The following is a 72,089-nucleotide window of genomic DNA, read 5'->3' on the forward strand; positions in this document are numbered from 1 at the left end:
AATAAGCTCAATAGTCTCCTCCGGTGTCTTCTTCTTGTGCAATGAACCTCTTGCAGAATTGTCTAAGCACATCTTGAACATTTCACCCAAGCCTTCATAAAAGATATCTAGTTGAGTCCATTTGGAGAACATGTCCAGAGGGCATTGCCTAGTCAGCAGCTTGTATCTCTCCCAAGCTTCATACAGAGTTTCACCATCCTTCTGTCTGAAGGTCAGAACTTCCACCCTAAGCTTAGTCAGCTTCTTTGATGGGAAAAATTTAGTGAAAAACTTAGTAACCACCTTGTTCCAAGTATCCAAACTCTCCTTGGGTTGAGAATCTAGTCACAGCTTTGCTCCATCCCTCAGAGCAAATGGGAAGAGCATGAGTTTGTACACCTCTGGATTTACTCAATTTGTCTTCACAGTATCAAAAATTTGTAGGAAACTAGAAATAAACTGATTTGGGTCTTCGTGGGAAAGACCATGATACTGGCAGTTTTATTGCACCAGGGTGACTAGTTGTGGCTTCAACTCAAAGTTGTTCGCAGCTATAGGAGGCACCATAATGCCTTTTCCATACAGATCTGCAGTAGGAGCAGAGTAAGAGCCAAGTACTCTTCTTTGTTGCTCATTCCCATTCGGATTTGCCACATTGGGATTATCAGCATCATTAGGATCCATAATGGATTCTGCAGCCTTGTAAAGTTTTGCTTGTTGTAAATGTCGCCTGAGGGTCCTTTCAGGTTCAGGATCAAAGTCTAAGAGATGTTATTTGTCTCTGTTCCTACGCATAAACAAACAAAAGACAAGAAAATATGGAACTCTCTACGTTAGAGTGCAGAGAATTCCCAGTGAGGTAACCTGAACTAGGAAACACCAAACTTAATTTCAGAAATTACTAAAATTATTAATGCTATTAAAATTTTTAATTTTTTCGAAAATATTTAAAACAAATTTTAAATAAAAATGAAAAATAAAAATAAAATGCCTAATCTAAGCAATCAAACAACTAATAGTTGTTAATCACTATCAATCCCCGGCAATGGCGCCAAAAACTTGGTGCGTGGTGATTTAACAACCACAGACTAACCGGTAAGTGCACGGGGTCGTACCAAGTAATACCTCAGGTGATTGAGCGTCGATCCCACAAGGATTGATGGACTAAGCAACAATGATTGAGTGATTGGCTCAGTTAGGCAGGCAGAAAAGGGTTTTGAGATATTCAAAAGGTTTAAATTGAAAATATCAGAAGGCATGCATGCAAGTAAATAAGTTGAAAATAAAATATTGGAAAAACAGTTAAGGCTTCAGAGTTATCTATTTTTCCGGATTAACTTTTCTTACTAACTATTTTAATCATGTAGGATTTAATTTATGGCAAACTATATGTGACTAGACCCTAATTCCTTAGACCTTTCTAGTCTCCTCTAAAATTCATCGACTACCAATGCCTTGGTCAATTAATTCCAATTAGAGGGTGAAGTTCAAATTCCAGTTTATATGCCACAAAAATTCTAATTACCCAAAAATAAGAGGATTATATGTCACGTATCCTGTTAAATCCAAATAATTAAAATTTAGGAGAATATGTTTTCAAGCTGTCGTTCAAGTAAAGAGCTTTTCCAAGTTTTACAAGAACTCAAATAGAAAGAGGGTCATACTTCCGTTCCACCCAAATTCATAAAATAAAGAGCGAAAACAATTTTTAAATTATAAATTCATACATGAATTAAAATAGAAAAAGCAATAAAATCAATCCATACAAATAGACAGAGCTCTTAACCTTAACAATGGAGGATTAGTTGCTCATGGATCAAAGAAAAATAGGATTCTCATAAAATGTACAGAGTTCCAATCTGATGGCCCCTAAAGTTAACTAATGGAATCCCTTTTAATAACTAATCCTAATAAATTTAAAATCTAATTATCTAAAATTAAAAATAATATCTTTTCCTAAAAATAATATTTGAATTTAAATCAGAATAATCAGCAGGTCTTCAGTTGATGGGTGGGGACCACATGTTTTGTCCATTCTGCAGCTTCTAATCTGTGTTTTTTGGGCTGAAAACTGGGTCAAAATAGCCCAGAAAATCACCCCTAGCATTTTTCTGCATTTTCTGTACGTGGCGCATGTCACGCGTATGTGTCAGTCACGCATACGCGTCGATGGTCTTTTTCGCAAGTCATGCGGACGCGTCGGTCACGCGCACGCGTCGCTGAGCAAATCTTCAAATCACGCGTACGCGTCAGTCACGCGCACGCGTCGCTGAGCAAATCTTCAAATCACGCGCACGCGTCAGTCACGCGTACGCGTCGCTCCTCGCTGCCATCTCCTTTTGTTCTTGTGCTGCAGAAACTCCATCAAATCCAGCCGAATGCTACCTAAAATAAACAAAATTGCAAAAGACTCAAAGTAACATCCATATTGGCTAAAAGATAATTAATTCTTTATTAAACTCAACAAATTAGATGCAATTTCACTAGGAAAAGATATGAAAGATGCTCACGCATCAACATGTTAGCTAATTTGATACAAAATCAAAGAAATAAACACTAATAGAAAATCACCAATACCGTCAGATTTACCAACAAATTTTTTAGTAAATTAGACCTGTTTACTGTCGGTTTTAGTGGCGAAATAAATTCGATAGTATAAACCTCGCCGGTAACTATTTACTGGCGGATTTTTCATCTGCCGCTAATTACCGATAGATTTAGCGGCAGATATACTTTTAATTGGCAAAATTCTAGAGCTTGTTATCATCGGATTTTGTCCCCGATAAATCCGACAGTAAACTTAAATGTTATTTTTGTAAAAAAATTTATTTATAAATTCAATATATAATTTTAAATATTTAAATTTGATAATTTCTTAACTAACAAAATTTAAAGTACAAGCCATCATTTTGACGATGGATGATAATCTACAGTAACAACCAAAATCTTAATTAACAAATCATATGGTTAAAAATCTTAATTCAAATTTACACATCACATGTTCGCTATATTCTACACATATCTAAACACCAAACATCCTTAATACAACCAAACATAGCCAAATACCAAATATATTAATGACAATCTAAAAACATAATCTCATGATTTTTTCCTATACAGCTTCCATTATAATACATAATCAAAGAAGAAAAAATCAACTAGTTTTCGATACAGAGCACTGGTAAGGACCACGATTCTCTGCGACAAATACAAAAGATGAAAATTAGAAGAAACTGAAAATTAGAACAAAACTAAAAATTAGAATAAATTTTTTTTTATCTTACTACTTTCATCTTGTTGGAAGTAAACAAATCTTAAACATAATTACATTCCTTTAGACCGATACCACTATGATACAACTCGCCGCAACAAAAAAAGAGATAATTGATTCTCAACAAGAAAAGCATCATAACATCTCCAATAAAGAAAACAAACTTGGGTAATTAACTATCTTCTATTTGAACAATTAGGAACAACAAGTAATACTATACATTTTCAATACTGTATAGAAAAAGAAATAATTTATAACTGACAAATGAGTTCAAGACATTCATAATATCTTGAACTTGAAAGTTGGAATAAAGTAATACGTATACACATCTGAAATAATTTGTAACGGCGAAGACTAATCTCCTTCTGGATGGAGATGAAGAGCGACGAAGGCAGCAACATTGACATGACGAAGACGGCGACCATGATGTGACAAAGGTAGCGACGCTGACGCGACGAAAATGGCGAGGGGAACGGAACGGCAAAGGGAGAGAAGGGTGGCGGATGGTGGATGGCGGGTGGCAATAAGAGAAGAGGTGGACTGCTGGAGAGAATTATTGCCTTAGGTTTCATCAGATGAAACTGAGAAGAACTGAAAAAGAGAAAGAGTGACGGCTAGAGTTAGGTGAATCACATGTATATATACGAAGGGCCAATTTTATCGACGAATTTACCGTCGAAAAATTCACCGGTAACGTACAGCCTGTGACCAAAACGGCGCGTTTCATTTAATTACTTTACCATTGAATTTATTTAACGCTAAATCCGATGATAATGATCGCGCCAATTTTTTCCTCCAATTATTACCGGCGAATTTACCGTCAGAAAATTAAATTCAACGGTAATTTTTTTACCCGATAAATTTATTGTCAAATTCGTCGGTAAATTCAATGGTAAATCTATCACTAATTTTTTATGCTAAATTCGACAGTATTCAACATTTTTTATAGTAAAAATAATAACTAACTGTCCAACTTATTCAAGCAATTCTTTCTGGAGTACATGATAGATTGGTCTTTATTTGTTTGTAGATTATGATTGTACTTAAACTCATTCAAAAATCTCTTATGAAATGTTTGTAAGTTGAAATTTTAGAAAAAAGAGTAGAGGTAATTTATAGAGTTTAATTTTGATGTATTGATAGTATAAAATATTTTATACAGTTGTATAATTACAATTGTCTTTTTAGATGACCATTTATTCAATTAATATAAGAAATAGTTTTTTTCGCTAATATAACGTTATGCGATTAGATATATATAAAATAATTTTACATTGACAATGCATCAAAATTAAATTCATAATTTATAATGCAAAAATTCAAAAACAAATTTTGTTTTTTCTTTCTTCCTACAAACGTTCAACTTAAAAATATTTGAATACTCATACAAAATCACTTACAAAAATTATTTTTATTACACAATTGAACTTATACTTTTGTGGAATATAGAAACTTTTTTTCACAATTGTTCCGACTTTTTTTAACCAAAAGTGTATAAAAGTTGCAATAAATTTAACACCACAAAAATTTATAGGATAATACCATGATGCATTGTACCTTTCAATAAAAAATAAAAAATGATTATTTAATATAGGAAAAACCCTTAAAAAATATCATGCTCACATATTCTCATAAATTTAGTAAAAATTTTCGGGGTTACTTTAAAAAAAATAAATAGACAAAAAATATAAATAAAAAAGTTTAGAGTAGACAAAGTACACATTTAAATTAATAAATATCAAAGTTTATTCTAAAAATTATTTTTGAAGGACAAAAATATACCATAAGTCCTACAAATTTACTAACGGTATGACAGTTTTGTATATAAAATTGTATTTGGTTCTAAGAACATAATAAGATGAGAATCTAAAAATAAGATATAAAAGATAAAAATATAAAAATTAATTTTTTTATATTTTATTTGATGATAAACTAAATATAAAAAATAATAAATTATAAAAGTCTAATATCTCTCTTTTTTTTCCATACAAAAAAATTTAAAAAATTTATATAATTATGAAAAATTGTTACAAATAATAAAAAAAATAAAAAAATAAATTATATCTCTTATTAGTATTTTGATGTCTTTTCTGTTAAGAAAAACATAAAATATACTAATTTAGTGTTTTATGACACAATGTCTATATTCATGTCTCATCTACTAAATATGATTTTGTATCTTTATATCTTTGTTTCATTGTCCAGTGTTTATAAACAAATATAGCCTCAAAAACAATCTTTCATGTGTACTATAATATTTACAATTTTTTTCTGTATTTTATATGTACTTTTGTCTATTTATTTTTAAAATAATTGTAAATTTATAAAAACTTATCATAATTTTAAAGACTCAGTTTAATCTCACAAATTTTCAGTTTGTATCATGTATTCTTGGTAACTATTTTTTCGAAAAATTTAAAATAAATTCAACAATAATCTCACAAAAATAACGTTTAATACAAATAAATTAAACACAATTCTATCACTGGCCTTTAGTTAACAAACATTATTGTTTGACTAGACTTAAACTTTTTAAAAATTTAGTTATTAATAAAAAAATTTTGATGATAAAATTAAAATAAAATAAAATTTAGATATATTTTTAAATTTTTTAACAAATTTAAAGTATATATTTTATCTCTCAACTGAAATTGCAATTATATATATCAAATATAAATACAAGAATAATGTCAAACATATAAAGAATTGAATTATCCTCAAACATTTCAACAGATGCATATCAAAGGACTGAAAGGAGTACTAACTTATACCCCGAAAGATAAATCATGTTATGAACCGGTTATTATTAGTCGATGTGTTAATCACATTACTTTTTCCGATAATTAACAATGCTTTCTTCATTCACAAAATTATACACTAATTTGGGTAAAGCATTTTATAACAATACTTTCTTCATTCGCAAAATTATACGCGTATAATATTCAGTGATAATTTTAATACAAATAAAAAATATTACGAATAAAATTGAATCAAATTAAACATTAGAAATATTTTTAAAAAAAATCATAAAGGTTAAAAACAATAAACATATTTTACTGATTTTTATGAATTTTAGAATATATAACACTAGCCTCTCTTATAAAGTAAACATAATAAATCAAAATATGTCCTATGATATCACCGAATTTCAAAAAAGATGAAAGTAATATACACTTACAATTAGTGAAATGATCCTCAAGAAAACTCATCTGCCCTCACATTGAGTTGTGAAAGAACATTGAGATATATCTTCAATGGTGGGGTGAACCCCACTATATCCATCAGCAGCGGAATTTATTTTATCAACTAAGCTTATTTCCAAACTCTCACCCTCCAAAACCTTCACAACTTGCCTCATACTTGGCCTAACTTGAGGATCATAATGTGTGCACAACAAACCAAGATGAAGAACTCTCTCAACTTCATCAATGCTATAATCTTCATCACCCCTCATTTTCAATCTTTCATCAAGAGCACAACACAACTGTCCTCTCTCCATTAGCCTCCACACCCAACCAACCAATGCTGGCTTATTCTCTTCTATAGGCCTTCTCCCACACACAACCTCTAGAACCAACACGCCGAAGCTGAACACATCAGTTTGCGTCGAGGCTCTCCCGGTTCTTAGCAGTTCCGGTGCCATGTAGCCAACCGTTCCGATCACTCGAGAGGTGTTAGGTATCTGCTCATGATGATGCATCCGGGCGAGTCCAAAATCCCCCAACCTTGCATTCATATCCTTGTCAAGTAACACATTGCTTGCTTTTATGTCCCTATGCAACACCTTAACTTCCCAACTCTCATGCAAATACAATATCCCCATAGCCACATCCTTCAGCACCTTGATTCTGTTTTTCCAATGGAAAATTGAGTTCTCATCAGAATCAAATATTATCTTGTCCAAACTTCCATTCTCCATATAATCATAAATTAGGATCAAGCTTCCTCTCTCTTTCTTGCACCAACCCCTCAATGGAACCACATTCCTATGCTTCAATCTTCCTAAGCTTGAAATCTCAGATAGAAACTCCCTCATACCATATTCACTGTCATAAGGGATTCTTTTCACTGCTACCTCTACTCCTTGTAGAATCCCTTTATAAACTTTTCCATTCCCTCCAAACCCAATTATATTCTGTTCTGAAAATCCTTTAGTTGCAGCATAAATGTCTTCATAACTAATACGGTGTGGCCAATACTCTAATTCCCAGTCTTCAATATCTCCCTCTTCCTCCATTCTTTTGCTTCTTTTTCTTTTGAGCAAAACAACAAACACCATAGCTGCACTACCAATAACAAAGATAAAAATCCCAAAACTGATACCTGAAACAAAACCTCTTGACTTCAAAACTGGTTCTTTTGGAAGCACAAATGAAGGCAAATTCGTAGTCACCAAAGCATCGCCGATTGAAAAATTTGAGTTGCTAAAGCTCCATGCCAAAATCTTGTGACTCTCAACAAGTTGCCCTGTTGCTCCACAAAATCCCACAAACATTTCATCCAAAAAGACATCAGAAAGATTCACAAGTTCACTAATCAAAGGCCTATTAGGCCTTCTTTTCCCTGCAATAGCCATTGCTACATTAACTCTAGAATCTGAATACTCAATCCACACTTGATAGTTCTCACCATTGTTAAGCTTCAATTCCTTAAACTTTTCATCATGTTTTCCACTGACCCAAAATCCAGCATCGTGTGAGGCCAAAGAAGTAAGAGAATTCACATCCAAACCCACATGGTTATCATTGATGTCATTGAATTCTTGGTTCTTGAACACATCAAACTCAATCCCAAAAACATGGTTTTTGGGGTTACCATTGTTGGTCAAGTTGAAGAGGCCAAGGTGCTGAGCTGAGCTAACCCCGTTTGCTCCTTCAAAAGGTGAGAACAAGAACACAAAACCATGGCCAGGGAGAAGGTGCTTGAATGGTGCAATAGAGAAGATGAAGGAGGTTGAGAACGGTAAAGGGTTGGAAGAAAAGGAAGATTTTGTTGGGATCTTGGAAGGGTAGAAAGCACGGCCAATAGAGAAAGAGGCATGGTTGGTAAGGGTGAGAATTGAAGAGTGAGAGTGATCATCAATAGTGGCGTTTGCATAGAGATTTATGTTGGTGGAGTTGAAGTTGGTGTTGTAGACAAATTCTGTTGACGAAGAAACTAAGGTTATTCTCAGAAGGAAGAGATATATGAGAAGGGAAGACATTATTGTTGTTATTGTTGCAAAAGAGATCATTGAAGAAGATGTTGATTATTGATATGGTGATCAAAAGGTGTGTGCTGCGTGAAAGATTCATAATTCAACCCAAGTTGAAAATCTTTATATTTTTTGTTTTGTTTATTTTTTTTTGTTTATCTACGAGAAGGATCAAGATTCAAGACAAGGATGATGAATGATGTATATGTCTGTCTGAGGTTGTAGAAATGTAGGGTGGGGTGGTGGGACATGGTGGTGAACAAGATGTTGATTATTGTTGTGGTGAACTGGTGATCAAAAGGTGTGTGCTACTGTGCTGTGTCAAAGCTTCATAATTCAATTCAAGTTGAACATGTGTATGATATTTTTTTGTTTTGTTTCGTTTACCTCCGAGAAGGATCAAGACAAGGACGATGAAAGAAAAATATCTGAATCACTGTACATATATATAGTCTATTGAATGGTACGCTGGAAAGTGCATACACGTGAAAAACCTAAAGTCGGGATATTAGTTTGATATGTTCAACAACTTTTGTAACGCGGGGATAGCTCAGTTGGGAGAGCGTCAGACTGAAGATCTGAAGGTCGCGTGTTCGATCCACGCTCACCGCATTCGGTAGATTCTTTTGTTTAACTCATTCAAAGCTTAGGGATGATGCAGGTTGCACGGTTTTCATGCGTTTGTATTCTTAATAGTAGCTCAGCACTCTGATTTGGAATACATGTAATTCATGTTATATGGATGTCCTGGAAAAACTTCTTTATACCGTTATGATTCAATTATTTCAAATATATAACATTGATGCACAATTAAGTCCCTTTGCACTCATGCTTTGCAGATACCATGAATTTATCAAACCTATTTACAAAATATATTTTTAATTCAGCCTTATGTTTCAGAACACCAATTGTTGATATATTTCAACTGAAAAAAATTTAACATTGGCATCGTTTATCAACAATTCACTTTCGTACACAACAATATCATTTCCCCTGAACAAAATTTTAACAATGGTATCATTTATCCGTGGATTCATGCATCGTCTGGTGATTCTCATATGTACCTTATATTAACTCAAATTTGTTAGTTTACACCTTATATTATCAGATCAAAGTCATGGTAACTATGCCCATGGGAGTGCACTAGGAAAAGGTGCTGGTCCACAATATCTGAACAAAGCTTCAATTTCAGGGCACCCATTGGGATAAGGAATGGACCGGTGAAAAGGATCGCGCTTTAGTTTCTTATGATAAAGTGAACCCTTACATCCATATGGATCTCTGAGGAATTGAGTCCTCACCAGCTCCTCTCCTTTTAGAGCAGCTGCCATTGAATTTGATGTAGCAGGGGTGCCGGCATAGAAGAACCTCGAGTCCGGAAAGCCGATTGCAGATCGATGTATATGTGCGAATCTCTCTTCCTTGAAATCATAACCTACAACCTGATTCCCAAATCACTAAATCAGATTGAAACTCTGTAATGCAGATCACAAAGGAAGGAAAAGCATGAAGTAATATCCAAAATGTCACATGTCAGTGGTGAATCTCTGTTCAGACTTTGTTTATTTGTTTATGTATTTATATGAAGCATGAAACTTAGAGAGATACTTATATTGAAGGCTGACATGCAGTGCTCTACACTCCTCTTTGATAACAATGCACACCTCATAGGCAACCAACAGCGTGATGAATACGGAACACAATTAAATGCAACAATGAAAGCTCATTACTAAGTTAAATGCAACTGCATAACATATGATGCAACACATGGATACCATGTGGGGAAAATTGTCAAGTAGCTAGAACAAAATTAACTTTACACCAAATTACGAAAAGCAAAAGATGTATGATACAGAACTCTTCTTTCTATATTGAAATTAATAACTCCAACTTGCTTTTCAGCAATTTTGAATCAGTAATATTTTGTACAAGCACCAATTTGGTTACAAGGCAGGACCATCGAAGGTGAATCCAATACTCAACTTAGAACTTATAAAGAATGCTAAGTTGATGGATTTCACATTGCAAGCAACATATACACATACAATTTACAATATTTCACTAATAAATTCTGACTCTTCTCAGCAGCCAACAAAATATCACAAAGTGTCATTCAAATGTCAACACAAATGGCTAGACTTTTAAGGACTCCTTTTCATTTACTTTCGTCATTCCACATACAATACTAACATTCCATTTATTTAAACAAACTGGGACAGAATGCTTCATAACACATGGGTAATGCTTACTTACAGTTATATTTTGGGGATAGGTGCCTGTAAGCTCTCGGAACCGACACACACTGAATAGAAGATTTTCAAAGCTGTCCCGTGCATGTTCCTCTGTAAGTGCTCTTGATTTCACACTTTCTTCTTTACCTTCACACGCAACCAAAAAGAATTAGATAAAATTTCTGATAAAAGGAGTTTCATATGTGAGTATCAGCAAATACACAAAAGGTAGAAACCTTCATGCCACCATCATTAACAGCAACAGCCTAATTCCCTGAGGGAACACATAAATGATGCAAAGGAAATCCATCAAACTAAGGTTACGAAGTTATAGGAAACAATTGAGCAGCAAACAGAGCAGAATTCATAGAACACACCAAGGTTAAATCATAATTCAGAAAACAAAACAATTATAAGCAATTTTATTAGAATCATAAAATATGAAAGCAGCTCAATGAAGATGACAAGATTACTATTGTTACAGGCCTCTGTAATGGTACTGTGAATCTAAACTATAAACTAGATCATTGTTAACTTACGAAACTAAGGTCCATCTATCTCTTCCTTACTTTCACTATGTTAAAGGAACATGCGCTGATTTAGATTAGTTGAAAATAACCAATATTGGACTCAAACAGAAACAACTGATTTAAGATAATGGATTAAAATCAAAGTTAGAAGTTGAGATTAATTTCTCTAAACTGAACAACTTTTAGAGTTTGCATGCTTCATATATGCACTAATCCTATATATGCATGGATTGGTGATTTGTAGTATACCAAAATTGTTTTATATTGTGAAATATGAAACTTGAAAATCTGCTAAAAGAATACAAATGATATCCCAATTACAAAATTAGAAATTTGCATAAGACAAGGAAAACGACAATTCAATATCTGATCCACAATTCTTAGATGAGTTGCAGTAGTGCAACTATATAACAGCTCAATTCGCTAGCTAATCTACCATGTTTTCAGTTTAGTAAACTCCACATTTGATAGATATTTAAAGCTTCTTTGTTAAGCATAAGACGGGAAAAAATAGCATAACCACTCAATCTCATGCCAAGTTCCTTTGGCCATGTGCACGGGTATGTAATATCTTTCCAAATCAGAAATGTCATTTGAACATTAAAGGCTATACATCTTATGTACATCTTAGAGTTCGATAATCACAAGACATCTCTTATTCTCTCTCCCCCTAACCTGTTTGGTAACTATCAAAACTTACAAACTACAAAGACACATTGACAATAGAATTATAGCAACGGAGAAAATATGTCCGCACTTAACACGGCTCAGGTTAGGCTCAATAGAATTGAGAACAAATGAGCCTAATCTTAAAGCTCACCTCACTAGTTAGGTGGATTTCATGAACTGGCTAACCTTGAATATAGATCAAGCTTCTTATTTATACGACAACAACCTATTCAAAATATAACACATAGTAGACTAATGTCACGCACATATATAGATTTGTATCCACAATGCCAATCTATTTCTATCATAAGACAACCTCCAAATGAAGCCTAAGATGTCTAACTATCCATATACAGATATAATATCTAAATTGAGCACACAACCAATTTCAACTCCTATGATGACAAAATCAGTTACCAGTAAAAACAAAAACTCACCAAACCATCCCTTGTAATCTGCTACGGCCCAGTAACTCTGCGCCTCGCTGCGAGGTCCCGCGTCTTTCCGAGTCTCTCCCCCACTGAACAAAAGCAGAGCATTCTCATCTCTGGCCGCAATCTCAATCCCTTCTTGAATATGCTTCACGAAAGTCGCAGCTTGACCAGGATTCTTCTGATACGACTCCAAGAACCAGGAATCTTCCTTCTCAATCTTCCCACAGCTACTACTGGTATAAACAGAGTGCCCAGCAACCATGACAAGGTTCTTCAGGTTCGGGAAAGGGTAATCTTCCGAAGCAGAGTCGAATTTAACATAAAAGCCCCCATTCTGCGCCTTGTGCTGGGTTCCGTAGAAGGAGAGGAAGACGAGGACCGTTACGCCAAAGGAGAAAGCAATAAAAATAAGCATGAGAGGGTGGAGCTTGAAGAAGTGGTTGAAACGGTTATAAAATGATTTGATCATTCTGAGAGGGCGAAACGACGTGGAGTTCCTGGGTTTACGAGGTCGTTTTGGTGAGGTGGCGGTTCCGGATTCTAAGTCGAAGTCGATCCTTGTGAAAGGGTGAAAGGACTTTGGGGCTTGGGATCCGAATTGGTAACTGTTCATTGTGGTGTGGAGTGAGGCAGCAACGGAATCATTGGATTGAAGTACTTGAGACAGAAGAGAGTTATAATTTGCATAAGTTGAATTACATGATCTTAATCACTCCGAGAGGACAGAGGAGCACTGGAGCAGTGCATCGCAGGAGGAGTGAGAATGAGATGCAGGAGATCCAGATTCGAAGGATCTGTTTGTTCTTTTTCTATATTTTTCTTTTGGGACAGGGGTCTAGGCCCACAAAGAGGACCCGACCCAACCCGTTTCCCCATCCTCCACGCGGGTCTACTATCTTCGATTCCACCTCCATTGCCGCTGCTAATCCGAAGTTCTTCTTGGCAACACCGTTTCGCGCGATGGCATCTTCTTCATGTCGCTGTGACTTGGAAACGGCTGTGTCCTGTCTTCTTTCTCTCTGGCAATTCCATTGAAGCACCCTCCGGTCTGCATGTGGGAGCCGAATTGATGGGTGATGAATCAGGTCCATTCAGACCTCCATAGCCAGCAACTCCAATGCCGTAATTGCTGCTGCTATGGTTAACTCCACCGGTGTTCGAAGCCACCGAACTCTTCTGCGTTCTTCGCACTGGTTGTAGTGATGTCAAAGCCGCTCCCCCTTTCTCACAGTGATGTATAGGATTCTGATTCTTCTGAATCCATTTTGGTCCTCAATTGTATAGCACTTTGTTCCTCTTTTATTAAAGCTTAATTCTTTGTTGAGGGATCTGTTTGTTCTTGACTTCTTGTAAGGACCAAAGGATCTGTTTTCTTCCAGCGATACACGTCCCATGAAGAAAGCTGGCCCATAACCCCATTTTTTAGCAGCCAGTGCAAACCCGACCCGAACCAAGCTCCAATCCATCTTGCCCGACCCGATCCACATCTTCTCTCTCTCTCTCTCTCTCTCTCTCTCAAGCCAAAAACTACGAGTTCACCTCTACCGACGAGTGTGTGGCTGACCACTGCCACTGCTCTGCCTCCTCCCTCCATCTCCGTCGCTGCTCCGCCTCTGCCAAGTTTCTCGGTCACTGCTCTGCGCCTCGTGGTGCTTAGCAACTTGTGAGAACCCCAACTCATGCCATATTTCCACTGAACACTCTCTTTGCACACAGTAATTCCCTTTCTTATACAGGCTTCATATTATTACATCACTGCCTTGCATTACAGGTGTTCGATGAATTGCCTGACCCACTTCATGTGTAAAATTATTAGCTCTAATTAATTTTCAATGGATATTGATTCAATACTAGTTACCAACTTGCCATTTAGTTACTTTTCAATTATAGAACCAAAATATTTGCCCTACAAAAAACTTTGTAGAATAAGGAGTGATCTTTAGTTAGAAGGTGCCAACATTGCTTTCCCAGCATAGCTAGATTGAAAGCTCTCAAGTTTTTGAGATCCTAGACTGCCCTTCTGACTTTGGCTTTCTAGTTGTGCTCCAACTGAAACATGTCATTCTTTTCTCCTCGCCTCTTTGTCCCCACTAAAGTTGGTTCATCGTCTCATATACATGACTTTGAATAATTTTTTAATATTTATTTACTGTGCAAAAGTAACTATGAAACGTAAATTTAAATAGCATTGACTGAGAGAACTGAAGGATTGAAATTGAATAGAAGGTTGGTTTTTCTTGTTTAGGTTGCATTGTTATGTGGTAATAAATTAATACTGTTTATATAAATTGTTTTCTTATGATTATTTTGGGATCATTAAGACTTTAGAGAACTTGAACTAGCTATTGTGATAATTGACTATCTGTATTCGTATTTAGTTAAAGTATAATTGTTCTTGCTCTCTCTAAGGTTTGATCTTTAAGGTTAATGGTGGATTGGAAAAAAAATATTATACTCACATATAACTTCTGTTCTTTTACTTGCTTTAAAATTTTAAATGTTATTTTGTTGTTTTATTTTGTGCTGAGTAATTCCAAATTCGTGTATTACTGCAACTCTGCAGGAATATTTGTCCCCTAAGAAGACCCACATTGTTGATTTATGCTTAAATTTGAATTTGTTGAATGTTATCTATTATTATTCCTATATTTAACTATATCCTAGTTCAGTTTGTGACTAAGCTTTAAACAGATTAAATTCAACTGAACCATGGTTGGGAGTGACCTAGACACCAACAAAGTGGATGGTTGTGTGACTACTGATGTCCAGCATAGCTACTTACGGCATATGATTGGTGAGCCATGCACAACCACCTCCTCACACATTCTGTAATTGATAGTGCCAACCTGAATTGAAATTTGAAATTTTACTCTGTAGCTTTCATTTTAGGCAGATTTATCTGTTGCGAATAAATTTAATTGGTGTTGCAGCCTCCTGAAAATGGTGACCGAATTGGTGTACTTTTTGTTACAGATTCCATTATGAGCGAAACATCATCATCTTTTGCAGCAACTTTCATACAAGGCTCACTCCAGGAAGGAGGAGAAAGGAGGAACACCGATCTGGAAATGAGCCTCGCTCATGAACCCATGGGTAATTGCGGATTTTGCATTTAAATTGAATGATGAATTCCCCCCTTTTTTATCAGTAGTTTTGATTATATAAGTACTCTTGAGAGGTTAAAAAGGTAAGAAAATAAGTTTAATATTATAAAGATGAGAATGTTTTGTTGAATGAGTGGGCACATTAGATAAGGTAGGAAGAATGAATGCATTAGATAAAATGTTGGGTTAGAGCCTCTTGTACAGAAATGTGATAGAATACCACCTTTAGATGTTTTGGACATATATGGAGAAGAAGCCCCATTAAAGAGATTAGCATAGTGCTGGGTACTAGCATGTGAAAGTGTTGGTTAGCTAAAAGTCATTGAGCTCACTTTTCTTTTGCTGGTAGTATCAGGCACAAGAGAATCTGCTGTTCAAAATAGCTGTGCTGCTTCGGCCATGGAATGGAGCATCCAACTTGAGAAGGGACTCCGTTCTAGTAAGCCAGGTGATGTGGCACTTTCTTTTTTGTTTTTATTTATTGTACATCTTTTTTTCTTCTTTTGTTCTTTTACTAAATTGAATCCTTCATCAGGCGCACCGGCTCAAGCCATATTGCAGCTAGGTCGTCACCTTGAGCAGTGGAGCAGAGAGCTTGAATCAGACAAATCTGGCATTGCTCCCAATGTTATATCTGGCGTAGTGCCAGGTGAAGCTAGGCTATTTGCCAATGCCATCCTCTTGCGCCTTGCTGGAGCCTTTAAGGGAGGTGACAAGGAAATCAAGGTTTCTGTTGTCAAGGCTTTTTCGAATGAACGAAGGCATCGAAATGGTCAGAAACACAGGGAGTGTAAGGGATTGCTGTCAAAGGAAAGAGTAGCTAATCACTTGGAGTTGTTGAATCAAGTGAGATATGTTTTTCAGAATGGAGACTCAGAGTCCAAGGAACTTGCTTTAATTCTTTTGGGTTGCTGGGCTGAATTTGCCCATGACAATGCTCAAATACGATACTTGATACTTTCCAGCCTTGTGTCTTCTGATCCTCATGTGGTAAAGGAAACTTTGGCATAGTTTATGTTTCATTTATCTGTTTATATCACTGTGCTACTTGAATACAGAATACCCGTTCATATTTTCTTCTAATATTTCAAAAACTGTTGTGCAGTTGTATGCAAAGTGAGAAATCATAATCTTCTGCGTCTTCTGCCCTGTTTAACAAGTTTCCTTAAAGACAATTTTCATGTTTTAATTGGTTTATTATCTGCATCAAAATATATATATATATGTGTGACATATCTGATATAATTTTAATTTATTATGTAACAGGCAAAAGCAGCATGTTTTGCTGCTGGATGCTTTTCTGAGATATCAGATGATTTTGCTTTAATTACACTGCACATGGTGTACAATATGATGAGTTTATCTACGGTGTCTCTGCCAGTGAAGTTGGCTGCAGCACAAGTTGTTCCAAAACTGAGGTCTACATTTGAAAATATATACAAAGCGTACCAGGTGTGTTAACTTTTTATACACTTCTATGTATTAAAAAAAATGTGCATTTTCTTTCATTACATGAGCTTTATTTTGTCACACTTCATTTTATTTTCTCTGTTTTCTTTTTTCTTCCTGGGATTGAATTATCGTATACTTAGGTTTCTTATGTTATGGTTGATTTAATGCAGGCAGGTGTACGGTTCCTATCAAGTATTTTAGATGAAGATGTTTTGGTAGCTGTGCTATCCTCACTTACCGAACTGTCTTCCCTTTATTCACCAATTGCTGAAATTCAGGTACGTATTATTGGAGAGTAAATATGAGAGTGGAGAAACTGAGGACTTAGATTGTTATTGAAAATGATGTATCTGAGGAATTTACATGATCTATGTGAACTTGTATACATATGCTGTCTTAAATGCATATTCAATTAACTGCTATTAACTAATTCAAAATTCTTAGCATTCGGTATTATTATAAGGTTACATATAAAAGAAAGTTTTATAGTTCTGTAAGAAATTTTATTGGGTTATAATGTGCTGAATTCTGCTCTACAATTTACGGCTCCTAGCTGGTTAGGCAACATAGAAGTTCCCAGATTTCGCATTGACTTGAGCATTCCTATCTTTCCCTTTAACGGGCAAAACTCTTTCTAAAATAAACAAATAAATGAACAAAATGATGGTTAAAAGTATCCATCAATTAACTTTGATTTATTTATTTGTTATTATTTTTTTAACTAGTTGTCTTGTTGCTCGAGTTTTACTTGAAAAATGCCAGTAAGCAGGTTCATGCTTGATGCTTTGGGTTAGATTACAATACCCCATATAATTAGATTGTGCCTGTGTATCATAAATTACTGTACCTAATTCAGTATCCTATATCTGATTCGGTGATTTCTTGGTCTAACGTTTTTTTTCATGTTTTAGGTGAACTTTCTTATTTCATTTCTGAAGCGGGAAAGGACTTCACGTGTGCAAGAAGCGATCTTAAGATGCCTCCAATTTCTATTCCAGAAAGGACTGTGCCAATATCCAGCTGAATATTTATCTTCAATTACACAGCAGTATAACCATAACTTCACCTTCAACTAGCCAATTTGTTCTATAGTCATCCTTGCTGATAACTACAACTAATTCATACTATAGTGCAGCTCTGCAGCAAAACTCTAGTATATTTCTGCCAGGTTTATGCTTTCTAATTGTACAAGTGTGTAGTAATTTTAGTTAATACTAATCATAAGAAAAATCTTAGCATGTTTATATTGTCATGAAACGAGTTATTCTAAAAGTTTAAGCAGATGGATAAAAGTACATAAATAGTTATATATCTAATATGTATTTTCATGCAAGTCTGTTTTATGTTTCTAAGAATGAATCTTGCATAGTTTCTTTTTTTTCTTTTTGTTTGTCTTATGTAGATTTTTTTTTTTTGAGAATCAACAAAGGTCGGTTCTATATCTTTTGGTAATTAAAGTTTTAATACTATGTCATAATATATTTTGTTCCAAAAGTTCAAACTTATAGATAAAAATATATAAATTGTTCATGTCTATTTTTTTTATGGAAATTTCATTGGTGAAGAGTAGAATTGGGCTTGTGTTTATAAGATTAGTCCGCTAATGTTAGTGGATCATCTAATATCTTTCCCAAATGTCAACTGATTTGATATTGAGTTTACAACATTCACAATTTCAATGTTATTGAGTAGAACAACAAGCATGTTAAATCTTGCAAGAAAAATAGCGTCATTATAAATCGAAATATAGAAAGAGGGTAAATTATTAATAAATGTATGGCTAAATGTGTAACTCAATCTTGTAATTAAAGGATGATAGATTTTGGAATTAGACTTTTTGAGTATTGTGAGGACGGTCAGAATGAACACAAATGCTTCAACTCCTTGGTTTGTGTTCGATCGTTTGTTGTAAAGTTTTCAGTTTTTCACTATGTTGAGGATATCATCTCAGATTATTCTCACATCGCACATAATTTTTCCTCTATTTACATTTGTTGTTTAGCTCCATCTCACTTAATTAGGAACAGTTTAACAATGAAGCAAAATGATTGTTGCCGTAATACAAATTGGCTAATTTATTTATTTTTTGGTGTCTGCTAATTTATTTTTATTTGTCGAGCCTAGTTTTAGCAATAAAAGTTAAATTTTATATCAAAATGTTATTATAATAAAATAATATATTTAAATTTTAGACATACATACTATTCATACCATGATCCAAATGCCTAAGACGTTATATGGATCGGCATAACCAACTTGTTCGAAACATAGATATTGTGACCCATGTCCAATTCGACTTGGACATTAATTAATAGCTTGATCTCCTACCATTTCAGGTGTTGTCTTCTAATCTAATTATCTCAAGGTGCGATATTTTCTCATGCAATAAGAAGAGCAAACTACAAAAAACATACTAATTAGGATTCGTTTTTCTCTCATCCGGAGGGACGATGCTCTCAACAGGAGAGAAACCATAGAACCCTGGGTTCTGTTTCGTTAAAATCTCAGCTTATAATTGGTTGAATCCTTCCTATCTCGCTCGCGAAATCATCATCCACACCTCCTCCCACCCCATTCATCTGGGTTACCAGCACTTCTTACACCACCTGAAACAAACACAATTAAACATAAGATCAACTCTACTTAGCACATCTAGCAAAATACAGATTAACTCATACAAGTCAGATAGTTACCAAAATACTAGACAGTTTGACCACAATTCCCTTTCTCTACCCCTCTAAACTCCTTTTTCGGACCTGTAGACTAAAGTTTAGCCTTTATTTGCTTCACCATCCTTTCTAAATCATCAACTCTAGCTCCATTTATCTACCTAATAGTCTCTCCACTCTTCTCCTTCCAACACTCAAACATGACTAGACCAATCATGGGTACAGAACCTATAGAAGGAACCACCATCACCCTCAATCCCCATCCAAGCTCAGGCTTCAAAGCAGACAGCTTCAACTTAATTGGGAAAATCATCACAGACAGAGAGCTAAAGTATAAGGCCATCAAGAACTCAATCCTAGGAATGTGGGGCAACCCAAAAGATGTTACCATCTCAGAAGTGGGAAGGAACAAGGTCCTCATAAGCTTCAAAGACAGTCGCATAGGGAATAGATTCCTGAGGAATGGTCCGTGGAATGTCAAGGGGCACCTGATGAACCTTCAAAGGTGGCTGTATGGGGAGGCTATCTTGGACGTCAGGCACGACTTTATGGAATTCTGGATACAGGTGCATGGGCTGCCTGTAGAAAAAGTAAATGCTGAAACTGCCAAAACCATTGGAGATATGATTGGAATAGTAGGAGAAGTGGAAGACCCTATAAAAGAAGGCACCCTACAAAGGAACTTCCTAAGATTCAGAGCAGCCATCAACATTAAACAACCACTTCAGACAGGGTTCTGGTTGAATAGAGGGAACAAGCCCAAATCTTGGATAAGCTTCCAGTATGAAAGACTACAGGACAACTACTGCTTCAAGTGTGGAATCATAGGCCATGAGAAGAGAAACTGTGACAAACCTCAAGTCATGGCATGCTGGGATCCTACTAAACCAAAGTATGATGTAGGGCTGGGAACAGAAAGGGCAAGGCTGCTGCACTCGCCAAGGGAGGAAGAAGCATGGGAGAAACAAATCAGGGAGAACGAAGGAGCGCGTGGAGATCAAACGCTGGAGGATGAAGGTGTCAATAGCAAAAGCTCTGAAAACGAACCTAAGAACCAATGGGTAAAAGGAGTAGAAGAAATAGAGGTCACTTCTGGAGAGATAAAAGCAAAAGAGACAGATGGAAAAGGCGGCGAAAAGATGGAGGAGCAGAGAGTAGCTATCCCACTGTCACAAGAAAACTGGCCAGAAGAAAGAGACATACGCCTCCTGAATCTACTCGGAATAGCAGTCCACAACTTACGAGGAATAAAAGGTAAAAGTCTGATAGGAGAAGAGGAAGGTTCAAGAAAGGAGAAATGGACAAGTCTAGAAGGTATCTCACAGGAGGAAATTAGAATCCAAGTTGGGCCATCAAACTGGATGAGGCCCAACTCACCACAAGACCAAGATAAGAGAAGCAAAGAAATGATGAAAGGAAAATCAAACAATAATGGCCCAAGTAAACCCCAATACTCAATAAACTTATTGCAACCGGGGCAGGATCCCATATGGGCCCAACAAGAAGGAGTCTGCCAATATGTGCATCCTCCCAACCTTCACTCAGGCCCGTGGAAACAAGAAAAGGGGAAAAAAGGTGGGCAGAATGAAGAGGCCAAGGAAGGGGACAAGAACAATGCCAACCTTAGATGGGCTGCAAGAGAAGAGGTAGAAAAGTGGAAAAAAGAAAGAAGCCAGGAGAAAAAGCAAGCATACAAAAACCAGGATGGAGTTACCTACTTTGTTGAACTGGCACCAAATGATGAGATGGCTGAATCTGAAGCAAGCAACCAGGTTAACAAGGACATGAAGATATGGGAAGAAATTCTCAGCATAGGTATGCAATACAACTTGAAGATCAAGAGGAAAAGAGAGAATTCAGATATCAAAGCACTGACCAACCTTAACTAGGAAGATGACCAAGAGTCTAGGAACAGCAAACGGATCAAAGAAGTGGTCCAGCAAGGAAACAACATGGAATTGGACGAACAAGAACCAACTGACAAGGCTGAGGAGGCGGGCCCACACATGCCCCCACCCCAACCATAATTATCTTAAGTTGGAACTGTCGCGGTATGGCGGCGACTGCGACAGTGTCCGAATTAAAAAATATGTGCAAGAAGCACAAGCCGGCCATTATCTACTTGATGGAAACTAGATGTAAGGAAAAGAATGTAAAGAAGTATGCTAGGAAACTTCAGTTTAGGAATAGTTTTTGTGTTGAACCCCGGGGCTTGTCCGGTGGTCTTTGCCTTCTATGGAATGAAAAAGTTAGTATTTCAGTTTATTCTTGGTGTCAAAATTACATCATTGCAGACATAAAGAGCAATAACAATCCAAACTGGAAGTGCTGCTTTACATACGGCAATCCAATTTTCAAACAGAGAAGGAGAACTTGGCAAGCTATTATTGAGTCCAAGGACATGATGGATGAACCAAGTTGCTTCATAGGTGATTTCAATGACATTCTTCATCAAGAAGAGAAGATCGGGAAGCACCCCAAACCGCATATACAAATAGAAGAATTCAGGAACCTAGTGCACAGGAAGAACCTCATGGACCTGGAACTCAAAGGCAGTAAATTTACATGGTTCAGTAACCCAAGAGACGACTTTGTGACAAGAGAAAGATTAGACAGAGCTCTAGTAAATTGGAAGTGGAGACAGATCTTCAACCACGCCAAATTGATAGCTCTACCTGTAATATCTTCAGACCATTGCCCATTATTACTCAACATAGAACCGAACCAGAAGGTACCAAGGCAGTTCAGATACGAGGCCTACTGGGACGATAAGGAGGAGTGCAAGGAAGTCATTAGAAAGGGGTGGACATCCAAGGCACAAGGTGAGAATGGAACAAATTTATGGAAAGAACCAGCAACTGCATCAAAAATCTCAAAGAGTGGAATAGGAGGAGCTTCAAAAGAGCCGATGAGGAGATTACTAGATGGCAAGTAAAAATTCAAAATCTCCAAAACTCCCATCACAACCCAAGGCAGCAGCAGGAAATAGAGAATGCTAAACAAAGAATTAGAGAACTATGGGGACAAGAAGAAAAATACTGGGCTCAAAGGGCTAGAGTGAAATGGCTCAAATGGGGAGACCGAAACACGGCCTTCTTCCATGCTTCAACCATCCAAAGGAGAGATAGGAACCGCATTGACAGGCTGAGGGATGCAAAAGGGAGATGGGTACAAGGTCAGGACAAAATCCTGCGGCTCATAGAAGACTACTACTCTAAGCTTTTCACTTCTAGCGGGCAACCTAACCTAGCGGAATGTATAAAAGAGGTCCCCAGTAGAGTCACTGAAGAAATGAATGCAGATCTAATGAAAGAAGTCATAGAGGATGAGATCAAACAGGCAGTGTTCAGCATGGATAGTACCAAAGCTCCAGGGCCAGATGGTTTAAACGGGCTTTTTTATCAAAATCATTGGAGCACCATAAGCAAAGATGTATGCGCTGTGGTTAAAAATTTCTTTGAAGGAGGCTCCATACCAAGACAAATCAATGAAACACAGGTTGTGCTCATCCCAAAGATTAAGCAAGCAGAAACCTTGAACCAGTTGAGGCCCATAAGCTGCTGCAACTACATCTACAAAATAATATCTAAGGTGATAGTGGCTAGAGTGCGGGGAATCATAGACAAGATCGTTTCACCAACCCAAAGCGCATTCATCAGGGGAAGACTCATTCAGGACAACATAGTCATAGTCCAAGAAGCAATTCACAGAATAACAAGTAAAGGGAAAGAAGCCACAAACGACTTAGCCATCAAGCTCGATATGAATAAAGCTTACGATAGGATGGAGTGGAAGTTCATAGAAGAAGCGCTAAAGGCGTTCGGGTTCCATCAAGAATGGGTGAAGCTCATAATGGAGTGCATCGGAAGCGTGACATATAAATTTAAGATCAATAGAGCTCTAACCAAGGAAATCATCCCACAAAGAGGATAAAGACAGGGAGACCCCCTTTCCCATTATCTTTTTATTATAGCTTCAGAGGTTTTTACTATTTTAATGGACAATGCCTTAAACAAAAGGATTATTACAGGAGTTAAGCTAGCACCTAAAGCACCAATTATCACTCACTTATTGTTCGCTGATGATTGTATCATATTTTCAGGGGCAGTAGAGGAGGAAATCTATCAACTAGTACAGATCCTGAACCAATACACCTCGGCCTTTGAACAAGTGATCAATTTAGAAAAATCAGGAATAATCTTTGGTAACCAGATTCCGATCCAAACCAGAGTCAACATAGAAGACATTCTCAACATCCCTGCTTGGGACAACCCAGGGAGATATCTGGGACTCCCGGCTCATTGGGGAAGGGCGAAAGGCAAGGCTCTAGAGTGGATCATGGAAAAAGTGGAAGGAAAAATAGAAGGATGGAAAGAAAGCCTGTTAAATCAAGCTGGGAAGGAGGTCCTCATAAAAGCAGTCATACAAGCAATTCCAACATACGCCATGAGTATCCTAAGGTTCCCCAAATCCTTTTGCAATAAATTAAATACCAAAATCGCAAAGTTTTGGTGGAGGAGTCAAGGAAAATAAAGAGGGATCCATTGGAAGGCGTGGCCGGAACTATGCAGGAGTAAGAAAGAAGGAGGACTGGGTTTTAAAGAGTTTTACCACCAGAATACGGCACAATTAGCCAAACAGGCTTGGAGAGTGATCAGGAACCCGGAAGCTAAATGGGTACAAGTACTCAAGGCCCTATATTTTCCAGATTGTGAATTTTTGGAAGCGTCAAAGCATCAAAAGGGCACATGGATATGGAACAGCTTAATGCATGGGAGGGAGCTTATAAAATGTAGAGGAAAATGGAGCATAGGCAAAGGAAGTGGAGTGAAGGTATGGGGAGATAACTGGATTCATGGATTCAACGAGCCACTCAATAGAGGAAGTATTGACAATCAAAGAGTAGAAGAATTACTAACATCCTCTAGAGATTGGGATAGAGCAAAAATCCAAAGGAGTTTTCCACCAGTTGTAGCAGAAAAAATAGTCCAGACTCCAGTAAGTAGGATCTCCAAGGAGGACAGGTTATTGTGGCCCTTCAGGAAGGATGGAGAATTCACAACCAAAACAGGGTACTATGTGGCAAAGAAAGGAGAAAACGAAAGAAATCACAACAACAGGCCCTCATCAAGCGCAGTGTTTGAGGAACTATGGGGAGGGATTTGGAACATGAAGGCACCCCAAAAAATCAAAATGTTCCTGTGGAAGGCCGCTCACAACATCATCCTGGTAAGAGCTAATTTAAAGAAAAAGAGATTATTGACCAATAGTGTTTGTCCGATCTGTTTGCAAGAGGAAGAGACTGAAGAGCATACTCTCTTGCTCTGCGAATGGACTAGAGCAGTGTGGTTCGGCTCACAGTCACAATGTACGCCAACAAGCAAAAATGTCAGATCGGTGGGTGAATGGCTACAACGAATGTACATGAAGTGTAAAGAAGCCAGCAGACCGGAAGCGGACCAGAATTGGAGTAGAATAGGCATCACTATATGGACAATTTGGAAGGCAAGGAACAACCAAGTGTACAATAACATAGAGCCTAACCTAGAGTCTACCATCAATCATGCAAGAATAATAGAAAAAGAGTACAACAGCCTAATAAAAGAAAACAACTCCAAAGTCAGAGAGAACAACAAAGGGAGACCAAAACCTGTCATTTGGAGACCCCCTCCTTATAGCTGGCTCAAGATAAACTCTGATGCTTTGTTTTCCTCTGGAACCAAGTCAGGGGCAACAGCTTCAGTGATCAAAGACCATACAGAAAAAATTCTGGGGGGATCAGCATCAGTGATTCAAGCAAACTCAAGCCTATCAGCAGAAGCACAAGCAGTAAGGGAAGCTGTAATTCTAGCAGAAAATCTAAATATTCAAAATGTCATCATTGAAACAGATAGTTTGCAGCTTGTTCAGACCCTCAAAACAAGAATTACAATTTGGGATATAGACCCAATTATTCAAGACATAATTGATATTCAAAAAAGACTCCCAAATTGTGGATTTACCTGGACCCCTAGGGAAGGAAACAGGTTGGCCCATTCAATAGCAGCTCTAAAACTCAAAAATTAACTTCCTGCTATTTGGCCAACAACTCCTCCGCCCCAAATTGCAGACATAATCAGAAAGAAAAAATTGGACTGCCTGTCCAAAATTCTCACCAGCAAAGCTAAAGGCAGAGTTGGAGTAGTCAATAAAGCTCATCTCGCAAGCTTGGCTTGATCTGTGTTATATATAAATAAATTATTAGATACTCTCATATATATATATATATATACAAAATGCTCGAAGAAATTTTACAAACTACAATAATTTAGAGTTGAGATTAAGAGGTTTTTAGAGTTGAGATTCATTACACTAAAGAAAAAACTACACTTTGCAGAGTTCAATCTTATTCCAGAAGATTGGGGAGGATTTGCTTGCCCTTGGAATAGAGCCATAATGGGTGCATACCCTTGGGCCTTGGCTTGAAAAGATCAAGCTCAAGAGGATGGTTGTTACGACAAATGCCTCGAAATTATTCCCAAATTGTTTAAGAACTTCAAGCAACTACTTTGCGTCGTATTATGCAGCAATTAGAGGTGGTAACAATGATGGTGGTAATGGTGATAACGGTGATAATGATAGTAGTTGAGAATAAAAGTGATAATAATAGGGTTTAAGATTAGAAAAGTGATGATTAAGGTAATTATAGTATTTTAAAAAATATTACTAAAATTAAAATAACACATTTTAATTTAGCAATGCTTTGTAAAAAGAATTGCTAAAATTTGTTTATCAAAATATAAAAAAATATAACTTTAATTTTAACAAGCCTTACCTAGTCATTATTATAGCCATAAGTATAGATATACTAGAATTCTATATATATATATATATATATATTATATATATATATATTCCATACCTTAATCATGAGCATGTTGAAGCCACTGAACAAGCAGAGTAATTGAAAATTGTATTAATCATAATGCTTGTCCTAATGTATTTATTAAAGGTATCGGTGTAATAATAATTCATTTTAGAACTACCTCACTTCATTATTGACTTGCAATGCAATTAGTGTACATAGACATAACAAATATAGTAATAAAGTAACAATTTTGTTATGTTACCAATAAAATTTTATTAATTTCTGTCAATTTTTGTTTATAATTATATTTAATAAAAATATTTTTATAGATATATTCAATAAAAATATTTTTTTATGATTGTATTTAATAAAAATATCTTTATAAATGTATCTTCTAAATATATCTCGTTATATATATATATTTAAAATATAATAATTAATTATTATTGAGAATAAATTGGCATACTTTTCTATAAACTAATACTATATAATAATTAACACTGATTAAATACGCTTTAATAATCCAATGTCCAAGCCTAAGCCACACTGACACTACACGATATTTTAACAGCAATTTTTAATATAATATGTTTATCAAGATTGAGAAAATATCTTAAACACAACCTAATCAAAATTGTTCTTGGTATGTTTCCACTGTGGTACAGTGCTGTATGTTAGTTTGATTTGTTGGGTAAATGGTGATCCGTAGTAGGTAAATATCAACTTAATTATATAGCCAATATAACAAGTTCAATCCCACTACCTTAGTGTTAAAATTAAATATAAGTTAAATAGGATTCATTGACGTGTGATTTAATTTTTTTCAGACGTGTGCTTTAATTTTGGACATATAGATAAGAAAATAAAACAAACGAAGATTGGAAAATTAAAAATTCAAAACAGTTTAATAAGATATTTTACTAGCTAGCTAATAATAACAAATGTTCTATAATATTCTAATTTCTAAACATGTTTTTTGAGAGATTAATTACCGTGCACTGTTAAATAAAAATAATTTATATAGTCAAGTAATCAACCTCTGAGAATATATAAAATAAAGAGTAGTTTAGTAGAAAAAAAGGAGGAAAAAAATTACTAGAGAAATGTTCGGTAGAACTCTAAATAAAAATATTAGTAAAATAAAAAAATAAAAGAGTCTAAAATCATTATTAAATCACTATAATAAAACTCACATATAATATAAATTATCATAAACTCGATGATAATTAAATCTTTATTCTTTCATTTTATTATTTTTTTTCACTTAAAAGAATTTTTTGGGTAAACAATCAACTCAGATTTCTATCTATTTTTGTTAGGACCGTTAAACGGGTTAGTTCGGCTCATTTAGATCTGACTCGTTAAATTCGTGGGTTAAATATGCTGGCCCGTTTAAGTCCGTTTTATTTACGGGCCAAAATTTTTTAACCTGGACCGTTTATAGTCAACTCGATAGGTTAAATAGGTCAGTCCGTTTATCATTTTATTTTATTTTTTAAAAAATATTTTGACAAAAAATACTACTTTAAGATTAAAAACCTTTAAAAAATAATATTTTTTTGTTGATGGGTCAGATTTTCGGATCGGATCGAAAAAAATATCGACTAAAAGTGTTATTTTTTTAAAAAAATATAAAAAAAATAAACGGGTCACCTATTTAGCCTGCGGGTTATTCCGTTTAGCCTAAAATTTAAATGGGCTTAATTTTTTAGAGGCAAAGTCCACCCATTTAAATGGATAACGGACTAGCCCGATAAATTTAGCCCATTTTGACGGCTCTAATTTTTTTGAAGGATAAGACGATTTCTATAAAAAAAAAAAAAGACATTTTAGCTCTTAACAAAATTATTTTGAGATAATATGATTTTTTGTTAAAAAATCATTAAGTAGTAATGAAAATTAATATTGTAAAGTTTTTATTTGTAATTTATGAAAATTTTAAATTCTCATAATGTTTTTTTTTTTATAATACGATCAACTACTATTATCATTATCACTGCCTTTTTTATCATCATTATAATTTCTACTTTTACTATTTCAATTATACAATCATATCTTATCATCATAATTATCTCCTCTACCACTATCAACACTGACAACAACACCATCAATATCATCTTTCTCTTTTCTCATTTTTTTGTGTAACATTATTTTCCCTTTTTAAAATATTTTCGTATTGTAATTACTTTTTTCTTGTGACATCATTTTTGACAACAGTTTTTCTCCACTTAATCGCTACTAGCGAAGAATTTTTTTTAAAAAATTATTAATAATTTGTGGGATTTAAAACTCCCAACAAGTTATAAATAAGGCCCACAAAATTAATTTTTATTACTATTAACGAATTTTTTAATAAAAAAATTGTATTATTCTAAAATAATTTTACTAGAGGTCACAGTATTCTTTTTTTTAGACAAAGATCACCTTATTTTTCAAAAAAATAAACAGAAACAATGGAATTAGGTGTTCACTCGAATCTTTTTTAAAAAGGTTAGATATAAAAATGTTTCAACTAATTCTTTAATTAAATTATTTATTTTCTCTTAGCTTCTACTTCCTTCTCAACAAAAAAAAATAAACAATACAAACTTCATTCTTCTAAGATAACACAAAAAATATTTTTAGAACAGCATATAAATTTTGACAAAAAAATTTGCACAAAACAACACAAAAATTCTACATTTCCTTCTTTCTTTTAATTCTTTTTCAAACAAAATTCATCCCCCTTTTTTTCAAATCTTCCAAAATTCTTCATCTCAGCCTCTTTCTTTTTGATCCATATACCATTACTCAATTCAAATTCAATAAAAGTGTCAAAAACTTTAAATGTCAAATTTGTTGTTTTTCATGCCAAATTCAAATTCAAAAGAATAATGGCAAGAAAACAATCACAGAAAAAAAAATATAATAAATAAACAATGCTGCTGAAAGTATACAATAATTGAACTCATATTTATATACAATAGTTGAACTCTTTATTAATAAACAACCACAGAAAATATATATATTAAATAATGAGTATCATGTTTGCTTGAAATAGTTGACTAGTAAAAAAATTAAATTAGTATCGTCTTCTCATTGTTTTAGGAATTTCCCTCACCTAAATTAAAGTGATGAGGTTGATAATAAAAAAATTAGGATTTTAATCATCCTTAAAACAAACTAGTATATATGACTTAGAATAGACACGGTAAAAGCTATTATTAAGCTAATATTTTCTAATCTTCTCCCACTTTAGAGAATTTTTTCTATTTCTTTTAAGGGTCTTCTATACAAATATCCTAATACATTCTTGAGTGATGATGCAAACTTACAGCAGAATATTTAAAACTATTTTATGTTTTTAGTCTTTTTAAAAAACTAAATTATTATTTTTAATGAAAATGTTTCACTTTTTTATCTTTAATTAAAGAATGCACTACTTAATACATTCCACGGTAAAATATTTTTTTTATTGTATTTCTGTTGATCGAAAAATATTTTCAATAAAAATAAGCTGGTTCGAAGTAATAAAGAAGTCGAAGACATAGGCAGTTTTTGAAAAGATACATGTGCAAGCATGGGCTGGAGATAATCGACGCAGATTTTATTACATTTACCTTATTAAATCGAATAGGTCTAATCGAACAAGATATTCGAGACAGGTAATCGAATAAGTTATTCGAATAGTAGAGCGAGCAATTACGTAAATGGAAAAATTGAAGGCCTTTGTCACATGAAGAATTTATGTGTAAACGTTTATTAGCCAAGAGGCGGGAACAATTATTAAGGAGTATGCATTTAAGGCTGTGATTTTGTAATTAATTGTCAGTTACCAAAAGTAGATTATAAATACTAGAAAGTTTTAGAGAATAATGTTTGGAACTTTAATTTAGAAAACACTCAAGCACACTCACATCCCCAGAGAATTCCTGAGTCTGCGATCGAGTTACCTTTATGTAGAGTTCCTTCCATGTTTTTACTCTTTCAATTTATTTTGATGGTTTCAGTGGCTAAGAGAAGGGGGGTTGAATCTTAGCCCCCTTTTTCTTGATTACACTTTCTGGTCTTTGAGGAGACTTTTTTATTTTTGTCTCGTCCCTAGCCATGAGACTTTTATTTTTGTCGTCACTTGGCACGAGATATTTTTTGTTTTGGCTCCTGTGTAGTAGAAACAGAAATGGAGTAGAAGAGAGAGAGAATTACACCCAGATATATCCTGGTTCAGTTGCTAAGTGCAGTACAGCCTACATCCAGTCTCCATCACAACAATGATGGAATTTTACTATAATCATTTTGATTACAAATTGTAAAGTGCTAACCCAACTTACAAGGGGATTCCCACAGAATCATGAAACACAACATAGATGAACAAAGGAACTCTAAGGATATCTATGGCTTTTTCTTTTAATTTTGCGCTCTCTGCCTTTTTCCGCTCTATGGCTTTTTCATACAAACCTCACTGTTTGCCTTTTTCCATGAGACTCAAGACATGACAAAATTAAACAGAAAAATACAAAACAGAATACATTGAAGGAGAAGAAAATCTGTAAGCTTAGGTAGTTGTGAGACTTCTGTGCCTTGCACTCTCACACTTTCTCCTTGAATCAAACCGTGACTGTTCACCCTTTTTATAGAAGAGAAGAAGCCTTCACAGTTGAAACAAAAACCGAGCTTAACTTCTTTTCCTTCACACAAAGCCGGTTCGGCCAAAGAGAGAGAGAGGAGGTAACCCATGCAAAACCCAACATGCAAATACCTCTAGTTCTTCCTTGGTCATCACTCTTCATCAATCCGAGCTCTCCATCCTTGGCTTGCTCTCCAAGATGGATTTCTGGCCCTTGATGCTTCATGATGATGATGACTTCATCTGCTCCAATCTCTGCCTCTTCCATCACTTCGCCACTCTAGCTACTTCCTGTGGTGGTTGAGCAGAATTAGAGACAAGCCATGCCTCCAAGGATCTCTTCCTTGCTGGCCGAATCTCCTTCTACCTTTTTTTAGTATGAAGAAGCCAAGATCTCATCACCATATCTTACCATTCATGGTTGAAGATCTCAGCCACAACATACTTTATGTTTTTTATGTTTTCTTGCCATCATCATGATGGTCTTGATACTTGCTCCATCTTCTTTTCGGTGAGTAGGTGTAGCTTCCATGGTTGCTGGATAATGACTGAAACAAGATGAAGAAAGAGATGAGAGAGAAGAAACAATTTAGAAGAAAAGCAATTAAATGAGTTAAGCAATTCAATTGAAAAAGTTGCTTTTACTTCCCTGAGTAGCGTGTAGCTTTCAATGCCATCAATCATATCAATGACATTCTCTCTCATGTTTCTAATACTAGTATTAAATTCACTTTAGTGAAATTTGAATTCCATTAGAAATGGATTCCGTTGGAAGCTTGTAACATGTTTAAAGGAATGGGTTTTATTTAGTTAAAGAAATGCATTGTACCCATTTCTTTTTGATTTCGGACAAAGCAGGTTTTGGGTCTTGTACCAAGACTTTTAATTTGGGCTTGTATCACAATTGCTGGCCCAATTAACAACACATTGTTTTAGCCACTATGATCACAATAGTTTAATATCAAGACTGAAAGTTTATAAGCATATTGGGCTTGCACTAGAATTTCATTTTCGGTCCAATTATAAAACCTGCAATACAAAATTATTAATTAATATATGTTAAATGAAAATATAATTAATAATTTTGTAATTAATTATTTTAATAATGTTTAGTCATCACAAATATTAATTTAGAGTTTTCCAAACTCATCAATCTCCCCCTTGATGACAAACATTATTAAAATTGAAATGGAAAAAAATTTAAAGATTTGAGTATAAAGTACTCCCTTTGAGTTTGAATTTCTCCCCCTTTCTAATTGTCACATAGCTCCCCCATTAATATATGCTGTTTTTACCAAGGGAAGCATTAACCTGTAACAATTTAATCAAGCCTCAAATAACAATGTTATTTAGCATATTCATTACATGATGCTAAATGCTTGATTTATGAGCAGAATTGGATGATAATCAAAACTCATTTGTTATCAATAATTTGATTTTCTGCTCAAACAATGATCAATCAAAAAATCTTTTGAAAGTAAATTGCTGTTTAAAATATTTTCCAATCAAATCAGAGCAACATACTTATGGTAAGAAAATATTTTTAACCACATCATGATCACAGCAATTTTCACATTTATTTCCATACTCAATGCTTAAAGGAACTGCTAAAAATAAAGTATTCTGCAAACATGTTTATCAAGATGAATCAGAGTATTCCTATTCCACTAGTAGCAAGCTTATTCATCAAGATAAATTCATTACTTTAAATCACAAGAATACATGTTAACCAGGCAGCCATGATATAAAAAACAAATACATCACAATTATAATCAACCATGCGTTATCAAGCATCAAGTGTATCATTCTTACAGGGGTGATCATGAATTCTCAAAGAGAATTTCATCCCCTGTTTTCCAGTTTCAATTTTCAACATTTATTTTCCCCCTTTTGTCATCAAAGGGGCACCTGCAAAACAGATTTGGATAAAGAGAACAGAATATGCAAAGTATAATCCAAAGGTATCCACAAAGTATCACAAGGTTATGGTACTAACAGTATCCAACTTAATAAAACAGAGTATCAAATTGAGTCTAAGAGTGCCAATATCAAGGAAAATAGTAATTAATCATTAGAAAGATTAAAATTAGAATCTTCAGCGCCTTCTTCGCTATCAATGCTCAGATCCTTCTCCAAGTTTTCCAGCATTAGACCCACTCTATCTTTACATCCCCCCAAGACCTTTCATTCTCATAGGCTAGCTTGCGAGCCGCCCTATGAGATTGCACCATTAGCTTAGACATATTGGAGAATTTGGTGAGAATTTCCCTTATTGATTCGGTTGCTTTGGAGGATTCAGGCAGACTCTCAAAGTCGCTATCCATTGGCATTGATTTCTTACCCTTGGTTCCTTTAGCAGCTCCGCCTCCTTTGATCATAGAGACTTTGTTTTCTACATCCTCATTTGTTAAATCTACCTTAAAGTACTCAAAAATATACGTGAGAAACATTCCATAAGGTAAATTAGCCTTCTTGGTACTTTTTACAGACTCCCACATATGTCTAATCATGAGGTAGGCAAATGAAATAGGAGATGAAGTAACAAGAGCAAATAAGATGAGAGAATCAGATACTGTTACCCTGTTGTGAGAACCACTCTGCGAGGTCAAGATGTGAGTTATGATACGGTGCAGTAGTGAGTTGGTTGGTCCAAGAGTTTTGTGAGTAGAAATAGTACTGTCCAATCCAGACATATTTGCACAGATATGAGAAAGAACTTGCTTGTATGTAAACCCAACGTGTGAGTCCCATTTGTTAGACATGTAAACCCTTGGTCCTTCATCTGTGTAGCCAAGTGCAGCCCCGATGGTCTCAGCGTTCAGAGTGATGTGCACACGCTTCACATAGAAGTGAAGACTACCATCAATCAGTCGCAGATTAGCATGAAACTGCCTTACCAACCCTGGATAAACCATTTTGTGAATGAGAAGCAATGGGGACCATTTGAGATTTTCAAACAAAGGATGCAGGTTGATTCCTTTGGTAGCCAAAGAATCAATATTCACCAAATATGAGAGACACAGATTCCTCTTTTCCAATACTTCATGGTGGAATTCATAGAAAGCACAAGTAGAGAACCTTGATGGATCATAGTGAGACTGTGGCTTGTGAAATTTGTTCTTGAATTCTAATGATTCAAGGTTTGCGGATTCCCTTGTCTCATGCAACACGAAGCCTTTGGTCTTCTGAGAACTTTTTCCGGGAGTGGCTTTCTTTGGTGGAGAGGGTGGCGGTGATGGAATCGGTGAGGTGTGTGATTCTTCCTCTTGGTCAATGCTGGGTTCTTTGTTCTTTTCACTTTTCCTCCTTCTAAAAGATTTCTACGCTATTAACTTGCGCCTCATGGATTCGGGTTGCTTGGTGGAAGGTGAGGGAGAAGATGAAGAAGTGGAGTGAATATGGATGTGGGTGTGAGTTTGGGGAGTGAAGGGTTTTTGAGAGAGCCGAATTCTTTCACTCTTCCTTAGTGCATTTTTCTTTTTCATTATGTGAAGAAGATGAATGGGGATGGAGGTTAAAGGGAAGGCCGAAGGGCGAGGTGAGTGGAGGAAGGTTAGATAGGCATTAAATGCTGATTGGAGAGAGGTAGTGGGGGAAGTTAATGACCATCATGAGCGTGGTTATTAACCAGGGGATTTTCAAGAATTTGAAAAAGTGGTTTCCTTAAATCAAGGAATTAGTTGAAAGGAAAGATTTGATTTGACACCATACCTCTTTCAACTAGATTTGATAAGACCACAAAAAGATTTTGATTTTCAAACAGTGATGAACTAACAAAACGGTCATGGTGGGGTCAAAGAGATTTGGTATGGCCCACTAGAAGTAAAATCTGCGTAGCCTCCCCCTTGGTCACAACCTCTCTAACATGCTTTTATTTTTATCTCGTTCATTCCTACGAGACAAAACTGAACAAAATCAAAATTTCACAAATTTTCAACAGAAACAAGATCAATCATTCCCAAGATTTTTCTTAATGAACAGAATCTGTCTTCACAGAGGGGTTTTGTAAAAATGTCAGCAAGTTGATCCTCAGATTTTACAAATTGAATATCAATAGTACCCTTTTGCACATGTTCTCTAATAAAATGACATTTGATCTCAATGTGCTTTGTTTTTTAGTGCAAAATAGAATTTTTTGAGATATTTATAGCACTCATGTTATCACAAAATAATGGTATACTATTGATCTTTAATTTGTAATCTTCCAACTGCATTTTTAACCAAATTAATTGTGAACAACATGCAGATGCGGATATGTATTCAGCTTCAGCTGTGGATAGAGCTAATGTGGCTTATTTTTTGCTTGACCACATGTTGAGTGAGCTTCCAAGGAAGCAACACATGCCGGAGGTGCTTCTTCTATCCACTCTATCTCCCACATAATCTGCATCACAAAACCCTACTGCACAAAAGTCATCAGATTTTGGATACCACAAGCCATAATCACTCGTTCCCTTAATGTATCTAATGATGCGCTTAACAGCCGAAAAATGGGATTCTTTTGGGTGAGATTGAAATCTTGAACATACACCCACACTTTGAACAATATCTGGTCTAGAGGATGTAAGATACATTAATGAACCAATCATTCCTCTATACCTTGTTTCATCCACATCTTTCCCATTATCATCTTTTTCAAGCTTAGTGTTTGGATGCATTGGAGTTCCCATTGGTTTGGAATTTTCTAGGCCAAACTTTTTGATTAATTCTTTAGCATACTTTCCTTGGTGAATAAAAGTACCACTAGGAGTTTGTTTAATTTGGAGGCCAAGAAAGAAAGTTAGCTCTCCCATTAAACTCATCTCAAACTCACTAGTCATGAGTTTTCCAAACTCTTCACACAAGGACTCATTGGCCGATCCAAACACAATAGCATCCACATAAACTTGAACTAGAAGCATATCATCATTAGATGCTTTAATGAATAAAGTTGTGTCTGTGGTACCCCTTTGAAATTTATTTTCCAATAAGAAGGCACTAAGCCTTTCATACCAAGCTCTTGGAGCTTGCCTAAGGCCATAGAGGGCCTTTGATAATTTGAAAACATGATTTGGAAAATCTTTATGTTCGAAACTGGGGGGTTGAGCCACATACACTTCTCTATCAATAAAGCCATTAAGGAAAGCACATTTAACATCCATTTGAAACATTTTAAAACCTTTATGGCAGCATAGGTAAGAAGCAACCTAATTGCTTCCATTCTAGCTACCGGAGCAAAAGACTCATCAAAATCTATACCCTCTTCTTGATCGTAACCTTGGGCCACTAATCTAGCCTTGTTACGAACAACTTGTCCATCCTCACCAAGTTTATTTTTAAACACCCACTTTGTACCCGTAACTTTCTTACCATCCGGATGAGGTACTAGTGTCCAAACCTCATTCTTGTCGAATTGAGCAAGCTCTTTTTGCATGTCTTTGATCCATGATGGATCTTCAAGAGCTTGTTTGACATTGTTGGGTTCCATTTGAAACAAGAGTGCAAGATTGCTTGGTTCAGATTGTCTTTCGGTTGAGGATCTTGTTGTTACACCTTGAGAGGGATCTCCAATGATAAAGTCATGAGGATAACCCCTCATAGACTTCCATTCTCTAGGCTTCCTTTGAGGTGTTAAGCTTTGATGAGCTTCTATGGGTCTCACTGCTTAAGTTTCTCTTGCTGGCTCAGGAGACAAAATGGAAATGTCTCCTCCATTCTGACGAGACAAAACTAGACTGGCAGATTCTTCATTTTGAGCAAACTTGGGATTTTCTTTGCTTGTCCCAGCTTCTTCAAAATCTAAATCATTTTCTATCACAGTACTGGGAATTAAATTAGAATCACAAAAAGTAACATGTATGGATTCCTCTATGGTTCTATGTTCTTTGAGATAAATCCTATAGGCCTTACTAGTGGTAGAGTATCCAACAAACATTCCTTCATAAGATTTTGGATAAAACTTGCCAAGATTTTCTTTGTTGTTAAGCACAAAACATTTGCATCCAAAAATATGAAAGTACTTAAGATTTGGAGGGGTTCCTTTCCATAGCTCATAAGGAGTTCTTTTCAACCCTTTTCTAATAATTGTCCTATTCAAAATATAGCATGCTGTATTTACAGCTTCAGCCCATAGAAATTTAGGAACCTCATTCTCACATAACATAGTCCTAGTCATTTCTTGAAGGCTTCTATTCCTTCTTTCAACAATCCCATTTTGTTGAGGTGTTCTAGGGCATGAAAAATTATGAGTAATCCCAAAGTCATCACAGAATTTTTCAAAGTCTTGGTTTTCAAATTCTTTTCCGTGATCACTTCTCAAATGTGCCACTTTTAAATCTTTTTCATTTTGAATTTTCTTGCAAAGGGTTGAGAAAGCATGGAAAGCATCATTTTTATGAGCAAGAAAAAGTACCCAACCAAATCTAGAGTAATCATCTACCACTACTAAACCATAGTGTTTACCTCCTAGACTTTGAGTTCTTGTTGGACCAAAAAGATCAATGTGTAACATCTCTAATGGCCTTTTGGTTGAAATTCCATCTTTTGGTTTAAAAGAGGATTTAACTTGTTTGCTTAATTGACAAGCATCACAAGTAAGATCCTTATCAAATTTGATTTTAGGAATTCCTCTAACCAGATTTTTCTTTACTAGCTTAGAAATTTTGTACGTGCTAGCATGACCTAACTTTCTATGCCATAGCCATTTTTCATATTCAAGAGATGTAAAACATGTTACATTTTGTTCTTTCAAGTCCTCAAGAGTTAATCCCTACACATTATTGCATCTTTTGGCCTCAAAAAGAATATCCCCAGTTTTTTTCACAAACAACCAAACACACAAACTTTCTAAAAATCACTTCGAATCCTAAATCACACAATTGGCTTACACTAAGTAAATTATGTTTCAAACCATTTACAAGAAGAACATCATTTATACAAGATGAAAAGCTTTTACCAACTTTTCCAACGGCCACTATCTTTCCTTTACCATCATCACCGAAAGTGACAAGTCCTCCATCATATTCATCAAGCTTTATAAAGAAGGTCGTCTTTTCAGTCATATGCCTAGAGCATCCGCTGTCCATGTACCACATATTTTCCTTCCTCTTGGATGCTAGGCATACCTACAAAATAAGCTCAAGTGACCTTAGGTATCCAAATATTCTTGGATCCTTTCACGTTAAACCATCTCCTATGTCCCAAATCATTGTAATAAAAAACAACTTTGTAAACTTTATCACCAATCATTCTTTCACCAAAGAAACACTGAACGGAAAAATGACCGTTTCGGTTGCATAGCCTACAAAACATTGGGGTTGCTGTTTTGTTAAAGTAGGTGGGATCTTGAAACCTTGTGTCAATGGATAAAGAAGCTCTATCTTTAAAAGAATGTTTCTTATCAGATTTATAAAACCCCAAACCAACTTTATCAAAGAGTGGTTTTTGACTAGCCAATATTTGATTTAAATTTTCAGAACTTTGAGTAAATTTGGCTAAGTCATTTTCAAGACTTTTAACCTTTTTCAGCAACTCTTCATTTTCCTTGAAACAGTTTACATATGCAACTACCGAACGATCACTTTCACAACTTCTAAGTCGAGCTTTTAACTGCTTATTTTCTTCCACAAGATCACAAGCAGTTTCGGCCTCCCTTAGCTTTTCTTTGAGAAAAACATTTTCAGCTTTAAGGATGGTAATTTGTTGTTCAAGATCTTGATTATCAAGAAGAAAGCATCTTATTTTTTTCAGAGAGGTGATCTATCATAAGATGAAGGTCTTCAGTGTCAGGGTTTTGAAAGAATACATGATCTATATGATTTGTGATGCACAAAATTGTAATCCCAATATCAAAATCAAGATTTCTTATGATTTCGTACCACTAACCAGCAAGTGCAGTAGGTTGTCCAAGTAATACCTTACGTGAGTAAGGGTCGATCCCACGGAGATTATTGGTTTGAAGCAAGATATGTTTATTTTATTATTCTTAGTCAGGATATCAATTATAATTATCAGTTTGAATTATTAGAAAAATAAAAGAGCATGAAATAATTAGTTGTTATGCAATAATGGAGAATATGTTGGAGTTTTGGAGATGCTTTGTCCTTCTTATTTAAGCTTTCCTCTTGTATTCCTCTTCCCACACGCAAGGCTCCTTCAATGGCAAGTTGTATGTAGGGTGTCACCGTTGTCAATGGCTACTTCCCATCCTCTCAGTGAAAATGGTCCAAATGCTCTGTCACAGCACGGCTAATCATCTGTTGGTTCTCGATCATGCCGGAATAGAATCCGTTGATTCTTTTGCGTTTGTCATCACGCCCAACAATCGCGAGTTTGAAGCTCGTCACAGCCATCCAATCCTTAAATCCTACTCAGAATACCACAGACAAGGTTTAGACTTTCTGGATTCTCATGAATGCCGCCATCAATTCTAGCTTATACCACGAAGATTCTGATTAAGGAATCTAAGAGATACTCATTCAATCTAATGTAGAACGGAGGTGGTTGTCAGGCACACGTTCATGGGTTGAGGAAGGTGATGAGTGTCATAGATCATTACCTTCTTCATAGTGAAGCGCGAATGAATATCTTAGATAGGAACAAGCGTGTTTGAATGGAAAACAGAAAGAATTGCATTAATTCATCGGGACGCTGCAGAGCTCCTCACCCCCAACAATGGAGTTTAGAGACTCATGCCATCAAAGAGTATATAATTCAGATCTGAAAATGTCATGAGATGCAAAATAAGTCTCTAAAAGTTGTTTAAATACTAAACTAGTAACCTAGGTTTACAAAAAATGAGTAAACTAAGATAATTGGTGCAGAAACCCACTTCTAGGGCCCACTTGGTGTGTGCTGGGGATGAGACTTAAGCTTCTCACGTGCCTGGACTTTTCCTGGAGTTGAACGCCAGGTTGTAACCTGTTTTGGGCATTGAACTCCAACTTGTAACCTGTTTCTGGCGCTGGACGCCAAACTGCAACATAGAACTGGCGTTGAACGCATTTTACGTCGTCTATCTTCGCGCAAAGTATAGACTATTATATATTGATGGAAAGCCCTGGATGTCTACTTTCCAACCCAATTGAGAGTGCGCAAATTGGACTCCTCTAGCTCCAAAAAATTCATTCCGTGTACAAGGAGGTCAGAATCTAACAGCATCAACAGTCCTTTTTCAGCCTAAATCAGATTTTTGCTCAGCTTCCTCAATTTTAGCCAGAAAATACCTGAAATTACAGAAAAACACACAAACTCATTGTAAAGTCTAGAAATATGATTTTTTCTTAAAAAATAATAAAATTCTATTAAAAACTAATAAAAACATGCTAGAATCTATATGAAATTACCCCCAAAAAGCGTATAAAATATCCGCTCATCACAACACCAAACTTAAACTGTTGCTTGTCCTCAAGCAACTAGATAAATAAAAGAGGATAAAAAGAAATCAAGAAGCAATAATATCTCAGAGTTTTAAGTGAAGCTCAGATTCTAATTAGATGAGCGGGGCTAGTAGCTTTTTGCTTCCAAACAGTTTTGGCATCTCACTTTATCCTTTAAAATTCAGAATGATTGGTATCCATAGGAACTCAGAATTCAGATAGTATTATTGATTCTCCTAGTTTAGTATGTTGATTCTTGAACACAGCTACTTTATGAGTTTTGGCCGTGGCCCTAAGTACTTTGTTTTCCAGTATTACCACCGGATGCATAAATGCCACAGACACATAACTGGGTGAACTTTTTCAGATTGTGACTTAGCTTTGCTCAAGTCCCCAATTAGAGGTGTCCAGAGTTCTTAAGCACACTCTTTTGCTTTGGATCATGACTTTAACCACTCAGTCTCAAGCTTTTTACTTGGACCTGCATGCCACAAGCACATGGTTAGGGACAGCTTGATTTAGCCGCTTAGGCCTGGATTTATTTCCTTGGGCCCTCCTATCCATTGATGCTCAAAGCTTTGGATCCTTTTCACCCTTGCCTTTTGGTTTAAAGGGCTATTGGCTTTTCCTACCTCTTTTGCTTTTTTTTTTCGCGAATTACTGACTTTTCATTTTTTTCGCAAGCTTGTTTTTCACTACTTTTTCTTGCTTCAAGAATCAATTTCATGATTTTTCGGATCATCAATAACATTTCCCTTGTTCATCATTCTTTTAGGAGCCAACAAATTTAACATTCATAAAATTCAATATAAAAAATATGCACTATTCAGGCATTCATTCAGAAGACAAAAAGTATTGCCACCACATATAAATAATTAGATTTTTCTTATTAAGAACTCGAAAAAATATTGCCTCTTTATTCTAAAAATCTACTATTTTATTCACGTTTGATGATGATGAGAAAAATAAATTATAGCTTAATTGGAGATAAAATCAAAATAGAGATACTAATTACTACTACTAATATATAACTTCTAAGGTAAATTCATAATAAGAACAGTTATCACAGAGTTAAGGCAAAGATTAGGACTCAACAACCTTTATTTTGGGAAGTGGGTGTTCCTCTAGTCTGTGGGATGCTTGATCTTTCAAGAGATAATTTCTGACGCTTCAGTTCCTTCAAGTCACATCCTTGCTCTTCCTGTTCCCTTAGGTGCCATGATCTTGATGAGTTTTAGCTCAGTGATCATGGCAAATCACACCAAACTTAGAGGTTTGCTTGTCCTCAAGCAAAAGAAAGGATAGGAGAGGAATAGAGGGAGAGGCAATTTCAAAATTCAAAAGATATGATGAGTTGAAAAAGATTTGAAAAAGAGTTGGATTGGAAAAAGATTTGTGTTTATGGATTAAGATACATTTGATATTTTTGAAAAAGGGATTTTAGAAATTAGGATAAAAATTTTTTGGAATTGAAGGATGAGAGTTTGTAACATGTTTATGCAAGAAATCATGAATTGAAACGAAAAAAAAAATTTAAAAAAAATTGTGAAGTAAAAACGAATTTACCTCATCCCCACCATCCTGGCGTTAAACGCCCAAACACTGCATGTTTTGGGCGTTTAACGCCCATGTGCAGCTTCTCCTGGGCGTTCAACGCCCAGCTGTTGCTTCTTTCTGGCGTTGAACGCCAGGAACTCCTTTGTCACTGGGCGTTTTTCTGAACACCCAGGACGCTGAAAATCTGACGTTGAACGCCCAAAGGTGCTTCTTTCTGGCATTCAACGCCCAGAAGATGCTCCTTTCTGGCGTTTAACGCCCATATGGCTATCCTTACTGGCATTGAACGCCCAGTAGGTGCTTCTTTTGGGCGTTCAACGCCCAAAACAGCTTTTACTGGCTTTTTCGCACCAGTGAGCTTTCTTTTTTGCTGTTTTATCCTCTGATTCCTTTTGTAACTCTGTGAACTTAAGCAATTGCTATTTTACCTTGAAGATACTTGACATATACCTATAAAAATTAATTAATTAACAAATAAGCTTTGTAAATGGCTGGATTGCCTCCCAGCAAGCGCTTCTTTATTGTCTTTAGATGGACTATTACTGAGCTTTAGTTAAGTCTCAGTTTTGAGCATTCTTGCTCAAAATTGCTTTCAAGATAATGTTTGACTCTCTGTCCATTAACAATGAACTTTTTGTTAGAATCATTATCTTGGAGCTCTACGTATCCATATGGTGACACACTTGTAATCACATATGGTCCTCTCCACCGGGATTTCAATTTTTCGGGGAATAATCTGATCCTAGAATTAAATAACAGAACTTTCTGCCCTGGCTCAAAGACTCTGGATGACAATTTCTTATCATGCCATCTTTTTGCTTTCTCTTTGTAAATTTTTGCATTCTCGAAAGCATTGAGTCTAAATTCCTCTAGCTCATTTAACTGGAGCAATCGTTTTTCTCCAACTAACTTGGCATCAAGGTTTAGGAATCTGGTTGCCCAGTAGGCCTTATGTTCCAGTTCCACTGGCAAGTGACATGCCTTTCCATACACAAGCTGGTATGGAGAGGTCCCTATAGGGGTTTTGAATGCTGTTCTGTATGCCCACAGAGCATCATCCAAGCTTCTTGCCCAATCCCTTCTACGGTTAATCACAGTCCGTTCTAGGATTCTTTTAAGTTCTCTATTAGAGACTTCAGCTTGCCCATTTGTCTGTGGATGGTATGGAGTGGCCACCCTATGGCTAACTCCGTATCGAACCAAGGCAGAGTAAAGCTATTTATTGCAGAAATGAGTGCCTCCATCACTGATTAATACTCTAGGGGTACGAAATCTACTGAAGATGTGTTTCTGGAGGAATTTCAGCACTGTCTTAGTATCATTAGAGGGTGTTGCTATAGCTTCTACCCATTTGGATACATAATCCACTGCCACCAGAATATAAGTGTTTGAGTATGACGGTGGAAATGGCCCCATGAAGTCAATACCCCATACATCAAACAACTCGATCTCCAAGATCCCTTGTTGAGGCATGGCGTAACTGTGAGGCAGATTGCCAGATCTTTAGCAACTGTCACAATTAAGTACAAACACTCGGGAGTCTTTATAGAGAGTAGGCCAATAGAAGCCACATTGGAGGACTCTTGTGGCTGTTCGCTCACTTCCAAAATGTCCTCCATACTGTGATCCATGGCAGTGCTAGAGGATCTTCTGTGCTTCTTCTTTAGGCACACATCTACAAATTACTCCGTCTGCACATCTCTTGAAGAGATATGGTTCATCCCAAAGATAGTACTTTGCATCTGTGATCAATTTCTTTGATTGCTGCCTACTGTACTCTTTGGGTATGAACCTCACTGCCTTGTAGTTTGCAATGTCTGCAAACCATGGCACTTCCTGGATGGCAAAGAGTTGCTCATCCAGAAAGGTTTCAGAGATCTCAGTAAGAGGGAGGGGCGCCCTTTCTACTGGTTCTATTTGGGACAGGTGATCTGCTACTTGGTTCTCTATCCCTTTTCTGTCTCTTATTTCTATATCAAACTCTTGCAGAAGTAACACCCATCTGATGAGTCTGGGTTTTGAATCCTGCTTTGTGAGTAGATATTTAAGAGCAGCATGATCAGTGTACACAATCACTTTTGATCCTACTAAATAGGATCTAAACTTGTCAATGGCGTAAACCACTGCAAGCAACTCTTTTTCTGTGGTTGTGTAATTCTTCTGTGCGTCATTTAAAACACGACTGGCATAGTAAATGACGTGCAGAAGCTTGTCATGCCTTTGTCCCAACACTGCACCAATGGCATGGTCACTGGCATCACACATTAATTCAAATGGTAATGTCCAGTATGGTGCAGAGATGACTGGTGCTGTGACCAGCTTAGCTTTCAGAGTTTCAAACACTTGCAGACACTTCTGATCAAAGATAAATGGCGTGTCAGCAGCTAGCAGATTATTTAGAGATTTGGCGATTTTTGAAAAATCCTTTATAAACCTCCTATAGAATCCTGCATGCCCCAGAAAGCTTCTGATTGCCTTAACATTGGCTGGTGGTGGTAATTTTTCAATTACCTCTACCTTAGCTTGATCCACTTCTATTCCCTTGTTCGAAATTTTGTGTCCAAGGACAATTCCTTCAGTCACCATAAAGTGACATTTCTCCCAATTTAAAACCAGGTTAGTCTCTTGGCACCTCTTTAGAACAAGTGCTAGATGGTCAAGACAGGAGCTGAATGAGTCTCCAAATACTGAGAAGTCATCCATTAAGACTTCCAAAAAATTTTCCACCATATCAGAGAAAATTGAGAGCATGCACATTTGAAAGGTTGCAGGTGCATTGCACAGACCAAATGGCATCCTTCTGTATGCAAATACTCCAGATGGACATGTGAATGCTATTTTCTCTTGATCCTAGGGATCTACTGCAATTTGATTATAACCTGAATATCCATCTAGGAAGCAGTAGTATTCATGACCTGTTAGTCTTTCTAGCATCTGGTCTATGAATGGTAAAGGAAAATGATCCTTTCTGGTAGCTGTATTGAGCCTTCTGTAATCAATACACATACGCCACCCTGTAATTGTTCTTGTAGGAACCAGTTCATTTTTTTCATTATGGACCACTGTCATGTCGCCTTTCTTAGGGACGACTTGGACAGGGCTTACCCAGGGGCTATCAGAAATGGGATAAATAATCCCAGCCTTTAGTAATTTAGTGACCTCCTTTTGCACCACCTCCTTCATGGCTGGATTCAGCCGCCTTTGTGGTTGAACCAATGGCTTAGCGTCACCCTCCAATAAAATCTTGTGCATGCATCTGGCTGGGCTAATGCCCTTAAGATCACTGATGGACCACCCAAGAACTGTCTTGTGTGTCTTTAGCACTTGAATTAGTGCTTCCTCTTCCTGTGGCTCTAAGATAGAGCTTATGATTACAGAAAAGGTATCACCTTCTCCCATAAATGCATATTTCAGGGATGGTGGTAATGGTTTGAGCTCGGGTTTAGGAGATTTCTCCTCTTCCTGAGGGATTTTCAGAGGTTCTATTATTCTCTCTGATTCCTCCAGATCAGGCTGAACGTCTTTAAAGATATCCTCCAGCTCTGATTCGAGATTCTCAGCCATATTGACTTCTTTTACCAGAGAGTCAATAATATCAACGCTCATGCAGTCATTTTGGGTGTCTGGATACTGCATGGCTTTGACAACATTCAACTTGAACTCATCCTCATTGACTCTCAGGGTTACTTCCCCTTTTTGAACATCAATGAGGGTCCGGCCAGTTGCTAGGAAAGGTCTTCCCAGAATGAGAGTTGCACTCTTATGCTCCTCCATTTTCAGCACCACAAAGTCAGTGGGAAAGGCAAATGGCCCAACCTTGACAATCATGTCTTCAATCACGCCTGATGGGTATTTAATGGAGCCATCAGCAAGTTGGAGACATATCCGGGTTGGTTTAACTTCATCAGTCAACCCAAGCTTTTTGATAGTAGCTGCAGGTATTAGGTTATTACTTGCCCCAAGATCACATAGAGCTTGCTTGGTACAAGTACCTTCTAATGTGCATGGTATCATAAAGCTTCCCGGATCTTTAAGCTTCCTAGGTAAGCTTTTCAGAATGATTGCACTGCATTCTTCAGTAAGGTAAACTTTTTCAGTTTCCCTCCAATCCTTCTTATGACTTAAGATCTCTTTCATGAACTTAGCATAAGAGGGTATTTGCTCAAGTGCATCTGCAAACGGAATCTTTATTTCAAGAGTCCTGAGATAGTCTGCAAAGCGGGCAAATTGCTTATCCTGTTTCGCTTGGCGGAGTTTCTGAGGATAAGGCATTTTGGCTTTGTATTCCTCAACCTTAGTTGCTACAGATTTATTGCCTACAGATGTGGGTTGAGAAGCCTTTTTAGATGTGTTATTATCAGCACTTGTATGTGTCTGATCCCCCACTGGCATTTGAATGCCAGGGGTGGAAGCTGGAGTGGCGTTAGACGCCAACTCCTTACTTGTTTCTAGCGTCTGAACGCCAGAACTGTGCTCCCTTTGGGCGTTCAACGCCAAATCATTGCTTGTTTCTGGCGTTGAACGCCAGGACTAAGCATGGTTTGGGCGTTCAACGCCAGCTTTCCACCCATTCTCTGGCGTTTGAGCGCCAGAATTATTCCTCTCTGGGCTCTTACTGTCCTCAGAGGGATTTTGGGTAGTTTGCTCATTTCTTGACTTCCTGCTATCTTGAAGTGAGGTATTTAATATTTTTCCTCTTCTTAATTGAACTGCTTGGCACTCTTCTGTTATTTGTTTTGATAACTGCTGTTCTATTTGCTTCAATTGCACTTCCATATTCATATTAGCCATTCTTGTTTCTTGTAACATCTCTTTAAATTCGGCTAACTATTTTGTTAGAAAATCCAATTGCTGATTGAATTCTGTAACTTGTTCTACAGGACTCATTTCAGCAGTTACTGTTTTAGCCTCTTCTTTCATGGAAGGTTCACTGCTTAGGTACAGATGCTGATTTCTGGCAACTGTATCAATGAGTTCTTGAGCTTCTTCTATTGTCTTTCTCATGTGTATAGATCCACCAGCTGAGTGGTCTAGAGAAATTTAAACTCTTTCTGTAAGCCCATAGTAGAAGATGTCTAACTGCACCCACTCTGAAAACATTTCAGAGGGGAATTTTCTTAGCTTCTCTCTGTATCTCTCCCAGGCATCATAGAGAGATTCATTATCTCCTTGTTTGAAGCCTTGGATGCTTAGCCTTAGCTGTGTCATCCGTTTCGGAGGAAAATAGTGATTCAAGAATTTTTCTGACAACTGTTTCCATGTCTTTATGCTGTCCTTAGGTTGGTTATTTAACCACCTCTTAGCTTGGTCTTTTACAGCAAATGGAAATAGTAATAGCCTGTAGACATCCTGATATACCTCCTTATCATGTACTGTATCAGCAATTTGTAAAAACTGTGCCAGAAACTCTGTAGGTTCTTCTTGTGGAAGACCGGAATACTGGCATCTTTGCTGCACCATGATAATGAGCTGAGGATTCAACTCAAAACTACTAACTCAAATGGAGGGTATACATATACTACTCCCATATGAAGCAGTAGTGGGGTTAGCATATGACCCCAGAGTCCTTCTGGACTGTTCATTTCCACTTATGTCCATGTTGGAGTAAAGGGGGTAATGTGGATTTAAATTTTTAGTTTATAAATAAATAAAAAAATGATTTTCGAAATAAAATAAAATAAAATAAAAACCAAAATAAAAATAAGATAAAATAAGAAAATTAAAATAAAAAAATTAATAAGAATTTGAAAATTTTTATGAAGATTTTCAAAAAAGTGAGGAGAGAGAAAATGGTTAGGATATTTTCGAAAAAGATATAATAATATTTTTTTATCTTAAAAGGATAAGATTTGAAAAATTTTGAAATTGAAATCTGAATTTTTATAAAAAAAATTCGAAAAAGTAGCTTAAAAATAGTTAGAAAATATATTTTTTTGAATTTTGAATTTTATGATGAAAGAGAAAAACATACAAAAGACACAAGACTTAAAATTTTTAGATCTAATGCTCCTTGTTTTCGAAAATTTTGGAGGAAAAATACCAAGGAACACCAAACTTAAAAATTTTAAGATCAAAACATAAAGAAGACTCAAGAACACTTTGAAGATTCACAAGAACAACAAGAACAAAAGAAAGAACACCAAACTTAAAATTTTTAGAAAACTTCAATAAAATTTTTGAAAATTATAAAAAAGATTAACAAGAAAACACCAAACTTAAAGTTTGGCACAAGAATTAATCAAAGAAAAATTATTTTTGAAAAAGTTTTAAAAAGAAGATACCCAATTGCCAAGAACATAAGCCAACGCTCTAGCCAACTGAGCTATAAATGTAACGTGTTTTAAAGATGTATTATTTTTATAGATAAAAATAAATAAATTTTTTTTGAAAACTAATATTTTGAAAAAGCACAAGAAAAATAAGAAAGACACAGAACAAGACAAACCAAAGATCAAACAAGAAAAATTGACAAGAACAATTTTAAGATCAAGGAAAACAAAGAACACTAATTCGAAAATTTAAAAGGATAATATAAAATATGCAATTGACACCAAACTTAGAACAAGACACTAATTCACAAAAATAAAAAATTAACAGGGAAAAGTAATATTTTTGAAAATTTTTTGAAGAGAAATTAAAGGACTCAAATTTAATGACTCTATAGCATCAATACTCTATTCCTAATCTAAGCAACAAAATAAACCTTTAGTTGTTCAAACTCGAACAATCCCCGACAACGGCGCCAAAAACTTGATGCACGAAATTATAATCCCAATATCAAAATCAAGATTTCTTATGATTTCGTACCACTAACCAGCAAGTGCACTGGGTCGTCCAAGTAATACCTTACGTGAGTAAGGGTCGATCCCACAGAGATTATTGGTTTGAAGCAAGCTATGTTTATTTTATTATTCTTAGTCAGGATATCAATTATAATTATCAGTTTGAATTATTAGAAAAATAAAAGAGCGTGAAATAATTACTTATTATGCAATAATGGAGAATATGTTGGAGTTTTGGAGATGCTTTGTCCTTCTTATTTAAGCTTTCCTCTTGTATTCCTCTTCCCACACGCAAGGCTCCTTCAATGGCAAGCTGTATGTAGGGTGTCACTGTTGTCAATGGCTACTTCCCATCCTCTCAGTGAAAATGGTCCAAATGCTCTGTCACAGCACGGCTAATTATCTGTTGGTTCTCGATCATGCCGGAATAGAATCCGTTGATTCTTTTGCGTTTGTCATCACGCCCAACAATCACGAGTTTGAAGCTCGTCACAGCCATCCAATCCTTGAATCCTACTCGGAATATCACAGACAAGGTTTAGACTTTCCGGATTCTCATGAATGCCGCCATCAATTCTAGCTTATACCATGAAGATTCTGATTAAGGAATCTAAGAGATACTCATTCAATCTAATATAGAACGGAGGTGGTTGTCAGGCACACGTTCATGGGTTGAGGAAGGTGATGAGTGTCACAGATCATCACCTTCTTCATAGTGAAGCGCGAATGAATATCTTAGATAGGAACAAGCGTGTTTGAATGGAAAACAGAAAGAATTGCATTAATTCATCGGGACGCTGCAGAGCTCCTCACCCCCAACAATGGAGTTTAGAGACTCATGCCGTCAAAGAGTATATAATTCAGATCTGAAAATGTCATGAGATGCAAAATAAGTCTCTAAAAGTTGTTTAAATACTAAACTAGTAACCTAGGTTTACAGAAAATGAGTAAACTAAGATAATTGGTGCAGAAATCCACTTCTGGGGCCCACTTGGTGTGTGCTGGGGCTGAGACTTAAGCTTCTCATGTACTGGGCTGTTCCTGGAGTTGAACGCCAGGTTGTAACCTGTTTTGGGCGTTGAACTCCAACTTGTAATCTGTTTCTGGCGCTGGACGCTAGACTGCAACATGGAACTGGCGTTGAACGCCATTTTACGTCGTCTATCTTCGTGCAAAGTATGGACTATTATATATTGCTGGAAAGCCCTGAATGGCTAATTTCCAACCCAATTGAGAGCGCGCCAATTGGACTCCTCTAGCTCCAAAAAATCCATTCCGAGTGCAGGGAGGTCAGAATCCAACAGCATGAGCAGTCCTTTTTCAGCCTAAATCAGATTTTTGCTCAGCTTCCTCAATTTCAGCCAGAAAATACCTGAAATCATAGAAAAACACACAAACTCATAGTAAAGTCTAGAAATATGATTTTTGCTTAAAAACTAATAAAATTCTATTAAAAACTAATAAAAACATGCTAGAATCTATATGAAATTACCCCCTAAAAGAGTATAAAATATCCGCTCATCAATTTGCCATGAGACAAGGCTGTGACTTGGTCTCAGATTTTTCATCACTGTCTGAGTCATTTTCCAAGTCCTCCTATGAAGCCATCAGTCCCTTCTTCTTTCCACTTTTTGGCTTCTCTTCCTTCTTCAACTTGAGACAATCAGATTTGAAATGCCTCATTTCCTTGTAGTTGTAACAAGTTACTTTGCTTAGGTCTTTCTTCATTTTCCTTGAGCTGCTGCCTTTGCCTTTTCCTTTGAACTTCAGCATTTTCCTGAATTTTTTGGCAAACAACACAAACTTATTTTCAGAGGAATTATCACTGTATTCATCATCCAGGGGATTAGTTACAGAAGAAAAAGCAATTCCTTTCTTTTTTGAATCTTTTTTCAAATAAGTGTTTTCAAAAGCAAGTAAGTTTCCTCTCAAATCATCACATGTCATGGAATCTAGGTTACTGCTCTCAGAAATAATTAAAGCTTTTGTTTCCCACTCCTTAGTGAGACATCTCAACACTTTTCTCACAAGCACAGAATCAGAATGTGTTATTCCCATAGCATCCAAGCCAACAATGATGGTGTTGAACCGTTTGAACAGTTCATCAATAGATTCTCCTTCCTTCATTGCAAACATTTCATACTCTCTGTTCAACATGTCTATCCGAGTCTTCTTCACAATGGTGGTTCCTTCATGAGTGATTTAAAATTTATCCCAGATTTTCTTTGCCGTTGTGCATCGTGATACCCGTCGGTATTCCTCGAAGCTGATAGCACAGTTAAGTAGATTTACAGCTTTGGCATTTAGCTCCACCTTTTTTCTATCTTCCTCGGTCAAGCTTGCTTCTGGTTTAAGAGTGACTACTCCTTCATCACTTGTGTTAGTTGGAAATTGAGGACCTTCCAGGATAATCTTCCATAGTCGGTAATCCACTGCTTGTACAAAGATCTTCATTCTCTCCTTCCAATAGGTATAGTTTTTCCCATTGAAAAGAGGCGGTCTGTTGCTTGACTGTCCCTCTGTGAGGTTATAGGACACCAGATTTGAGCCACTGTTTTCTGCCATCTGGATCTTTTCTCCAAGCTACAAAGCTTGATCTCTTTGAGACCAAGCTCTGATACCAATTGATGGTTTTCAGTGGCTAAGAGAAGGGGGGTTGAATCTTAGCCCCCTTTTCTGCTTGGTTACACTTGCTGGTCTATAAGGAGACTTTTTTATTTTTGTCTCGTTCCTAGCCACGAGACGTTTTATTTTTGTCTCGTCACTTGGCACGAGATATTTTTTAGTTTTAGCTCCTGTGCAGTAGAAACAGAAATGGAGTAGAAGAGAGAGAAAATTACACCCAGATATATCCTGGTTCAGCTGCTAAGTGCAGTGTAGCCTACATCCAGTCTCCATCACAACAATGATGGAATTTCACTATAATCTTCTTGATTACAAACTGTAAGGTGCTAACCCAACTTACAAGGGGATTCCCACAGAGTCATAAAATACAACACATATGTACAAAGGAACTCTAAGGACATCTATGGCTTTTTCTTTTAATTTTGCACTCTCTGCCTTTTTCTGCTCTATGGCTTTTTCATACAAATCTCACTATTTGCCTTTTTCCATGAGACTCAAGACATGACAAAATTAAACAGAAAAATTACAAAACAGAATACATTGAAGGAGAAGAAAATCTGCTAGCTTAGGTAGCTCTGAGAACACTGTGCCTTGCACTCTCACTCTTCTTTCTTGCTCCAAACCGTGGTTGTTCTCTCTTTTTATAGAAGAAGGAAGCCTCCACATTTGAAGCCAAAAACCAAGCCAACATCTTCTTCTTCAAGAACAAAATCGGTTCGGCCAAAGAGAGAAAAGAGATAACCCATACAAAACCCAACATGCAATTACCTCTAGTCCTTCCTTGGTCATCACTCTTCATCAATCCGAGTACTCCATCCTTGACTTGCTCTTCAAGATGAATTTCTGGCCCTTGATGCTTCATGATGATGATAGCTTTATCTGCTCCACTTTTGCTTCCTCCCTCACGTAGCCACCCTAGCTACCTTCTGTGATGAGTGAACCCAAAAGCAGAGACAAGCCATCCCTCCAAGGATCTTCTCCTTGCTGGCCGAATCTCCTTCAACCAGTTTTGATATGGAGAAGCCAAGATCTCATCACCATATCTTACCATAAGTGAATGAGAATCTTAGCCACAACATACTTTTTGTTTTCTTTTTCTTGCCATCATTGTGATGGTCTTTTGGCGTGCATTTTCTTCTTTTCGATAGCTCAATGTAGCTTTCATGGTTTGCTAGATAATGTCCGAAAGAGAAGAAAGAAAGAATGAGAGAGAAGAAACAATTCGAAGAAAAGCAATTAAATGAATTAAGAAAATTAATTAAAGAGTTGCTTTTACTTCCCTGAGTAGCGTGTAGCTTTCAATGCCATCAATCATATCAATGACAATCTCTCTCATGTTTCCAATGCTAGAAAATTAAATTTTGAAATCCATCCCAAAGGAATGAATGAGATCCGTTGGAGGCATGAAGCAATTTTTGCTTCCTTTCACAATAGGTTTCGGATCAAGCATTAGAGCAATAATTTTTAATTTGGACTTGAGGCAATAATAGATTAATTTGGCCCAAGTAATAAAATATTTCAGCTAGCATTCATATGACAAAAATTGCATAAGGCTGAATTTTGATTTTATTGGGCTTGAGATCTCTTCTTTTCATTTCGGCCCAAATAATCACAAATTGCTTCAGCCACATAATATAGGGAACATTAATCAAGGCTGATTGGTTTTAGGCATATTGGGCTTGCAATAATTCTTCTTTTCTATTTGGCCCAATAAGAAAACCTGCATTACAAAATTATTAATTAACATATGTTAAATGAAAATCAAATTAATAATTTTGTAATTAATTATTTCGATAATATTTGTTCATCATCAAAATAAATTTGAGTTTTTCAAACTCATCAAGTATTAACGGGGGAGTTAAAAATGGTAATTATTACTGATTTAAGAGATTGAAATTTGAATTTGGATTAAGTGTTTCATCTTTTAATAGTGTTATCGAAGGCAAACACATTAATCCAAGGGGGCGATTTATTGATCGAAAAATATTTTCGATAGAGGTAAGTTGGTTCGAAGTAATAAAGAGATCGAAGACATATGTAGTTTTCGAAAAGATACACGTGCAAGCATGGCCTGGAGGTAATCAACACGGATTCGATTACATTTACCTTATTAAATTGAATAGGTCTAATCGAACAAGATATTCAAGACAGGCAATCGAATAAGTTATTCGAATAGTAGAGCGAGCAGTTACGTAAGTGGAGAAATTGAAGGCTTTTGTCACGTAAAGAATTTATGTGTAAATGTTTATTAGCCAAGAGGCGGGAACGGTTATTAAAGAGTATGCATTCAAGGCTGTGATTTTGTAATTAATTGTCAGTTACCAAAAGTAGATTATAAATACTAGAAAGTTTTAGGGAATAAGGGTTGGAACTTTAATTCAGAAAACACTCAAGCACACTCATATCCCTAGAGAATTCCTGAGTCTGTGATCGAGTTACTTTTCTGTAGGGTTCTTTCCATGTTTTTACTCTTTCAATTTATCTTCTTGTAAACTTTATTTTTCAAGCAAGTTTATCTTTCAAGTATTCTTTAATTTCAATGTCTGATTTATATTTCTACACCTTTAATTTTCATATCAAACCTCTTTGATTCAGTCGAAGGCACTTTACTGTTTTCTTTTAATTTCAACGCAAACTTTTTTGATTTCAACACATTTTCTTTTCGAAAACTTTATTTCTTCGTTTCTTTTATTGATTTACAAATTTGAATTTATCTTTTATCCCAATACCCATCTAATTGAAGACACTTTGATACACTTTTAGAAAACTGATACCTACAAAGAGGAGTAGGTTTCGCTCCCAGACTACTAGATATCAAACCACTATCGATTTGCTAAAAATCGACAAAACAATTTCCTTTAGAACAAATGCTATTATTTTACATGTTCAAAATATTTTGAAAAATTATTCTAAAATAAACGTTACCATTACATAAAGATTTGAACATTTTAATTTTTTTTTCATAATATTCCTCAATATAACAGGTTAAAGATTAAACTACCATACATCGAAACTTCATTTTAGATTTTATCACTAACTAATAAGTGTTGAATGCAAAAGGCGAAATTAGAACCTCATATATCAAATAAGTTAACTAACAACGTGTCTAACCCAAGTTGTCTTGAGCATTTTAATTTGATGAAGTAAGAAATCGAAAAATAAAATGGGCCAAAATAAAAATCTAACAATCTAGCTTCTAATAATATATTTAGATAGTTAATTAGATAATTTGGTAAATCCCGTGCAAGTTGTTTATCGTGTTGATATTTTTCTGGTACTGTGACATTATTCTTACAATAAATGTAACTATTTTAATGTTTTTGATTAATTAAACTCGTGAATTTGATGTCAAGTTCAAAGGTAACAAGAGATCGTATCATAATTAATTGTTAAGTTAAAAGGAAAAATTCAAGCGAATTAGCTTAATTAGTTATAGGAACAACCTGGGAAGGTTCGATAATCCAGCAAGCTCATCGATGCTTCCCTGTTTACCAGCCTAACCTTTATTTTCCAAAAGCGCAAAAAGAGTTTTAAAAATTATATTATGATGCTGAGTTTGAATATATGCATGTGCTTAAGATATACTTGCTTATCCAGTAATGTTGTTATCCTCCAACTTTATTAACTACTTAAAAGTTAAAAAGTAGGTTACTTAAAGCTATGCTTGCGTTGTGTATGATTCTCGACATAGAAAATTAGATACTCAAGATATAAATATAATTAGACGAGTTTAATTTTGATATATTATAGAATAAAAAAATTTATATTTTATTTAATTAAATTTATATATTTAAATATTTTTTAAATAGTGAGTATTAAATTTATTTAGTTTTTAATGTAACAATATTCAATTAAATATACATAAAACTTTTTTATATTATCGATGTACAAAAATTAAATTATAATAAAATATAGATATTTTAACTTGTTTGATAATTAAGTATAATACAGAATATAAAAAATATATTATGATTAAAATATTAATATTATTCTTATTACAAATCATTATAAGAGAAGTGCTACATGGCAGTGGATGTTTTTATGATTAGCGGTGGTTTTAAATTGCCGTAAAATCTAATGTCAGCGGCTAATGGAATTATCTTAGTTATTAGTGCGGAAATTAGATTTTGTGGCAGTTTTCAGCAAGTATAACTATCGCTAAATCAATATTTTACATCATCTAGTTAAAAAACTGCCGCTAAATATAAATGCCACGATTTCGCGCATATTTACCGGTGGTTACGAACTGGTATAACTACCGCTATTTAACATGTTTTTTAAAACTAATAAATAAAATTTGAATCCAACAATTTGTGTTATATATTTACCACTAGAGATTTATGTCTTAATTACCAAAATAGAGAAACACAAAATATATATCTCTAATGTGTAAGTGTGAAATTGATAAAGCTAATTTTAGAAAATAAATAAATAAATAATAACTAAATAAAATGAAAGGTAATAAACAATCTTAGAATTTTAATGGTTGAAAAAGAGAAGAATTATATACCTCTAATTAACGGATGGTTCATATTGAAGAGACTCACCTATAAATTGAGTTTTTCTTTAATTCATTTCAATCAAGTCATCCAGATAGAATAACATAATATTTTTTGAGTAGTTTTTTCTATATATGTAGAGAGAAGTGTGTTCTCCTTTTGTCAAGAGAGAGTGTTATTGTAATCTCCTTATGATAGAGAGAAGTTGTAATTCTCAAAGAAAGTTATTCAATTATTTCCATATTTTATACAAATTTCTAATTTTTCATCTCTATATTTTGTTGTGTCATTTGTCTGGTACCTAACAATGGTATCAGAGGCAAAGATTGCTAATTAATTTTTTTCCCGCTGCAAGTTACCATAAAAAAATGGCAGTAAAGTATGAAATTTCAAAATTCAGTGGAAGTAATTTTTCTGTATGAAAATTGAAGATAAAAATCATTATGAGAAAAGATAATTGCATGACAGTAATTGAAGGTAGACCCACTGGAATTCAAATGAAAAACGGAAGGAGATGGACAACAATGCTGTTGCAAACTTAAACTTGACACTAGCTGACTCAGTTTTATCAAGTGTAGCAGAGGAAAAGACAGCAAAGAAAATTTGGGATGCTCTCACCAAATTATATGAAATCAAGTCACTTCACAACAAGATATTCTTGAAGAGAAGACTTTATACTCTTTGAATGAGTGAGTCCACATCGGTAACAGATCACATCAACAATCTAAATACGCTATTTTCCCAACTTTCATCGTTGGAATATACCATAGCAAAAAATGAACGTGCAGAGCTCTTACTTCAAAGTCTACCAGATTCATATCAGCTTATCATTAACTTAACTAATAATGTTTTGACTGATTATCTTTTTTTTTTTTACATGGCTGTTGCGATTCTTGAAGAAGAATCTAGGCGCAAGAATAAGGAAGATAGATTAGAGAATTCAAAACAAGTAGAGGCTTTGTTGATGACAAGACAAAGATCAATGGAGCGTCGTTCCAGTGGGAGTCAAAGTAGACCAAAGTCACAAAGTAAGAAGCAGGTCAAATACTATAATTGTGGTAAGAGAGGGCACCTCAAGAAAGATTGTTGGAATAAGAAGAGTATAGAGAAGGTTCCAGAAGGATCAAGTTCTCAAGGATGTGTTGCGAGCACCTCTGAAGATAGAGAAATCCTGTATGACGAAGCAACAATTGGTTTTAAAGGCAGTAAACACTCACATATTTTTGGATTGTTGATTCAGAAGCAACATGGCACATGACTCCTCATCGTGATTGGTTTTGTACATATGAACCTATCTTGAAAGGATCAATGTTTATGGAAAACGATCATGCCTTAGAAATTGTTGGAATGGATACTGTCAAAATAAAAATATTTTATGGTTCTATTCGTTCACTTCAAAGGGTAAGACACGTGAAAGACTTGAAGAAGAGATATATATGCTCCAACCAAAAGGTTTTGAAGAACAAGAAAAAGAAAACTTGGTTTGCAAGTTAACTAAATCTCTGTACAGTCTAAAGCAAGCACCAAGGTGTTGGTATAAGAGATTTGATTCTTTCATTATTAGCCTTGGATACAACAGACTTAGTTCAGATCATTTTACCTATTACAAGAGGTCTGATGATAATGATTTCATCATTCTGCTGTTGTATGTGGATGACATATTAGTGGTAGATCCCAACAAAAATCAAATCCAAAAATTGAAGGCACGGTTGGCTAGAGAGCTTGATATGAAAGACTTGGGACCAAAAAATAAGATTTTAGGGATGCAAATTCACCGAGACAAAAAAGATAGGAAGATTTAGCTATCACGAAAGAATTATTGAAGAAGATCTTGCAACGCTTCAACATGCAAGAATGTAAGCCAATTTCAACCCTACTTCCTATGAATTTTAAATTATCCCCAAGTATGTGCCCTAGTATTGAAGCAAAGAAGATGGAAATGTCTCGAGTACCGTATGCATAAGCAGTGGAAAGCCTTATGTATGCCATGATCTGTACAAGGCTAGATATTGCTCAAGCAGTTGCGGTGGTAAGTCGATTTATGGCAGATCCGGGTAAAGAACATTGGAATGTTGTTAAGAGGATCTTGAGATACATCAAAGGGACCTCGAATGTTGCATTATGTTTTTGAGGATCGGAATTCATTGTCAATGGATATGTCGATTCAGACTTTGCAGGTGATCTTGATAAACGAAAATCTACTACAGGCTATGTGTTTACACTTGCAAGAGGAGCTGTGAGTTGGCTATTTAAATTACAGACTATTGTAGCTTTATCTACTACAGAAGCTGGATATATGGCAGCTACACAAGCATGCAAAGAAGCTATTTGGATCCAAAGGTTGATGGAGAAACTCGGGCACAAACAACAGAAAATTTGTGTATTATACAGTCAGAGTGCCTTGCACATGGCAAGGAATCCTGCTTTTCATTTAAGAACAAAATACATTGGAGTACAATATCACTTTGTTTGGGAAGTAATAAAAGAAGTGAGTGTTGATATACAGAAGATTCACACAAAAGATAACCTAGCAGATGCTATGACAAAACCAATCAATACAAAAAAGTTAGAATGGTGTAGATCCTCATATGGCCTATCAAATACATGAGCAACATGAATTTTGAAAATTTATCAAAATTAGCTTTAAATGGGAGATTGTGAAATTAGTAAAGCTAATTTTAGAAAATAAATAAATAAATAATAACTAAATAAAATGAAAGGTAATAAACAATCCTAATTTATAACCATAGAATTTTAATGGTTGAAAAAGAGAAAAATGATGTACTTCTAATTAATAGATGGTTCATATTGAAGAGACTCACCTATAAATTGAGTTTTTTTTAATTCATTTCAATCAAATCATCCAGATAGAATAACATATTGTTTCTTTGAGTAGTTTTTTTTATATATATAGAGAAAAGTGTGTTCTTCTTTTGTTAAGAGAGGATATTATTGTAGTCTTCTTGTGATAGAAAAAAAAAATTATAACTCTAAAAAAAAGTTATTTAATTATTTTTATATTTTATATAAATTTCTAATTTTTTATTTCTATATTTTATTGTATCATTTCTCTGATACCTAACCGTAAGCGTATACAATCCTATTCTAATCATAAAATAAAGGCCGCTTGTCCATATTTCCAGTGGACATAATCAACAAATAAACATTGCCTAATTAACCTAAAAAGTCATAAACACGATTTCAAGGAAAGGAGGAGGAATAATCCACGATGAAGTTACAGAGAAAGCAATGCAACAGTGATTTAAATTTGGGAGATTGAATGCTTTGGTACCTTTAATATCTTTACTAAAAGTAAAATATCTTTTATACATTATGAGCGGTTCACATTTAATCATGAATCTAGTAATAATAGGTCAACCTTTATATTCGTTTAGAATATATATGGCTATGAGCTACAAAATTTTGCATAAATGATATTTAATTATATAAATTTTGATACGCTCTCAATATAAAATAATTTTATATATATATTTTATTATATAATATTACATTAATAAAAATAATTATTTTCGTATTGACCACATAAAAATTATTTAAAAAATTAAATGTAATTATATGATCGTATAAAATATATTATACCGTCAATATATTAAAATTAGACTTATAATATTATACTTTAAAAGAAGTATTTTACTTTATCTTTTTCTTTTCAAAGGATGGTTTTTTTTTAAAAAAAAATATAATCAGCCTAACAAACACAAAACAAAATAACAAATAGAGAAATGAGATTAAGTGAGATTATCTCTAATGTGATTGTTACAAAAGGATAAAAAAATAGTAATATAAAATTTAATTTTGATACATTAAAAATATAAAAAATCGTATAATTATCTAATTAAATTTATATATTAAATAATTTTTGAAGTAATAGATAAATTTACAAATTAATTACCTTTTTTAATGCGACAATACATAATTGGATATCGGTATAAAATTAAACTCTTTTATCTAATCAATCTATAAAAATTAAATCTTACTAGTGGGTTTTACGGTGCATTGCACAACATAAAAATTTTAGTACGTAGTATCTATAAAACCTCATAAATAATAAAATGACAGGAAAATAAAATTAATACTATAACAAATTTAGAAATCAAATAATAATAAAATGCAATGATATTCATATGTTTAATATTATTAATATACCAAACTTTTTTTTATCCGTTGATATGTTTAATATTATTAATTAATTTAATTTAATTTATTTATATAAATCTAAAATGTATAATAATAAACTCATTCAATTTTTTTTTTCTTTAATCCTCTGCACCATACAAGTGTCACATAAATCTTAACCTCTAAAATATTTAAAAGGCATACCTTTTTGAGGGAAAATGAATTCTTTCATAATATGACATTTTGTCATATAAGATCTTTGCCGTTAGTGTATATAGCATATGATTACTAAAGAATAGTAGAAGTTGAAATTGGAAAATTCTTTTTAAGTTTTCCTAAGTGGCCATAATAAAGACCTTGAAAACAGAGATGGAGCACCGAAATGCAAGTTCGCAACAGCGATGTTTGCAACCCCAAATACAATTTTATTATGTCATTATCTTAAAAATATTAAAAACAATATGTGATTAAATATTTATGTAAAAAGAACTTTACGTTGATAGCACGTACAGAAAACTTATATTATTACTCCATCAACTATTATAATCAACGGAAATATTAGATAACAAAAAATAATTAACCAAAATCAATAAAAATTTATTTTATTTAATATTATCGTATAATCAATTTTTTTAATTATTTACGGTATTTTTCAGTAATCTAATCTCGGACCAAAAATTAATTCATCACAAATCAAAATTTTATTTAATAATTTGTCAACCAATATAATAAATTACTACATATACAAGAGGAAATTTAAATTTTTGATACTTACTTAAATAAATTAGTAAAATGCTAACCACTAAAAACTAAAAAGTGTATATATACTATTTAATCAATAGTAGATAAACTTGTTCTCTTTTTAAATTTCATAAATCAAATATAAAAAAGAGCCTATTAGAAAAGGATCGGAGCTACAATTTCTCAAACCATAAGACATATATACTTAGAGAAAACTCTAAAAAGGAAAAAAAGCAATGATAGCTTTAAGAAAATGTTAAAAAGCAGGCTATCATAGAAAAACCTTAACTCTAGATGTAAGGGATTGGATAATGGATGATTACGTAGTTCACTTGGAAATGGATACGGGATGGAAACTAAAGTAAAGAAATTGAAATTGAAATTGAAATTGAAATTGAAATAGGAAGAAAGAAAGAAAGAGAGAGCAAAATGGGGTGGGTCAAGGACTCAAATTAAGAAAGGAATGTGAACAAATAAAGTGACCGCAATTTGAACAGTAAAAGTGAATCATTGTTCTCACTCACCTGAACGCTTAACCCTTGAAAATGAAGTTATTATTATTACTAATTGGATTTGAAATCATTGAACATATAAAATGTGTGTGTGTCTATTATTTGGCCCCGAAACATCTTGTGTCTCTCTTGGAAGTTACTAGGAGGCAGAGCAAACACAATATCATATTATTCATGTATAATATTTTATCTTTTGCACATCCTCACTTAATATACTTTTAGCAAGTTATATCACTAAGTTGTTCAGGTCATATATTTTTTCCATTATCAAAATAACTATTGCTTTTACTTTTTTGTATTTATTAAAAAAATTAATGTGTTTGAACAATCTCTTTATCTAAATACTAAAAAGTAAAGAATATCAGCTATTTTCAGAAGTAGATTATTCTTACTTATATATCAATAGTTGTTGTTATTATCATTATATTATAAACATTGATATAAAATTATTTTTTTTAAAAATTTAAATTAAAAAAATATATATATAATTAATTAATTATATCTCTTTTGCATTCTATTTATTCTAAAAACTTAAATTGATAAAAATAAATAAATATAAATAATTATCTAATGAGCATAAAATTAGTATAAAATGGTAATAATTTTAGAAATTCGTAATTATATGATCAATTTCGCTAACAAAAACTCTTTGTTGAAAAATATCGTCGCTAAAAAGGTGAATTTTAGCATTATTTTAAGTATAAATATTTGAGTTTTACTATAAAAAATTGACTAATTCGATATTTGAGGGGAAATCTTATATATAAAAAAATTTATTAGTGATTTTTTTTTTCAAAACTTAAATAAAAAATTTTAATTAAAAAATAATCAAAATATTTATCATACTGATCAACTATACACACGTGTCTATATATATATATATATATATATTCAAATCAAATATCTGGTAACCATTTTTTTCTTTTCTCAGTCACACGCTTCTAATTTTGCGTCTTTTGATTTTTTTTTTTCTGCTGCTTTTTTTTTTCTTCTCATGTGTTGTTTATTCTTCGTCTTCTCTTTTTTTTCTTATGTTTTTTTTTTGTATTTTTTTAAATTTTATCGAAAAGAAGAAGAATAAAGAAGAGAAAAAAAAACATAAGAAATAAAAAAAATTCAAAAAAGTGTTTTACAATAAATACAAAATTTTTGGAAGGTAAATATACAAATTTTTTAAGAAAAACATATATAGCATGCAAACACATTAACTTTTTTACGATAACTAGAAAAATTCCTCAATAATAGATAAACATAGAAAGTTTTTTAAGATAAACACATAAATTCTTGAAGAAAAATGTAGGAACAAAGCACAAAAATTTTTTAAAAGAAAAAAATATTTTGAAGCACAAATTTTTTAGCAAAAACATTTGAAGTAAATACGAAAACTTTTTGACGATTAAACACAGAATTTTTTTATGATAAATACACAAATTTTGAAAGAGAAAAACAGAAAAAGCACATAATTTTTTTTATTATAAATACATAAATATTTTAAAGATAAATATAAAAATTTTGAAAGAGAAACACAAGAAAAAAGAAAGATTAAAATTAGGACAATTTACGTAAATTTGGATTTTAATTTTATGTAAATACAATTTTTGAAAATAGGGCATTTTTTATATTTTTATATAAACTACTACTGGCAGCAATGGTTTACAAAAGAACATAATTCGCTATAGATAACCGCGGATTACGTGATTATGGTGCAACACAAAAACCGCTATTGATAGAGAAGTGTATAAACCGCTACTGGTAGTAGCGGTTTATGTGTTTGAGGACTTGTGCGTAAACTGTTGGAGACAGTAGCGATTTATGTTGATGGTAAGTGCCTATATAACGTGATATATGTTTATATCAAAATTAATTATAGTAAAATAAATATTGTTTGGATTATATTACTCAAAATAATTTTTAGATGAAAAATTATTAAAAAAGTCATCAATTTAAATAATTTAAATAATTTTTTTATATGCATGCAAAATTAGAACACTAACAAAAATAATATAAAAATATTTATCATATAAATAAAATAAATACAATAAAAAAATAAAAATATGAAAGAGAGTACTATAATTTTATAATTTCAAACAAAAAGAAAATATTTTATAATTTTTCTAGCATTGTCAGTACTCTTTAATTTAGTATTATTTTGAATTATAAATTTTTATTATTTATGACTATATTGTTACTTATAATTAATTTTTTATTTATGTTATCTTTTTTTATAGAGTACATCAAAGAAATAAAAAAATCATACAGATAAAAAATAAGAAAAATTTCATAAAACCAACAACATATATCATATGAAAAAAATACAATAAAAAATAAATAAAATTCATATGAATAAAATCAAACAAAAAAATAAAAAAATTTCATATAGAACATAAATACAATGTAATAAAGAATAAAATAAAAAAAATTATATGAACAAAAAATAATAAAAATATCATAAAAATTAATAAAATACTTGAAAAATTAGAGCACTATAAAAAAAGTCAACAATATTTGTCATATATGAATAAAAAAATACAATAAAATAAATAAAAAATCATATGAACAAAACCAAACAAAAAAAAGATTTCATACAAAATATACATATAAAAAATAGTATAGTAAATGATAAAAAAAACTCATATAAAAATATAACATGAGAAATCAGAATATTATACAAATAATATAAAAATATTTATCATATAAATAAAAAATACAATAAAAAACATAAAAATTAAAATATCAAAATGAGCACTAAAAATAATAAAAAAATTAAAATATTCAATTTGCTAATGATTGAAACAAATTTGAATAATTGTGATAAAAAAAACTTGGAACAAAGAACTATGAAGAAGTAGGAAGAACTACAAAAAACTACTATGAAAGTAATAGTTACCGATATCCTTTTTATAGAAAAAAGTGAAAGATTGGGTTGGTAAAAAAGAAATAAATTTCTCACCTAATAATTTTCCAAGAGTAATTAGCAACTATGAACATGAAAAGCAGAAACTACAAATTTTAGTTTCCCCTTGGCCAAACATAAAAGTAAAACTTTCAAGAGGATCAAACGCACTTCTCTCTTCTCCAAATATACCCATGCATGACAGAATCATCCCTTATTTAGAGAGGGTTGGATTGTATCACTTAGCCGAATTCTCTTTCCTCATTATATCATAAAGAAACCACTACTGTCTCCAGCAGTTTACATACACGTCCCCAAACACATGAACTGCTGCTGCCAGTAACGGTTTATGCACATTCTCCATCAACAAAAAACTGCTACTGCCTATAACAATTTTTGTGTTGCACTTTAACCTAACCAGCTAATCCACGGCTATTTATGGTGGATTATGTTTTTTTGTAAACCACTGCTGCCAATAGTAATTTCTATAGAAATATAAAAAAATATATTTACGTTTTCATATTTTAAAAATTGTATTTGCATAAAATTAAAATTTGAACATTTTATTTACGTAATTACCCTTAAAATTATGTTATAATTGTTTACTATATACTTTTGTCCCAATATATAAATACAGCAAGAATTAAGCAGCAAGTGCAATATTCAAGAAGTAAATTTGTTAACCAACATATAAGCTATCTTCTTAGTTTCGCATCCAACCTAAGAGATAAATAATTAAAAAAAGGTCCATCTACTGTAAAGATGTAAATCTGTACAGATTTACAGATTTTTGTTTTATTGATTTAAAAGTATATTACTAAAAAGTGTTGCTTAAAGAGAAAGTGTTATCCTTAATCGTTAACTTGGCTCTGATACCAATTTTTTATCGTCGACTTTTTTAAAATTTCTATTAACTCTTCGTATTTTATTTTAAATAAGTTTATATTGTATAGATTCAATTGGTGGTGCTTTATTTAAATAATTTGTAAATTCATAATTTAAAGTATTGACCATTTCTACTATTTGTCTTGCATTTATTTCTAGTCCTTGTTGTATAGTTATAATTTTCATTTATAACTTTTCAATCTTGTTTTAGTTTATAATATTCTTTTTTGCATGGATTATTGTATATAAAATCTTTTATCTGTTTGTCTTTTTCTTTAATATAACTTCTTTTATTTCTACACTTTCTCTTGTTTCTAAATATCTGTTTAATTTTTCGATTTCATTCTCCATTTTTTCTTTTAACAGCTTTAATTCTTTTAAGTCATAATATAGTTTTCCAGGCATTTATAAATTTTTTAAGTTTAATTCCAACTTGTTTATATTTATTCTTATTTCTATCCTTTTTGTTATAAGATCATTAATTTCAATCTGAAGATTATTTAATTTCCTTTTACACTCCTTTATTTTACTTTTTAATTTTCTCGTCCTTTTTCTTTTTATTTTATTTTCTGGTTTTTCAATCTTTTTATGCTTCATTATTTATTTTAAAATTTCTGCAAACTCTATCATCGATTCATCACTATTTTCTAGAGATTCTATTAATTTTTCTAGTTCTTCAACTTCTCTTTTCAACTTGTCATAGATTATTTTTAGGGCTTCAAATGCTCTTTGATTTATTTCAGAATAATTCAAATGATTTTCTCTTTCAAAGAGCTCTTGCTTCTTGTCTTGATAAATTACATATATTTCTTCTTTATTTATTGTCATAATTTAATGTTTAGGGTTTCATTTAATTTTTCGACCTTTTTTGTTAGTTCTTTTATTTCAGAATTTTCTTCTTTAATTTTTAACTTAGATAAACTTAAAGGGCTATTAATTTTAGATTCTCTTATTTGAAAATTCGATGAAACTAATTTTCCTGATAGTTCTTTTAATAATAGAACTGGGTTTTCAATAGCTTTATATTTTGGTATTTCTGTTTTTACAATTTTCTGAAATAATTCATCAACATAAATTCTTTCTCTGTTTTTAAATATTATACTATGATGGCTATTTGTTAAAGCATAATTTATTGCATATGTAATTGAAAATGGTTCGTCATCTTGTTCCATTAGATTCTTTCTGTGAACTTTATAAGCCAAACTTATAGATCTTCCAAGATTTTCAGTTGATAAAGGTATAGCGTATCCAAGATGGGCATTGAATTTAACATTTACGTTTGCCAAGTTTCCATGAAAAATTCCAATTATTTGATCTATTGGGTCATCAGTAATTCTTTTGTCACAGATTGCTAAGCTTATTGGTGAATTAATTCCTTTCATATATGTAGATTTGATTAAGACTTGTATAGTACTAATATGAATCCATCCAATTTTAGATCTTTTTTGTTGATCCTTAATTTTCTCAATCTGTTTACTCAATTCTTCATCATTTATCAAAGCTATTTCAAGTTCTCCATTGGCGGATTTTATCTTTATAGGGGCTTCAAGTTGAATTTTTCCATAATATATTATATTTTTTCTATTAAAAACTTCTTTAAAAAGATTTTGTTTATTAAAATTTTCATTTGATTTGAGATTTAATTCTGTTTTTAGAACAGTCTGCTTTTCATTATCTAATAAGGCAGATAATCTATAATAATCAGATTCTTCCGTTAATTCTAAGCTTTCTAAATAATTCATAACTAAGAGATTAGGATAAAGGCGTACCTTTTTGGAGAAAAACTTCCTTTATTTAGTATACTTTACATAAGATGTTTTTATCTCCAGATGGGAGATTATAGATATTAACTCCAGATGGGAGTTTAAAACTATTTTTTCCTAAGGGAATTCTTTTTTCAGACTATAGAATCGCCTCGACAGCTTTCTCCTTGCTCTCCTAGCATATGAGTACTCTTAGCCTTCTGCTTTCTGTTTTCTGATACTTTCTACAATTGCCTAAGCATCCTATTTATAATAGTTGGGTTTGATGGACAATTCCCATCCTTACCCTTCTTATGACGTCATTGCTTACGTCATTGTTTGTTTTCTTGCACCAGCTACATTGTTGGTGCTTTATGACCTTAAGTGCTTACGTCACTATGCAATAATGTTAAGAGATGCTTCAGATACACTGTCCTCCTCTTTTATCATGTGACCCTCAGATGCATTGTCTTCTTCCTTCATCATGTGAGTTGATTCCGTTTCATTATTGTTTTCTTCAGATATCTTTGAGGCACATAGCTGGCACTTGTGGTCTTCTCTGTCTTTTATCAAATAGCAGAGATTCCCCTTTATCCCTTCAGGAAGCTTTTCTAAAAGTCCAGATAAGTTGTAGAATGCTGATTCAAATTCCACCAAGAGTCTCATCTCTCTTTCTTCAATTTCATTTCTTTTACTGGACACAAGCAGAGTATTTCTACTTTTATAATTAATCCTTGTGTGAGATTCCTTCGTTATTTTTTGAGTTCTTTCAAAGACCCTTGTTAATGTGCTGGCTAGCCTTCCTTCACGACTGTAAATTGTTAAATCTTGAATCTGATCAATTGGTTGAAAATTTCCTGGGAAGACAGACATGAATATTACTTGGTGTGCTGGAACCAAGCATTCTTCTTCTTCATTAAAAATAGGTTGACTGTTTGTAAATTTTAGGGATATATCCCTTGGATTTACATTGTCAATCATATTTTTAAATCTCTTTACTGCATCAACGAATCCTGCAGGAAACTCACTAATAATTTTTAGATCATTAAAAATTAAAATTGTATCAATTAATCCATACTGAAAAAACTGATAGGTGTCAGACGGGGAAGCATCTGGAAATATAACCAGCTTTGTTAGCTGTTCTTTGGCAATAGGATAATATCCTAAAATTGCCCTTTTTTTTTCAGTCCAATTCAGGACTATGTTAAGGGTTTCTCTGAGATTTGTTCTACAGACCCTTTTCTTTTCCTTGATTTCAATCCTTGTAGGAATGTTTCTTATTATCCCTGTTCTCTGTGTTTGAATTGGAGCTTTATCTGCTCTTTTTAGGGTTTGCTCTGGATGGAGAGCTTCATATTCCCTGAAGGATTTCTTTGCCTCTTCCAGTGTTAGAAACCCTCCTTTATGAATTATCCTTGATTGATGTGTGAATGGTGCTACTTTTTCCCAGGCATCATATACTCCTTTCATGAGGCCATTATAAATTACATAATATTTTTTATCTTGGGTAGATTTTTTAATAATTTTAGCAATTGTTTTATTTTCTGAAATTTTTTCTTCACCTGATTTGTCCACCATGCTTAGCTGGCTGAACTCTGATGGTTTTGCTTGTTGTGTTGATTTCATTGTCTCAATGGCCTTCTTGAGAGATTGGATCTGTGTCCTTATTTGCTGGCAATGCCTGCATTTTTCGAGTTCTTACTCATATTTTTGAATTTCTTGATCTAATGCGTTGTAGACGAACTCCATTCTCTTGTTAATGTATCTGCAATAACATTTTTGTCACCCTTAATATATTCAATTTTTATTGGATATTGTAACAAAAATAATTGTCATCTTACCAATCGCCCATGATTATAATCAACTTTTAAATTATATCGTATGAAACCTGTTAGGTAACTTGAATCTGTCCTTAATGTAAATTCTCTGGGTAGTAAATCAATTTTCCATTTCTTAAGAGATTTAATTGCTGCTAGAGTTTCGTTTTCATGAGTGGTATATCTCTGTTCTGTTGGAGTAAAAGTCCCTGAAATATACCTGCAAAGTAATTTCTTTAGGGAATATTTAGAATCTAGTGATTCTTTTTCTTGTTCCAAACTTTTTATAGCTTTCTTAGCTTTTAGACAACCTGACCAGGTTATGTCTGAAGCATCTGTTTCTACTATTAAATAGTCATTTTCTTCGGGAATATAAAGTTTTGGAAGTTTTTCGCATAATTCTTTAATTCTTTGAATTTGCATATTATCTTTTTCATCCCATTTCCATTATTTTTTAGTACTTATTTTTGGAAATAAGCTTTTAGTGTATTCTGTTATATTCTTTAAAAATCCTTGATCAGAAATATAATTTATACATCTTAAAAATCTTTGTAATTATTTCCTATCTTCTATTTTATTAGGAAATAAATTTACCTTTTCTAGAACATTTGGTTGAAGTTTTAGCTTTCCTTGGGTGGATAGAATTAATCCAAGAAACTCTATTTCTTGTTTTGATATTCTTGCTTTCTTTTTGCTAAGAACTAATCCTTTTTCTTTACATCTTTCTAAAACTATTAATAATTTTTGAAGATGATCTTCTTTATCCTGTTTTGTAAAAACTAGTATATCATCAATGTACACTAAAACAAATTCATTTAACTCTTTTAGATTTTCCTCCATAAATCTTTGATAAATACCTGGGGCTTGTTTTAATTTGAATGGTAATACATTCCATTCATAGAGCAACACACTTGTTGATTCTTTTGTTGGGCAAGTAAAAGCAGTTAATTTCTTTGTTTCTTCGTCTAAACGAAGTTGCCAATATCCTGATTTTGCATCAAGAGATGAAAACCAAGTTACTAATTCGTTATTTGTATTTTTAATATCTAAAGAATTTTCAGCACAAATTTCATCCAAAAGTTCTTCTATCTTTATTTCAAGATTATTTTTTGGAATTTTTATCTGAAAGTATAAATTTAAATAACATGTCTCTAATATAGAAAATATTTTAAATTTTAGAATCTTATCTATAGTAGTAGTTGGTATTTTTATACGTTTTGATTTTTGATTTATTGAAGAATCGTGTGGAGCTTTTAAAACTATATATGTTAATTCTTGAATGAATGGATGATATAGCCTTCCTATGATAAAATCCATTCCAGAATCTAACATATATATAGATGGAACAATGAACCTATAATTTTGAATAAAAATTTCAGCCATCTCTGTTTTTTGGTCAATTTTATGTATTGATTTGTCAGCTATTCTAACTCTTAATGGTTTCTTTAATTTTTTCCAATCAAGTTTTGTATTTAAACTAGCAAAGCATTGTGTTGCTCCAGAATCTATGAAAGCATTTATAAACTTTTTTGTTATTTTTATAGTAATAAATGTGACATTATTACTCAATCTCTGAGTCTGTTTCTGAGACATATTCAAAAATATAGTCTAAGTTATCATCAGATTCCTCTAATGGTTCCATGAAACAAGACTTAGCAATTTCTATTTGTTTAGTAAGATCCTTTTTATCCTTCTTTTTTGGACATTCATTTGCATACAACGTTCTTTTATTTCCTCTCTTATTGCAAAGGTTGCTCCACCAAAATTATTTTCAATTGTCCCTCTATTTATTTCTCTTATAAATCTTCCCATTATAAATTCATTAGCAGGATATGGAAGTTTTGTTATATACATACTAAGATAATGATTTTTATCTTCTTCTTTTAATTTGTAATAATGTATTCTATATTCACATATATAAGACTCCACATTACATAAATCATATATCTGAATATTAGCTAAATGGTTTTTTGCTTCTTGATATTCTTTATTATAGACTTCTTGTCTATGATCTATAATATTTTTTCCAAAAAATTCTTTATATAGAATCATCATTATATATAATATCTTATCATAAGCTGTTGTTTTTACTGCTAATTCTTCTATTATTTGGTTTTCTATTGATGTCATATAATCTCTTATAGTTCCTTTAGTATGAAACCCTATGTAATTCCAAATGTCTCTTCCAAATAATTCACTAAGTTTTGGATTGGTAAAGGCTTCTAATAAGAAGGAATTTAACCAGTTTTCGAAAATTTCTTTTTCATTCTTTTTACAGTCTAGATCGAGCATTCTATCTCCTTCTATTTCCTGGATTTTAGGAACATATTTTGATGGTATTTTTGTATATTTTGAATCTTTATTTATAAACCCTTTTTTAAAAGCATAATTATCAAAACCTGTTCCCATTTAAATTGAGATTGGTTATCCTTAGATGTTCCAGCTTCATTTTTTACTTGTATTGGAATTGCTGGTTCTTCGTCACTAGAATAATCTAGGATGTGTTCTTCATTTTCTATATTTTTAGAATTTACTAATTCTTCTTTTATTTGAAATCCCTGTTCCATAATATTATTTTCTTGAGCCATTTTTAATTGTTTAAAAAGCATTGTAACTTCTTCTAATTTTTCTTCAATATTCATAATTTTAGTGGTGGTTTTACTTTTAAATCTGTTATGTTGATTATATTTTGAAATTTTTCTTCTTTGGGATTCTCTTTTTCCTTATTTCTTTGAAATTTTATGGATACTAATATTTCTTCAAGCATGTCTACTATAGAATTTAATTGTGGGTTAAAGGTATGATAAAGATGTGGTGAATCATCTCCATGGTAACATTTTTTAGAAATTCCGTGTGAAAAATAAGTTTTCTCGGGTTTTTGAAGTCCTTCAATAAAACTTATAGTAAAATAAAGATTTTGAGAAAAATCATTTTGTATTGATTTTAAGAATTCGGTGTCATTACAGTTAACACTAGTTAAAATCATTAATTTTTGATCTATTAATTTTGATAACTTAATTATTTCTTCTCTTAAATCTTCTAATTTACTTTTTTCCATTAGGTGACGCTTTTTTTTGTGAAGAATTACGATTTTAAGTGAAAAGTGTGACTTTAGAATGTGTGATTTGAGTTTTGCCATGTAAGCACATCTTTAAAATTTGCTCTGTACCCTATATTTCTCTTTAAAAAAATTCAAGTTCTCAAATGCTCATCTTTCTTAAGTGAAATAAATTTTATTAACATGCCTTGGGAAGCTTTTACCAATTTTGTCCAACTTCTTTACCTGCTATTGTCCTATACATAACCGAAACATGTGACATTTTCATTATCAACTATACTATGTGTACACTAAAATTAGTTATTAAAATTAGTTATTAGTATAAAATATATATTAGAATATAAATACACACTAAAAATAAATTAAATTATACATATATTTATACATAAATACATTATGACTGATTTTAGTAGCTAATTTTAATATACAAATAATATTTTTATTTCACTATAGCAATAATGAAATACCTATCTTTAATAAATAATAAAATAAATATTTT

The 72,089-nt window shown here is 33.7% G+C and overlaps 3 protein-coding genes and 1 non-coding gene across 10 annotated transcripts; 2 read left to right on the forward strand and 2 right to left on the reverse strand.

Moving 5' to 3' along the window:
- Positions 1-3,219: 3,219 nt before the first annotated feature.
- LOC112789800 (probable L-type lectin-domain containing receptor kinase VII.2) lies at positions 3,220-8,854 on the reverse strand. Its single transcript, XM_025831848.2, has 2 exons — positions 6,429-8,854; positions 3,220-3,841 (listed from the first exon to the last, which is right to left on the reverse strand). The coding sequence occupies exon 1, from the start codon at positions 8,481-8,483 to the stop codon at positions 6,456-6,458; it is 2,028 nt and encodes a 675-aa protein (XP_025687633.1). The 5' UTR covers positions 8,484-8,854; the 3' UTR covers positions 3,220-3,841; positions 6,429-6,455.
- A 129-nt stretch (positions 8,855-8,983) lies between these two features.
- Positions 8,984-9,056, forward strand: TRNAF-GAA (transfer RNA phenylalanine (anticodon GAA)). Its single transcript has one exon. It is a non-coding gene; the product is annotated as a tRNA-Phe (tRNA).
- Positions 9,057-9,338: 282 nt separating this feature from the next.
- Positions 9,339-13,169, reverse strand: LOC112789803 (uncharacterized protein C57A10.07). Its single transcript, XM_025831857.3, has 3 exons — positions 12,312-13,169; positions 10,698-10,822; positions 9,339-9,886 (listed from the first exon to the last, which is right to left on the reverse strand). Exons 1-3 carry the CDS (start codon positions 12,919-12,921, stop codon positions 9,569-9,571), a joined length of 1,053 nt encoding a protein of 350 aa, XP_025687642.1. The 5' UTR covers positions 12,922-13,169; the 3' UTR covers positions 9,339-9,568.
- A 655-nt stretch (positions 13,170-13,824) lies between these two features.
- LOC112789802 (uncharacterized) lies at positions 13,825-18,197 on the forward strand. 7 transcript variants are annotated; one of them, XM_025831854.3, is made up of 8 exons: positions 13,825-13,971; positions 15,000-15,102; positions 15,282-15,401; positions 15,762-15,860; positions 15,948-16,402; positions 16,679-16,864; positions 17,035-17,142; positions 17,776-18,197. In XM_025831854.3, exons 2-8 carry the CDS (start codon positions 15,018-15,020, stop codon positions 17,938-17,940), a joined length of 1,218 nt encoding a protein of 405 aa, XP_025687639.1. In that variant the 5' UTR covers positions 13,825-13,971; positions 15,000-15,017; the 3' UTR covers positions 17,941-18,197. The 7 variants fall into 7 exon arrangements, with proteins under 7 accessions (XP_025687639.1, XP_025687637.1, XP_072088640.1 ...); XM_025831852.3 differs by having other exon boundaries at positions 13,842-13,971; positions 14,978-15,102; XM_072232539.1 differs by having other exon boundaries at positions 13,842-13,971; positions 14,978-15,102; positions 15,768-15,860.
- Positions 18,198-72,089: the final 53,892 nt, after the last annotated feature.

Source organism: Arachis hypogaea, chromosome 3 (genome assembly GCF_003086295.3).
Source record: "Arachis hypogaea cultivar Tifrunner chromosome 3, arahy.Tifrunner.gnm2.J5K5, whole genome shotgun sequence".
Taxonomy (NCBI): Eukaryota; Viridiplantae; Streptophyta; class Magnoliopsida; order Fabales; family Fabaceae; genus Arachis; species Arachis hypogaea.

Excerpts from the sequence above, each read along its gene's own strand:
- LOC112789803 (XM_025831857.3), bottom strand. The coding sequence starts at position 12,921 with ATGAACAGTTACCAATTCGGATCCCAAGCCCCAAAGTCCTTTCACCCT. Across the intron at positions 10,823-12,311 it reads AGATTACAAGGGATGGTTTG|GTAAAGAAGAAAGTGTGAAA; the intron begins GTGAGTTTTTGT and ends TTGCGTGTGAAG. Across the intron at positions 9,887-10,697 it reads CCTATCCCCAAAATATAACT|GTTGTAGGTTATGATTTCAA; the intron begins GTAAGTAAGCAT and ends TTTGGGAATCAG.
- LOC112789800 (XM_025831848.2), bottom strand. The coding sequence starts at position 8,483 with ATGATCTCTTTTGCAACAATAACAACAATAATGTCTTCCCTTCTCATA.
- LOC112789802 (XM_025831854.3), top strand. The coding sequence starts at position 15,018 with ATGGTTGGGAGTGACCTAGACACCAACAAAGTGGATGGTTGTGTGACT. Across the intron at positions 16,865-17,034 it reads ATATATACAAAGCGTACCAG|GCAGGTGTACGGTTCCTATC; the intron begins GTGTGTTAACTT and ends GATTTAATGCAG. Across the intron at positions 17,143-17,775 it reads CACCAATTGCTGAAATTCAG|GTGAACTTTCTTATTTCATT; the intron begins GTACGTATTATT and ends TTCATGTTTTAG.